Below are 69745 nucleotides of genomic sequence, written 5' to 3'. Positions count from 1 at the left end.
ATCAGCTTCACTCAAAATGTCTCGCTGCAAGCCAGGCCAACACCCTCTAGTGTGTTTCCTTTCTCTGCTCATCTACCCCTTTTCTTGAAAACGTGTATCTGGCACGCACAGCCCTCTCTAACCCCAGTGGCACTTCCCACGCTTGGCTCCACTTGCGTTGCTTTCACGTCTCATGCACAGCGCCATTGAATTTGCTGGGTGGGCGAGACCAGACAGAGACCAAATTTCTTGCCATGCAGCAATGATTTCACTTGCCTCCAGCTCTTACCAAAGGCTGCAGCTCCCTGTGACATCCCTCCAACTCACAGAGCCGTCTTCATATTCAGGTTTGGGATGTCTTGATTTCCAAAAGGCTTTCCTTGCTCCCTGTTGGTTGGGTCATGGTGGTTTTGCCAGGGACCTCGGCTGGATGGATGGGATCTTTTTATCCAGACCTCCCTTCCAAGTTGTCTAAGGACAGTAGTTCTACTTCTTGCTACAGAGAAGACCTGGACACCAAGATTGCTTTTTCTTCTTGGCCCCTAGATCCTGCAGCTCAAAGCCTCTTGTGACTAAAGGCTTTGAGCTCCAGGGAAGGGCTGGAGGGCCAGGGCAAGGCTCTGGTCACTGGAGGGGTAACAGGAAGAACGCCCCCCCTGTGGTGGTGACTGTTCCCATCATTCCCTAGAGAAAGACTTCCCCGAGGACCATGGGCCGGGTCCCTATCCTCTCCAGTCCCCACGTGGCTTTTCACACCTCGCTCTCAGCCTATTCCTTCAATCTGTCCCTCTTGCACTTTGTCATTTCACAGCTCTAAAATGCAGACACACTCCACCCACTTCCAAAACAAGCCCTTGGGCAGTGGAACTGAGAGGTAGGTACAGCACCTGGGCAACCACACCATCATCCCTGTGAGAGGCCACGCTGGACATGCTGCTCACCTCCCTCCCAGACCCTGGCAAGGAGACACGTGTGGGCCTGTACATCACCCAAGTGCCTGGAGGTGGCCACTCCATTTCCCAGGGGCTGACACAGCCTATCTCTGGGTCACCCCACATCATCGCTGGCCCTGGCAGGGTCCAGTTCCGGCAGTGCAGGGCCAGCTCCTGTCCTGCAGCAGGCCACCAGTGATGCACACTGCAGGCGGTGGCCATGGACTTGTTTGCCTACCTTGGTCTCTCATCCGCTTGCTTGCCAGGCTCACACGCACACAGGCTTTGGTGCCTCTTGGAGGCCTTTGCACCGTGCCAAGGGAGCTTTTCTTGTCTTCACAGGAATGAAAACCTTTCCCAAATCAAAGTGCTTGGGTGGCTTTGAAGAGTTTTCTCTGGAGATGAAATAAGGCTGTTTGCAAGCATGAATGATTGCTGCTGAAGCTGGAGCTCCAGATGGGACAGTGACTGGGCTGCCAGTGAGCACTGGACCAGGTCACTGGTCCTGGGGCTACCCCAAGCTGGGGACTTTGGTGACCTCAGCAGGCTTGAAGCCAAAGGAGCCACCTGAAACTTCACCCCCTCAGACGAAGCCCACCAACACAGGGCTTTTCTAACTCATTTCTAACTGGCTGCATGCTGGCAATTGTGTGACATGAAAGACAACCAACAAAGGACCTTTGTAGAGGATTATCTGGAGATGCTATAGATGTTCAAAGGGCACCTTGTGCAATAAGGGGCTGCGTAAATCCTCAAGTCCCCAGGACCCACAGGGCCCATCTGGAAGGGAAAAATAAATGCAAGTCCCTGTACAGCAAACGAGTCTGAAGACAAACTCACCTCCTGGCGGAAACTGCTTAGACTGGGTTGCTCTGCTTTGAGATCCTGGATGAATGGTGGATATCGAGGGAGTAGAGACAATCTTGGTGTGGTCTTGGGGACAAGCAGACATGCTTATGTGTTCTGGAACTCACCAGCACAGGCTGTACCTACCAGCATGCCCTGGGGAGTAGAGAAAGCCTGGGAATCCAGTATGCATGTAGATTATTTGTTGTTTGATATTTTCCCTTTAATGCTTTTGTCCTAAAATAAATATACAAAAGTTCAGGGCCCTGCAGGTTGTGTCTGTTAGCAGGAGAAACGGATGACTGAGTCAGTTATTGCTTTGGAGCAATCGATGCTATTTGTTTACCAGGATGGGCAAAGTCTAGTCTCCCTGGACACATCTTGCTCACAGCTCCTCACAAGCCTGCCCCAAAGTTATCTTGCCACCCTGTCCACACAGCCCTGCCACTTCTCCTCTGCCTTCCTGGCCTCCCTGCTTGTGGGGAGAGCACACCCACCTCCGTGGCACCAAGCAAACAGGCTGACATGCTGCCGCATGGGACAGGGGGTCTCCCGGGCTTTGGGGACGGAAGTAGTTTGTCGAGGGGCGAAGGGCCACGCTGGATGTCAGCCTGGGGCGGTGATGCTGAGGGACAAGGGGAAGCAGGATGGGCACATGCTGTGTGCTCTGTGTCAGCGATGCCTCCATCATCCTGGCACCTGGGAACAAGCAGGGGGTGTAAATTGTGGGTCCCGGTACAGAGCATAGCGATGCTCAACCACATGCATCCCACCCCCAGTATGCCACGCTCTGCATCCCAGGTCCAGCTGATCCCCCACACCAGCCCAGGCACCCTGGCACATCCGTCATCCCCATGTGAAGATCCTGAAGCGAGAATCCCACTCTCCAGACCTGTAGACCAGTTGAGGCTCGTTCTCTCCCTTAGGGATATGCTATTTCTGCATAGGACTGGCTCAGGCCCATTGTGGCCAGTCTTGCCGTGCAAGGCTCCCACTGCTGGGAACCATGTCCCATGTGAGAGGGTCTCGGTTAGACTTTTTCAGCAGAACCCAGTTTGTTTGTCACTTGTTTAGCACTGCATTCCCCTTGGAGTCTCACTGAAATGTCTCTGGATTTTGCCCTGGAGAGTGCTGGCTCTGGGATATTGCAGAGCAAACAAAGAGCAGAGATAAAGGGATAACATCCTACCAGAGCAAACACAACTCTCCAACCTCCATCCCAGCGACTGCAAAGGCCATGCAGGTCCACCGCTGCCGTCACCTCCCACCCCAGCCCCTTGCTGGCCCCAAGACTTTGCCTCTGCTCCTGCCTGGTGGTACAGGGAGGCCACGTGCAGCACACTGACCTCCCACCAGATGCTGCCTGCTTGGCCTCAGTGCTTCTCCACTCCCAGTCCTGGTTCTCCTGCATCCATGATGTCCCAGTGCCAGGGCTGCCTGATCCTGCCCTCCGCGTCCACATCGAACTTGTTTCTACCCTGCTGGTGCTCATGGCACCTTAGGGTGCCTGTCCTCCATCTCCCTTCTCCTGTGCTGTCTCCATCTACTAACTTTGCCTTGGGCCCCCACCTCTCAGTCTGTCCCTGTCATGTCCTGCTAAGTCCATGCTGACCCTGAGCTCTCCATCTTCTGGTGTCCATGTGCATAGTTTTTCTGTCCCCACCATGGTCCCTGCCCCACAGTCGGTACCCAGCACCTTCCCTGCAGTGATGCCTGCCCCTGATGCAACCCTGAGCTTGACAGCACAGCTGGCCAGGGCTCCCCGAGACATATCTGTCCTGCCAGGAGCAGGGGTGAGGGGAGCCCAGCCTCTCTCTTTCTCCACACACAGAGCACCTCTTCTCCTGCCCAGCCCAGACTCCGTGGGCAAGTCAGAGCGTGAGATGAGTTTCCTGCTGTTGTGTCTCCCGTCCCACGTGTAAGTCACGCTGGGCAGGGCAGGTCTGATCTGGTCTTCCAGCCTCGAGTTTCCTCCTACCTCCCTTAGACTGCAACCAGAAGGCAGGATCTTGTGGGGAGAGGTCACGGCTGCCCCGACAGCCAACAACCCCTTTTCAGATGATGTGGAAACCTCCTTTCACCGGTGCCTGCTTGCAGAGACTGTCTCCAGGGCTGGACCATCTCCCAGCAGCAGCTGGAGGCTGGCTGGAGGTGGGTTTACAAGCAGGAGACCGTTGGACCTTAATAAAAGCAGGAAATGGGTGTAATTCTCCTTGCGGAGGAAGTATGAATAGCAGATCCCCCAGAGGAGGTGAGGCCAGCTTAGAAAGCAGCAGGGATGTGGTAGCTTCAGCTGATTCCTTGCAAAGCTGTGCTTCCAGACAGCTTCCCTCTTCCTGCTCCTCTCCAGCCTCTCCTCCCTTTGGGCGAGCTCAGCCACTCCTGCACCAGCAGGACATGAACCCACCAGTGTCCTGGCCAGAGCATGGCTGAAGATGACTGTTCCTAGACCTGCACCCTGTCAGGTCCAGGGGTCTAGAGGTGGAGAGGCAGTGAAGGGTGCCAGAGGACCCCCAGACACCTCATGCATACCACAGATCACTGATTCCTACCCAGGAGCCCCTTGTGTTAAGCCCCGTGAGCAAGAATTGGAGTCTGTAGGGGAATAAACAGAGTGGCAGAGGCAGGGGATGGGATGGAGACCACCACAGCCCAAGTCCCTGGCATGGGCATTGTTCTGGGACCAGCAGGAGCTGCCCCTTGGGGGTGGCTCTCAGCCTGGGGAAGCTGAGCATTCCCACAGGCTTCCAATAGTCTGAGAGTCTCTGGGAAGCTCTTCTCAAGTCTGAATCCCAAGATGAGCTCAGGCTTTGAGCACCAAAGCTCAGTTTGCCAGCAGGGTTTCAGTTTTGGTGCTCTGCTGTTTCTACTTGAAGAAATGTCCGGTGCCACAGAGGATGGGTGGAGATACCTTCCTGTTCTCTGCAAAAGTCCACCTGAACCCTGAAGCAAGAGACCGATTAATCATTGCTTGAATAATTGCAGGGCACTGCAGACAATCTGTTCCCAACAGCCTGTGAAGGGAAGGGATGAGGCGGAAGATTTCACCCCTGGGAGGCCAGGGGAGGTCACTCACGCCAGCCCATTCTCACATCAGCTTCAGAGTGGCTTCCAGAAGGTGGATTAAATGGTTTCTTTTTAAAAAAGAGATCTAATCTCTTTACAAAAGCTTGAGCAATGCTGCGAGCCCATCATCTCCCTGAGAAAAGCTCTTCCAACCTTCAAATGCTTTCACCAGTGGGACACTGGCTTTCAATTCAAGGCTGAATTTGCCTCTCTTCAACTCCAGCCCTGCTCTTGTTACACCTTTCTGTGGGATTTAACAGTTCCCCACTACCTTTTCCACGTGGGAGGACACGGGCCGGGTCCTCTGATCACCTGACAACATACTATTTAACGAGCATCACATCATTAGGCCTTTCCACATTGTGGTTGGGTCTGTGGTGCTCCTTCAAGCTCTCTGGTATTTCCCTGCCTTCCCCCCAAGTGTGGGTGCCAGGTGCAGTGCTCCAGCAGCGAGCCATTCACCAGCTCTCCCCTTTCAGACACCCGCAACAGGGCGCACCAAGTTCATTTTGGGGTATTTGTTCCCCCTGATCCCTAATTCCTCTTGCAGGGACAAATCTGCATCGCTGGATGAGGCAGGTGCTCCCGGGAGGGCTTCAAATGAGCTCCTTTGGTTGTTGGTTAAAAGCCAGTGTTGATATCTCCACCCTGTATAGGCATGCCTAGAGTCATTGCTTTCCCAGATCTAGCCTGCAGGCTTAACATGCAAGCTTCATTTCCAGATATATTCCTGCGTTTATCTGTATTCAAATGCACCCTGACCATTTAACCAGCTGATTCTGCATGAAACCGTCCTCCTTCCTTTCTATCTCATCGCTCTCGGTGTCATTTTCAAGCTTTACCAGCAAAGATTTCGTATCTTCATCTACATCATTGATAAAAATGTTTAATAGCGGTGGACGAAGCAGGGTTCCCCGGGGGGAGGTAGGTAGAAATAGCGCTACTTACCGATATCTACCCATTAGCAACTACCTCTGAGATCTGCCAGGGAAGCATTTTTAATCCATCTAATATGTGCCCTGTTAATTCCTTATAATGCAAGTTTTAATCAAAATGTCAGGTGGAAGTAAGTCAAATGCCTCGGAGAGATCCGAGTGTACTATATCAACACAATTGCCTTTCTCAACCAGACCGGTAATCCTGTCAGAAAAGGACAACAGGTTTGTGTAAGAACCCCCACCATCCGTGTTACCACACTGGCTGCAGCTCCTGATTTCAGGGACGTCACATCACCATTTGTTTCTCCACCCACGGATCCACATGTGGACCGAGAACCCACCAGAGACCAGCAAACCCCCATGAGCAGTACCTTCACCCTCTTCTCCTAGCTCATATCCATGTGTCTTCCTCTTTTGCAGTGGTATTTTGGGGAAACTGGTCCCCAGAGATGAGTTTTGGAGGCCGGATGATGAGGTCTGTGGTCCTCAGCCCCAGGGGTCCATCCCAGGAGGAGTTTCCAGCATGGCAATGGTGGAGCTCGTGTGGCCCCGAGATGGGAGGTTGGGCTGAGCACTGTGGGAGGACTAGAGCTCAGGGGCTTCCCCGGCTTGCAGGATCTTTCATCCTCCGTCAGCACAAAGCCGGGCCAGATCTGCATTTGCAGCAGCCCACAGAAGCTGCCTCTGTTGTCTTATTTTTGTTATTTTTGAGAGGATATTTTAGCACTGAGCACATTCCCTCCTGTTGCCATGGCAGCCGTGACAGGGGTTATATACCGTGAGAAAAATACCAAAATTAATGAGTGAGTGAAAGTGCAGCCGAGAGAAAAACAAGGTTAAAAAAAGAGTTAAAACAGTAATAAAAACAATCTCCCAATAATTCGGCAGCAAGCATCCCACAGGCCAGGCAGACAGCGACCATCTGAGCCTTCCGGCCCCTCCATGGATGCCGGCATGAGACTCGGCTGCCTGCGGCCCGTGGCCAGCGCGTCTCCCAGCTTGCGCTCACCAGCACGGTGCGGTCCGAGGGCTGTGACTCTCCCGCAGCATCCCGCTCTGGATTGGGCTCCGGATCCAGCCCCTTCCCCCCCCCCGCCACGGCAAACCTGCATCCCTTCATTAAGCGGTAGGCACACGGAGGAGAAGTTCTTTAATGTGCTCATTTCCTTGCATTTGGGTTTTGAGGATCTTTTTGTTTTTAATTGTAGAAACAAGCAAATTGTCAGAACATCTGTGTTATTAGCATTTGCTGCCCAAATCCGCGCTGCTGCTTCTCCTGCGGAGCCCAGAGCTGATGAGAGAGAGAACAGAAGAGCCTTTGAACTCCTTGCAGCAGACGGCAGCCAGGTTGCTGCGTGTGTGTGTTGGGGAGGGGGTATTTATTCTCTTGTAAGGTTCATTTGCTCTCCGTGTTTCCCTTTCTTCTCGCTTTCCCAGAGATTTAGCTGGATGCTCTTCCCTCGCAGGCTTTGTTCTTCTGACAGGGCCCCACCGGCACCACGAAGCAGCTGTCTCTGTGTGACGCCGGAGCATCCCGGCACCGGGTACCCGCTTCACTGGGCCAGCCAGCGCCTCCAGCAGCATCTCCAGGGATGGTGACACTGCCAGCACTGGGGCAGGTGGGTGGGAAGGACCCGGAAGGTCTCATGAAATAACTCAGTGGCCAAAGCAGCAGTTTGATCATTTCCCGTAGCTTAGACTGGCTTTGTTTTTTGGGAAATGATGAAGGCAAGGTGAGGACCGGTGACTCACATTATAACGCCCAAGCAAAGGGAGGACAGGGAGCGACAATGCCAGCATCGGGCTTTTCCTTGCTGTCAGAGGGCAAGGAGCGCTCGGGGAGGAGCCTGGCCACTTTCAGAGGCAGCGGGCGGAGGAAGAAGGTAGAGACAGACTAATTACTCCTGCCAGGCAGCTCCCTTGGGCTGGAAAGAGGTAGGTCCTGAGGCTGGGACACTTTTTCCCATCACAATCTTAGAGTCTGGACCCATCTCTAAGAAACACGCCTGAGCAGAGGCTGCAGATGGCAGGCACTGGTCCCCAGCAAATAGGTGGCATCCGGTAAAGTGCCTGCACGGACAACTTCCCCGGCGGCTCCCTGCGCAGCCTGTCTATCGACTACCTGTACCTCTTGCGAAATGGAAACCTTTGGTCTCCTGCGATCTCTTAAGTTTGCCTTCACCGCTCCACAGCCAGCCTTGGACCCGTAGGGTCACTTCCTCAGCTCTCCCCTTTGCTACAGCTCTCCAGCCCTCCAAGGAGGGCTGCCAGTGACTGATAAATTAAATCTCATCTTGTCCCCAGAGAGTTTCATTCCACTCTCTCTGTCCAGATCCCCAGCTCACGCTATATCAGCAGGGTAAACCCTGACAAAACCCCACAGCTCCTTTCCCTGCCCTTCCACAGTGGGTTTTGACCTTCCCCAGATTCTCGCTTCGCATCTTCTGCTAAATTAGCTTCATGAGAATTGACACCCAGAAAAAAACCAAACCAAACAACCAACCAACACACAGCCACAGAGAAGCTGACGCCTCTGTAGCAGGAGAGATGGCTCCGCTTCAGGAAATCCTCGGAGGAGGGCAGGGTTTTCCACCCAGAGGGGACGACTCTCCAGCCCCTTTCTCCTGCCCAGCAGGAGGAAGCCCTGCCAGGGGCTAAGCTCCTTTCTTGTGGGGGAAAAGCGGGGGGATTTGGGGTGAGCTGGAGCCAGGGCTGCTCCGAGCAGGCCAGCGCAGCCTCTAGATGGTGCAGTCATGTCAGCCGAGCCGAGCATGTGTGCGGCGAAGGGAGCTGTGCAACAGGTTGGCGTAGCTCAGCGGGAAGCAACGCTCCCATCCTCACACTGCGGCGGCGAAGCAGAAAGGACTTTCCAGCATCCTGGCGAGAAATCCGCACTGCAACCCACCGAGAAGGAGGGTGCTGCTTGGGGAGGGGTCCTGCGGCCCCTGTGGGGTGCCCGGCCCCTCACGGGGTGCTGACAGCCACCCCAGCATCTCCAGCTGGGAGCGTTTGAGGCCTTTGGCGAGGCCAGGCTGCAGATCCAGCCCACTGGCAGGGAGCACTGGTCTCCTGGCAGGAACACAGGGGCTAGTGAAGGCACCGAGGGAAGGGACACCCCTGGAACACGCTGTCCCCAGTCCCCCTGGGACTTGCGCTCGCCCATCCGAGGTCCCACGGGGCAAGTGAGGACCCAGCTGAGGTGGCGGAGCTTGTGACAGCACGGCAAGGGCAAGCCAGGAGCTTGCAGGTGCTTTTGGGAGCTCAGAGGTGCTCTCTGCTCCCGAGTCCTGACACCCTGCAATAAAAGCATGATTCACCCAGGTGTGGCAGGAGGTGACAGTTGCTTTTCCTGTCCCCAACACCTCACCCGGGCAGGGCTGCCAGAGCCATTGCTTGCAGCCTGCCAGGAGCCCTCCTTGGATGTGGGGGGACCTGAACCCCCCGGTGGGCTCACTCACGTGGAGGGGTGCTCGCCTTAGCGCAGCGGGGTGCGCTGCCGGGCGGGCCCCCTTTCTGCATGCAGGGGCTGGGGGGGCGTGAAGAAATTTCTTTTTACCAGGTGTAAAAAGAAATGAATGAATGAACGAATGAATGAATGAATAAGAGCATTGGGAGGGGAGCAAAAGGGGAGACCCGTCCCACACTTGAGCGAAAGGGTCCCTGGAGTGAGGGGGTCCCGGGGGGCTGCGGGGACAGCCCCCCCCCCCCCTCCACCGCTATGGGGCTTAGCGCGGTGCCCGCAGCCCGGAGACGGGCGGGCGGCTCTGCCCGGTTACCGGTGCCCGTTCGTCCCGGCTGGGGCTGGGGATCTGATAAGGAGCCGGAGCTCCACCTCCCCGTGGTGGCGGCGAGAGGCGGAGGCAGCGGGGAAAAAGGGGGGGGGGGGTGGGAAGGGGCCGTGCCTGCGCTGCGCTTCCCTTGCACATCCTCACACACACCGAGGGACGGAGGCGGGCACGGACGGAGCTGCCCACCGGGGCTGCCGCCAGCCCTGCCGCCGCCGCTCCGCCGGAGGAGCCGCAGCCCCGGCCCGGGGGAGGGGGGGGGCGGTTCCCACGGGACTTTTTATTTTTGCCCTCCCCCCCTTTTTTATTTTATCTTTTTCTTTTTTAATTTTTTTTTTTTTTTTAAATTTGCTTTTCATCCGTGGATAACGATCCAGAGGAGCCGGGGGGGTGGGGTGGGGGGAGCCCGGTCCCGGCGGGGAGGAGGCGATGCAGACGCCGCTGGATCAGCGCGCAAGGGGCCGGCACGGAGCGCAACGCCGTCCGCATCCAAGTAAGAGCTGCGGCAGGGCCGGGAGCCCCCGCCCCGCGGCCGCGGAGAGCTGCGGAGCGGTGCGGGATGCCCCGGGTGGGAACCCGCCGCTGTGCGGGAGCGCGGGGCCGGGCGGCGGCGGGGAGCGGCGCTGGCGAGCATCCCCGCCGAGCTCCGCTCTTCTCCGCGAGGCGCGGAGCTCCGCGGGCAGCGGCGGTTGCCGGTTACCGGTCCCGCCCGGCGCTGCCACTTGTTGTGCGGAACGGAGCGGGGCAGGGTGGGCGGCGGGGGGTGGCGGTGGGCTGCGTGCTTTGGCGGTGGATGGCGGGGGGTGGCCGTGGGTGCGCGGCTGTGTTGGGGTGAGGGTGTTTTTTTTGATTTTTCGCCGTCGGGGGTGGGGTGGCGGTGGGTGGGTGCCCGTCCCCCCATCCAGCCCTGGGTGTGCGCAGCCGGGGTGGGAGCGCGGCTCCGGGTGCGCTGGTGCGTGGGAGCGGGGGAAGTTGCGGGTGAGCCGGGAGCCGGGGCGAGCGCTGGGGGCTCGGAGCCCGGCTGTGTGTGTGTGTTTGTGTGCGTTTGTGTGCGTGTGTGCGTGAGAGGAGCGGAGTGAAGGGGGTCTGGCAGGTGTAACACCCCTGCGTGTCCGTGGCGGGGGTTGTCCCTGCGTGTGCCAGCGGGCTGTGGGTTACAGGAGCGGCGTGCGTGTCGAGGTGCCGGTTGCGTGTGTGTGCCGGGAGTGTGTGTCGGCGTGTGTTACAGAGGGGGTGTGTGTGCGTGTGTCAGCGGAGGGTGCGTGCCTGTGTCTCAGAAAATGCCCCTTTCCCTGCCTGGACGCCAGTGTGAAGCCGGTGCCGGGAGAGCGGCTCCCGTCTGTTTTCCGCGGGTGGGTGCGTGGGTGCCTGTGTGTGTGTGTGTGCAGTGTGTGTGTCTGTGTCTGTGTGTGTGTGCGAGGAGGCGGCAGGCTCCTCGTCCATCCCCCCGGGGCTCGCCGGGGAGCTCCGGTGGCCGAAGCCGGCGCTGCCGGGTGCTGCCGGAGCCTCAGCCCGGGCAGCCCGGCCGGGGGCCGGGCAGCGGAGCCCGGCCTCCATCCTCCCTCCCAGCCGGCGGGGGCGGGTTGGGGCCGGGAGCCGCGGCTCTCCCCGGCACCCTGCAAGGTAGGGGGTCCCTTATTCCCCCTCCCCAAGCTCCCCCCCAGCCCCTCCGGGCTGCGGTCCTGGAGAAGAGCCGCTCTCGCTGCTGCCGGCTCCCTGCGGCCCTGGCTGGGTGTTTCAGGCCCGCGGCATTTTTACCTTCCTCCAGGCCGGGATGGCGAGCGGGATAGTGGCAAGGGGCGGGACAGGAGCCTGCAGGATCCCAGAGGGGCTGTGGGGGACCGCCGGGGTGGGAGGATGGGGGCTGCCGCCCTGGGGAGGCTCTGACAGGTTTCTGCCTCACTGGCTGCCGGAGTTGGAAAGGATGTGGAGAAGAAGGGAGGGCCCCAGGCTTCACCCTCTTCTCATCACCATGTAGCTCCTAGAGGATGATTTTGCGGGTAAAGCTCTTCACAAGCGAGTGGGGTTCCTCCTTGTCGGGTGCTCTGGCTCGGGGAGTTTGGGCCCAGGCTCGATAAATGCCACACAGCCACAGTGGCAGCCAGAGCCGAAGGAAACTGTGGGACATGCCATAAAATGCCCAGGATTCAGCCCCATCCGTGCCTTTGATGCCGGACTGAACATCAGTGGCCGTTTTTTGGACAATATGGTCCTTGATCTCAGCCCCTTGCGCGGAGTGGAGCTGTGATTAGCATTTGCTGCTTGCTGGGATGTTGCTTCAGCTCCCAGCGTCAGAGCAGAGCTTGGGGGAGGCGTCTGGCGGGGGGGGGGGGATTAGTACTTGTGTGCTCGGTGCAGGGTTTGGATAGACTTGTAAGCATGGCTCCAAGCCACGCAATCAGCCGTTGGGAGCAATAAGAGGGTGGACTTTGGTGCCCATTCCCGGAGCGGTGCTGCCTTCTGTGGAATGGGGCCAAGGGGCTGTGGGAATCACAGGGAGCAAAGGCTTGTTCAAGCAGTTGCTTAAATTCGCGGCGCTTTATAACCTCTCTCATTTGGGTGTTGGGGTTTTTTTTGGGGGGTGGGGGTGGCTAGATTCTGTAGGATTTTGCATGCCACTGTCCTCCAAGAGCTTCCCAGTCATGCATTAAGCAGCGTGACTAACGCCTCTCTCATGTGGTTCAGTCTCTCTCACACTCTCCCCGTAGGGAGAATTGTGTGTGTGGAGAAATAGTTGTTTTGGGAGGGGTTTTTATTTTTAAGCACTCTGTGCTCTGCCAGCAGGTCGGAAAAAGGTGCCTGGCACCGGAGAAGAAAGTGTGGGATGATCCTTAGATCCCATGGGAAAATAGCCCCGATGCCTTGGACTGGCCCCTGGGAAGCCTCTGTCTCCTGCACAGACGTGCTTTTCCCCAGTGGTGGAGGCTTCCGCCGCCGCCGCCTCCTCCTCCTCCTTATCCTCCTCCTCCTCCTCACACCCAGCTCTGGGCTCTCACGTCTGCGCTGTGTCATTCGCACCCCTAGGCGCCAAGCAGGATTCCTCACCCCCGTGAACCCGGGGCCCCTCGTGCCCGCCGGCAATCCCTTATGGGGCGATGGTCCCGCTCGGCTTCCCAGCCCCTCTCTTCCTCCAGCCTCCCTCCTTTGGAGGTTTCCTTCACCTGTGGGAATGGGGCTTGGGTTCAGGCTCCAGCCCCTTTATCGGAGCAGAACGCATGGGTGCTGGGCACCCTTGGGTGACTCCCTTCCTCCTCCAGGCTGGCACAGGGCTCCTGGCGTTTCCAGCTCCCTCCTGGCTCAGTCAGGGCCATGCGAGGCATCGCCCCGCATTGGGACTTTCACCTTTACCTGCCATCTTCCACCTCACATCAAGGCTTAGTCAGGACGGCGCTACGTCATTGGCAGTCATGGCCCAGCCCAGTGCAAACAGCCTTGTGCAAACAGACGGGCAGCGGGCATGGGTGCCTCTCCCGTCTGGGGCATCCTCTGGGAGCACCTTCCCGGGGCTCCCCCTGCTCCCTGTCCATTTCCAAAGGGACCGCAGGGCAACAGGGTGACGAAGCTCAGTGCGGGTTCGGGCACCCTGTGAAAGCAGGTGGATGTGTGTCGGGGCCGGGGGGGGTCCAGTGTGAGCGCACTCGCCCGCTGCGGGCAGACACACGCATGTCCCGGCACACGCAGGGGGTGACATCATGCACATGCACAGCCAGTGGCGACAGGGGCATGCGCGCATTCCCCCCCACCAGCGCATGTACACGCGTTGCTGGGTGCACACACACGTGCGCTTGGGGCAGGGAGGCAAAGTTATGTCCTGGTGCCTGTCTTGGCACAGGCAGGGATGTGCTCCTCGCAGTGCCCACACGTGTGGCATGCCTGCATGCCCTGCTAAGGGACATGCGTGCACACGTACGTTTCTTCCTACAGACGCACAGTGGTGCTCTGGGCAGGTGCACGTACACAGTGCACAGCCGGATATGCGGACACATGCGTGTGCGTGTTCACGCCTGGCTGTGTTTTGCCTGTATTGATGCAGAGATGCGTTGGTGGGATGGAATAAGTCTTGTTTGTTTCTTCCCTTCCTCCTGGGGACGTACAGCTCAGAGGTATCTGCACACAGCGCCGGTTTGGACAGTTACGCATGTCCTCGGCAAGGTGGAAATACCTCTTCTCCGCATGAAGGCTGCGTGCGGGACAAGGAAGCAGAGTCAAGCCAGGCTTCAGGACCATAGTTCCATCTCCAGGCACAGAGATGTATTTTCACCTGCGGAGGGAGAGCTCTTCTCTCCATGCCACCAATGAGGCAATTGGCCATGGAGAAGCGGGAGGGGTGGTGGGACTGGGAGCTGCTGGCTTGTGGGAAGTACCAAGGGTGGACAGTGCAGGATGCTCCACTTGTTGAGGATCTGTACAATGCTGGGATAACCAGGAATTAGGCATTTGCTATGTGGCACCACAGATGGTGGTGGAGCCCTCTCCCATCCCACAGGCTGGGTGCAGAGTACGGAGAGAGGGAACGATGGTGTTGGCAAGAGAGGGCTGCTGCTGCTGTGGGGCCATGGCAGATGCTTCTGCCTGGTAATTTTAGGGCATCCAGCCACTGGGCTTCCTGAGTGCCAGTGACCTGGGCTGTTCCCCTTCATCCTCACGGCTCGGCAGAAGCTGCGTGGGTGCGCCTGGCCGCTGGAGAAATAAGGTGTGTTCCCAGAACGGGAAGTGGGTGACGGGAAATCTGGTGGCCAAGCACAGCACCAGGCAGGATCTTGGTGACAGGGAGCAGAAGGGGATGGTCTCAATGGGGCTGGCGATGCGCCTGGCACTGCCTCTGCAGTGTGTGCATACTGGGAGGAGGTTTCCAGTGGCCGGGTGCCTGCGGTGCAGCGTGTGCAGTGTGTGTCTCTGCAATGCAGGGGGGCAGTGCTGCTGGCACTGCCTCTGCAGCGGGTGGGGTGGACGCTGGCACTGGGTGGGCACCCAGTGCGTGCGTGCAGTGTCCCAGCCTGGAGTGGGAGGCAGCGGGAAGGAACAGTGCGTCTGCAGTGAGGGAAGGGAACAGTATTTGCTGGCACAGGGTGTGGGGTTGCCTAGTGACTGTGCAGCAGAGGGGAGATGCTGTGTCTCCCATCGCAGTGTGCCGGGGCTGTGCAGTGCAGCTGCTCCTTGGGGAGGCGGGGGCTCTGCCCGGCGGGGTACATCTGCGCTGCCATGCAGGGTGGGCAGTGAGTCTGCATTCCCCCAATCCAGGGCTGGGCAGCGCCCCTCTTTCTGCGAGGGGCACAGGTGGATGGCAGTGCCCTGCGTGCAGTGCAGGACGGATGATGCTCGGGGCTCCTGCATCCCTGCAGTGCCGGATGGGTGGTGCCTTCGCATCTCGCAGTGCGAGGCTGGCAGCGCTGCTGTGTTGGCAGTGCAGGGAGGGCAGTGCTGCTCTGTCCCTGCTGTGGCAGAGCCCTGGGTCCCTGCAGTGATGGATGGGCTGTATTCCTGCACTGCAGGCAGAGCCCTGAATCCCTGCAGTGATGGATGGCAGGTAGCTCTGTATCCTGGCACTGCCCCGTGTCCCTGCAGTGCTGGATGGGCAGCAGCCCTGCGTCCCTGCGGTGCCCCATGTCCCTGCAGTGCCTGCTGGGTGACAGCCCTGCATCCCTTCAGTGCCCTGTGTCCCTGCAGTGCTGGATGGGTTGCAGCCCTGCAGTGCCCCATGTCCCTGCAGTGCCTGACGGGTGGCATCCCTGCGTCCCTGCGGTGCCCCGTGTCCCTGCAGCGCTGGATGGGAGGCAGCCCTGCATCCCTGCAGTGCGCCATGTCCCTGCAGCACTGGATGGGTGGCAGCCCCGCATCCCTGCAAAGCAGGCAGAGCCCCTGCCCTCCTTTTGGTGCTCCTGTTTCTGCAGGGCTGGCAGACGCATGCAGTGCCGCTGTGTCCCCGCCGTGCGTGGCAGGCAGTGCCCCCGTAGTGCGTGGCACACAATGCTCCTGTGTTTCTGTGGTGAGAAGCTGTCTCGGAGCCTGGCCGGCTCCCATCGGGTTGCTGGCAGCAGGCTGCGTGCAGTCCACCCTGTTAGTGTGCCTCGTTGGGTCTAATTACAGTTTGCGTGGTGACAAAGAGGGTGGACAGTGGCAGGAGTGGCTTCCTGCAAGTGACAGGAAGCCAGGGCTGAGGTTTCAATGACTGGGTGGCTCATTCCAGCAGGGCATTGCAGGAACTTTGCAAGCCGGGACCGGTCCTCCCGGGCACTTGCTTGTGGAGGTTGCCAGGAGACCAGGGCTGGGGCCAGCTCTGCCAGGCGAGCCCTTGAAGTCCCTTCCCTTTGTGGGGGCTGCTTTGGCACCTCATGCAGTCCTGCATGGCACAGGGGATGCACCCGAAAGGATACGCCGGGGAAGCGGGCTGGGGCAGAGCGGTCCCCAGGGCCTGGAGCTGCCTAACCTCCGGTGTCTGTGTCTCCTTCCAGCTCCCCTACAGTGCAGGATGAACCCCCTGGCACCCTGCCTGGGCCTGTGGCTCCTCTTCCAGCTCCCTGCCCTGGTCTCTGGGACGCGTGTGGTCTACAAAGTACAGGAGGAGCAACCCCCCAACACCCTCATAGGGAGCCTGGCTTCTGACTACGGCTTCCCAGATGTGGGACATCTCTACAAGCTGGAAGTGGGGGCCCCATACCTACGCGTGGATGGCAAGACTGGGGACATTTACACCACAGAGACCTCCATCGACCGGGAGAGCTTGCGTGACTGCCAGCACCTCCTACCCGGAGACCCCTGCTACCTGGAGTTTGAAGTGTCCATCACTGACCTGATCTTGAACAGCAGCCCGCGTCTGCTCGAGGGGCAGATAGAGGTGCTCGATATCAATGACAACACCCCCAACTTTGCCTCACCTGTTCTCACTCTGTCCATCCCTGAAAACACCAACATTGGGACGCTCTTCCCCATCCCCCTGGCCATGGACCGGGACTCAGGCCCCAACGGTGTTGCCTCCTATGAGCTGATGGCTGGTCCTGAGGCCCAGGAGCTCTTTGGGCTGCAGGTGGCAGAGGATCAGGATGAGAAGCAGCCGCAGCTGATTGTCATGGGGAATCTGGACCGGGAGCAGTGGGACTCCTACGACCTGACCATCAAGGTGCAGGATGGAGGCAACCCGCCACGAGCGAGCAGCGCCCTGCTTCGCATCACCATCCTGGACATGAACGACAACGCACCCAAGTTTGAGAAGGCTCTGTACGAGGCCGAGCTCTCCGAAAACAGCCCCGTGGGACACTCTGTCCTCCAGGTGAGTGCAGGGGCTTCTTTCCTGCCTCGCTGGAGCAGGGACAGCTCGGGAAGCATTTATATGGTTGCTTGCTGCCACAGCGCTTCAGGGGAGGAGAGAGCCTAGAAGCAAGCCGTAGGAGCCCATAGTGTCACCCAGGGCCACCGGGTGGGCAGGTCCCTAGGACGCCACATCCACTAAAATGAGGTTGGAAAGGATGGGCAGGAAGGTGCAGCAGTAGCGGGGGCTGTGGGACGTGACTGTGGGGCAGCAGCAGCGCTGGCGGGTGTGCGGGAGCCTGGCGCTGGGTTACGGGGAGGGCTGGGACCCGAGGTCCACGGGGAGCCTGACTTCATGCCAGACCGGCCTCAATGCTGCCCGCAGACAATACATAGACCCTTTCATAAGTTGCATTCCCTTGGCCACTCCATGGAAACTCCGTCTCTCGCAGGAGGTGGGGGGCAGGCAGCATCCCTGCTGCCCATCCGGGGGGTGCTGCCCATGACCCTGGGGGTGCTTTGCTGTCTGCGGAGTCCAGCAGCTCTGTTCCATCTCTGGCAGTGGCGCAAACTGGCCAAGGGAGCCCGAGGGGATGGATCTCGGTGGATTTGGCTTGGAGGGGGCATTGAGATGATAGTAGCCGACATCTGTTTATCTGCAGCTGCCATCTTAATAAGCGGAGCGCGGCCAGCTCTCATCTGCTTGCTAATTCTGATGTGAATTTTTTAAGAATTCATTTTTCACTGTTAAGAGAATGGAAGTTGGAAGCAGATAAGGGAGCCGCACGGCCAGGAGGAGAATGGGCTGAGATGCCGCCGCTGCTGCCATTGCTCAGCTTTTATCTTTCAGGGGGAAAATGACTTCCGCTTTTTTTGTGAGTGGAGGTAAAAGGTGGAATTTACATTTAACAACTTTCGTTCTCCATCCAAATCTGCTGAGCAAGATAACGGCGGAGCAGCAAATGGTGCAGAGAAGAGGCAGCTTGGAGAGCCGATTAGGGAGGCAAATGTTAGACAAACCTCATCTTCTTTAGAAAGCAAATAATAGGCATAGAGGCAGGTTTATGCGAATGCAGAGCTCCTGGCGGGCGGGCAGGGATGGCTGATGCTGTGCAGAGCTTAGGCAGCCTCGGTCCCCGCTTGGCTGCATCCCTGAATGCCAGAATGGAGCTGCTGCGGCTCTGCACATCATCCCTTCCCTCCTCCTCATCCTCACCTCAGCCAGTAGTTGATCGAGCCCCTCTTTGGGGAGGGTTTTGAGGAGCGGGTGCAGCCAGAGCAGTCCCTCCACGCTGCTGCCTGGGTTGTGCCGGCAAAGCTTGGCAAGGGTTCCTGGAGGATTCCCTGCGTGCTGCAGCTGGCCAGGAGGGGAGCGTGGCTGACCGGCCCAGCCGGTTTCGCTGGAAGAGCAAGGAAAAGCCTCCCTGCCGGAGGGCCGCTCCCAGCTGTTCTGCCGGTCCCAGGCTCTTTGCCCCATAGTCCTTGGCCCCAAAAGAGGAAATCCTGGTTTTTCCCCCCTTCCCCAGAGAAGGCCGCGGCAGGCAGTGATGTGGTTTGCAGAGGGGCTCACACCTTGCCCTCCTGCTCACTGTTTCTCCCTCTATCCCGTAGGTGAAAGCCAACGACTCAGACCAGGGTGCCAACGCCGAAATCGACTACTCCTTCCACCAAGCATCGGACATGGTGCGCCGGCTGCTGCGCCTGGACCGCACCACGGGGCTCATCACCGTGCAGGGGCCCATTGATCGTGAGGACGTCAACATCCTCAAGTTCTCCGTCATGGCCAAGGACAAGGGGGCCAACCCCAAGAGCGCCCGCACCCAGGTCGTGGTCACCATCAAGGACATGAATGACAACGCGCCCTCCATAGAGATCCGGGGCATTGGGCTTGTCACTCATCAGGATGGCATGGCGAACATCTCGGAGGATGTGCCAGTAGAGACAGCAGTGGCTCTGGTGCAGGTGTCCGACCGAGATGAGGGTGAAAATGCTGTGGTGACCTGCGTGGTGGCTGGTGACGTCCCGTTCCAGCTGCGTCAGGCTAGTGAAACGGGGAGTGACAGCAAGAAGAAATACTTCCTACAGACCACCACACCACTAGACTACGAGTCAGTGAAGGAGTACACCATTGAGATTGTGGCGGTGGACTCGGGGAACCCACCCCTCTCCAGCACCAACTCTTTGAAGGTGCAGGTGATGGATGTGAATGACAACGCGCCTGTCTTCAGCCAGAGTTTCACTGAGGTGGCATTCCCCGAGAACAACGAGCCTGATGACCTGGTGATGGAGGTGAGTGCCACCGATGCTGACAGTGGCTCCAATGCAAAGCTGGTTTACTCCCTGGTGACGGACCCCTCTTCCAAGGGCTCCTTCACCATTGACCCTGACTCTGGGGAGATCCGGGTGAAGGCAGTGTTGGACCGAGAGCAACGGGAGCGCTATGAGTTCTTGGTGGTGGCAGCAGACAAGGGCAGCCCCAGCCTCAAGGGCACAGCATCTGTGGCCATCAACGTCATGGACAGGAATGACAACGACCCCAAGTTCATGCTGAGCGGCTACAACTTCTCAGTGATGGAGAACATGCCACCCCTCAGCCCTGTGGGCATGGTGACGGTGATCGATGCTGACAAAGGAGAAAACGCCCGCATCCAGCTGTCGGTGGAGCAAGACAACGGAGATTTTGTCATCCAGAATGGTACTGGCACCATCCTCTCCAGCATCTCTTTTGACCGGGAGCAGCAGAGCACATACACTTTCCGACTCAAGGCGGTGGATGGCGGGGATCCTCCCAGGTCTGCCTATGTTGGGGTGACCATCAATGTCTTGGATGAGAATGATAATGCCCCCTTCATCACTTCACCCTCCAATGCCACCTACAAACACATCCTGCCCCACACCAGCCCTGGCCAGCAGGTGAGCAAGGTCAAGGCGGAGGACATTGACTCTGGTGTCAACGCAGAGCTGACCTACAGCATCACAGGAGGCAACCCCTTCGAGCTCTTCCAGATCTCCCCGCACAGTGGAGACATCACCCTGGAGAAGGAAATCCTGCGCAAGCACCATGGCCTGCACCGCTTGGTAGTGCGCGTCAATGACAAGGGCAAGCCCTCACGGCACGGCACGGCGCTGGTGCACTTCTATGTCAACGAGACGCTGGCCAACCGCACACTGCTGGACACGCTGGTGGGGCACAGCCTGGACACACCACTCGACATAGACATCGCCGGAGACCCTGAATACGAGCGTAGCAAGCAGCGAAGCAACATCCTCTTTGGAGTCATCGCTGGCATCGTGGCTGTCACTCTGGTCATCGTGATGGTTGTCCTGGTGCGCTACTGCCGGCAGCGGGAGGCCAAAAGTGGCTACCAGGCAGGCAAGAAGGAGACCAAAGACCTGTATGCACCCAAGCAGGCCAGCAAGAGTGGTAAGAGCAAGAGCAAGGTGAAGAAGAGCAAGTCCCCAAAGCCACCCAAGCCCACAGAGGATGAGGAGGAGACGGGGCTGCAGAAATCACTCAAGTTCAATCTCATGAATGACTCTGTCAGTGACAGCCCCCGCATCCACCTGCCCCTCAACTACCCGCCGGGCAGCCCAGACCTGGGTCGTCACTACCGCTCCAACTCGCCACTGCCCTCCATCCAGCTGCAGCCTCAGTCGCCCTCTGCCTCCAAGAAGCACCAAGTGGTGCAGGACCTGCCGGCCACCAACACCTTTGTTGGCACCGGGGACAACAACTCGACGGGCTCCGAGCAGTACTCGGACTACAGCTACCGCACCAATCCCCAGAAATACACCAACAAGCAGGTAGGAGAGCTCATCCTGAGGCCGGCAGCGGCCCCCCCCCTGCACCGGGGAGCCATCTGGACAGAGGTGTGGGAGTGAGCATGGACTGGCCCCCAGCCCTGCATGCGTGGCCCTGGGGGGCTGGCGGAGGACTACCCCGGAGCCGAGCCACGAAGCCTGGTCATGGGGTGGGGAGGGAATGGGGGTGGTGGCGGTGGAGGGGAGGCCAAAGACTGTCGGAGCCCTTGTCAGAGCACCCGGGGCTGGGTCCTGGTGGCGCTGCTTGGGTGACGGTAATGCGAAGGGCGCTGCGTGCATGTGCCTCTGCATGTGGAGCTCTGGGGAGGGAATCCCACCAGCCTTGGTCCCCTTTGGGGACTGGCTCTAAAAGCAGGGAAGAGGGCAATGTCCACCCTCCCATCCATCCCTCTGCTTGGGCTGACTGGTGGGGAGGGGAGACTGGTCCTACTCCTGCCACAGCTCTGGGCAGCCGTTTTCTAGCCCTGCCCCTGTCTGGGGAGCAGCGAGGAAGGCTCTAGCCTTGCTATTGCCAGCCCGGCTCTGCTAGTGCGGCTGAACCTTTCACCATCCCTGCTCAAAGCCACCCAAAAAGGGAGTTTTGCACCCGCTGTGGCTGCCCGGGCAGGTGGGGCTGGGTGGAGGAGCAAAGCTCTGCCTTTTTCCCAGGCTTAGGCTCAGGCTTCCCCCAGGCTTGGGCCCTCTGCCATAGCCAGCGCGGTGAAAACCGGGCTTCCCTTAGTGTGAGCATCAGGGCCCGGAGCTACGGCTCTGTGGGAGCCGTGCTGCAGCCATTGCGGAGGAGGAGAGCGGATCCCGGTGGCCAGGGTGCTCCCTCTGGGTGGCATGGGTCCGGCTGTGTGCTGGAACGGGGGCTGGGTCTCGTGCTCAGGGCTGGATGAACGGGGCACTGCGGGTCTCTGCTGCGTGCTGCGGTCGGGTCACTGCTCTTGGTCTAACCAGGGGTTTCTGCTGTGTGCGGGGCAGGGTGGAGGTAGGTCTTGGCTGTGGACTGGGAAGGGCTGCTCGCTGGTGTGCACTGGAGCTTGGAGCTGTCCCAGGAGGTCGTGGGATGAGCCCGGAGCTTGCAGGACCCTCTTTCCTCAGGCTATCTGGCCAGTTAACTTGCATCACATTTCTGCTTTGGCGCCTGTCAGGTCTATCCTTAAATAGCTAGGGAAGGAGAGGGGGGACGAGTGCCTGTGGCTTTGCCTCCTTCCTGGGGCCCCGTGGGTGAGGACCACCCACTCCCCCACTGTGCTGTACCCTCTGTGCCCTATGGAGACCCCTGCTCCCTTCTTTGTACCCCAGTAAGCGGCAGGCTGGGCTCCTGCCGTGGGGCTGAGCTCAGCTGCCCTGTTGGATTTGACTTCAATAAAGTTTTCTATTTTTGACCAGTTGTGCCTTATTTTCCCTGCTGCCCCCTGAAGATACTCTTGCTCCCAGCAATTTCCCAGGCATATTTTCCATGTCCTCAGTCACCGGACCACCCAGGCTCCACAAGTCCTCCACCGTGCCCCAGCGTGGCAAGTCCAGAGACCTCATGGTATAGCCCCCCGCTGCCTCCCCAGATTGACATCTCCCATCTCCAGTCACTGTTTGGCCCTCTAAGGAGACAGTTTCCTCCAGCACATGGTCCACAGCACATGCATGTACGTACACACACATGTACATCTGTGCCACAGACCAGCTTTCTTCCACCCTAATGTCCCCCTGCATAGCTTCTCCTGGTTCATCCCCATATCCTTCTGAGACCCAGCCATGTCCCAAAGCCAGCACAGGGAGGAGCAGATCCCTGCCACGCGGTACCTGGCTAGCATGACCCAAATCCTGCTGGCGAGGGCTGGAAGATGCCTGCCTCTCGCCCGCCGCAGTGCTGGAATGAGGACGCACATGGTTGCAGATGGAGCCTGGGTGCGTCAGCAGCGCCAGGGGGAAGCACCCGAAGCAAGGTGCTCCCCCCACCCCGGGACGCGATGGGCACCCTTGCAGCAAAGGAGAGGTCCTCCCAGGCAGGCTTGCTGGTGGCAGTGGGGCTGTGGGAGGGTGGTGGAGACAGGCGGCCACGCGACCCATAAAGATGGCTCTACCCCACCTGGCGGGCAGGTTGGGGGCGATGCTGATGCCGTGGGGTTTCCTCAGGCTCTTGCCTCCAGCGGGTTGGAGAGAGGATGGGTCCTGGTAGTCAGGAGCTGCACAGCACCCCTTCCCCAGGCCCTGGATGGGGCCATCCTACACTCCCATCCCTCCAGCCAAGCATCACATCCCAGGGACCCCCTCCCCGCCCACCCCTTCATCTTTCTCACGGTTTTTCTTTAAAACTGGGGCAGACATCCCTGCGCCCATCACACCAGCTTCACCTCTTCCCTGGGGACTCAACCGGCCACACCAGGCTGCCGGAGAAGAGGAGCCCTGGCGCTGGGAGAGATTAGATCATCTGGGGAAACCAGTGGTTCTGGCTTCGGTGGTTTCAGCCCTGTGCCAGCCTTGGCTCTCACAGCTTCCTAGTTTGTTTTGCTAACAGCATAAGGTTTTATCTTGAACCGTCCAGGAAGTGTCTGGGCCTCCTAGGCAGGCAGTGCTGGGACCTGCGGGGAGATGCGATGGCTGCAGAGGAAGAAAGGAGACACCAGCAACCACCTAAATAACTAGTCCCTGCAGGGCTGGGCAGGGCAGTCTGGGGTCTTGGCTCAGCCTCACCATCTGCTTCCCTTTGGGAACTTTCTGAGAGAGGTTTCTCTTCTTTCCTTGTCCTCGGCAGCTCTTTGATGAACCTGGGGTGAGAACGCAACCTCTCAGATGCTGGCGTGGGGAACGTCTCTCTTTTTTCTTTTACCTGTCTCCCAAGCTCCACCCTTTGGGGCTTTTTTATACCCGGGGGCGGGGGGGTGGTGTATGCTACCTCCTTTCCCAGCTGCACAAACCCCAGTCTGCCCCAGGTCCTTACAGCCCCCTACCATCTGAGAAGCTGGCTGGAGTGGTGTTAACTTCAGCGAGCTACTGCGAGCTCAGCAGAGGCGCCTGTACCTGCCTGCAGGCTCAGGAGCACGGCACAGTATTAATTACTCTCTGTGGGGGGGGTGAAGACTAATTTTGTAACTGTAATGGACAGAATGAAATTGTCTTGTTTTAGAATTTAGCTTAGAGTCTCCATAAATTGCAGGTTTAGGTGTTGGCAGATGTCTGGGAAAGTCTCCTACTGTCCTGGGTCAGTGGGTTTTCTCAAGGTCGTTCACGTGGAATGAGCTGATAAACGGATCCAGAAACGAGCTGCAGATGGAGCTGAGGGTTCATGGGGGACCTGCCCTGTTTTTCCCCACTTTCAGGATGACACTGTGCTGGGAGCAGTTCCCAGGCACTGCAAATCAGATCCTGCTCCGGGGATTGGTTGCGCTTGGTTCCGAGTTCGCTCTGGCATGCAGAGACCGAATGCGGGAGCGTGGCAATGAGGTCCCGGGGGCTGAGCCCCAGCTGTGCTGGGAAGACTGTCTGGGCTTTATAAAACAACTGGGAATGCCCAGCGGCTTGTGAGCATCAATGGGGTGCTGGTGGGAGCTGGGGGAGGACAAGAGGAGGGCGAGGAGTGGGGTGTACGCTGTGCTGGCTTCTGGGGAATTGGTGAGGACGCTGCAAGCCCCTCGAGCCAGGTGGGATTGTGCGGTGGCTCCTGGCATGTCTGTGCTGGGTGACTTGGGTTTATGGTGGGGAGGGCTGCACTGGGAGAGCCCCGTGGGGGCTCAAAACGAAGAGCTTCAGCCAAGGGAGAAGAGCAACACCGTGGTACAGCCTGGGCTGTGCAGCCAGAGAGGGCATGGGTGTGCACGGGCTCTGCTGCAGGGGGAGGTGGCAGCGGGGTGCTCCGTGTGTGGGAGGTGGCAGCGGGGTGCTCACAGCCTGCACCCCACGGAAGGGTGGCACGGGAGTCTCTGTGGCAGGGGGTGATGGAGGGATTTGTGCAGGCTGTGTGGCAGGGGTAGGTGATGCAGGGGGGGGCACCTCCTCTGGGAGGAGGTGGTGCAGGGAGGGGTACAACCCTCGTCCCCCGACGAGGTGGCAGAGGGGTGCGTGCTGCGGCAGGAGGCACAGGGTGTCCCCAGCCAGTACCACAGGGAGAGGTGGCACAGGGCTTTACGCAAGCCGTGCTGTGTGGAGCAGTGGCAGTGGGGTGTACTCAGCCTGTGCGTGGCGGGAGGTGGCAGCGGGGTGTTCATAGCGTGCAGCCTTGGGCAGGTGACTCCTCCGTAAGCAGCATGTCTGCAAGGAGGCAGTGGCTCTTACTTCATCAAGGAGAGCGTCAGGTCTCTCCTGCCTGACAGTCCCTGGCCCCACCAGCCCTTGGGATCTCGTCTTTTGCTCCCTTGAAGGCTCGCCCAGCCTGTGCTACCTGCTTGGGGATCCTCACGTCAGGCTGTGCCGCCTGGATGGCTCGCAGCTCTGGCCAGCTCCCCTCTTCCCACCCTGCTGAGCCAGATGCTGTTCATTCCTCCCTGCCCTCCTCTTCTTCTCACCTCTCAGACCCTCAGGCTCTCCCCTGCCTGATGTCCTCGGAGCCAGTGTTGGTCTGTGGTGAACATGGGCTTCCCTAGCTCGGGTCAGGGGGACTCCTCCTTTTTTTCCCCCCATCCTACCCTCTTTTCTTTCATAATTGTACCTCCTCCTCTCCATCCCTCTCTCCTGGTCTCTACCACTGCTCTGCGCAGGCAGTGACCTCCCCCTTCCCTGTCACTTTCCCCTCCCCATCAGTTTCTCCTGACCGGCTGTCTGCTGGCCCAGGTACAGAGGGATGCTGAGCCCTCCTCAGCGCAGGATTGAATCCTCGACTGGCTCCAACAGCCGAGCTGTGCATCCTCTGTGCGATGAAAGCGCTGGCTGTGTGGGCAGCCGCCCAGTCCAAGCCGTGCTGATTGATATTCCCAGCACTGCTCTGCCCGCTCGGCCGGGCTCTCAGCTGCAGTGCTGTTCCCTGTGCTCAGACCAGCCTGGAGTGGAGCCCAGCCCTGCAGCCTCCTTAAACAGTCACCCAAGTCCTGGGGCAAAATGCGGTGCCGCAACGGGGAGTGTTCTCTGGGCACTTTGTGGTCCCTCTGCCCAGAGAGCAGCTATGGATGAAGGATGAAGGGTGGGATGCAGCTGAAGAGGGTGGAGGGTGGGGTGTTCCAGAGCTGGGATGTTCTGGGACGGGGCGGAGAGGAGGCTGGGGTAATGAGAGGGTGCGTGATGTAGGGCAGGATGGGGTGGGGTGTTGCAGGGGAGAGCAAAGGCTAAAGGATGCGTGGAGTGAAGGAGCACGGAGTGGCTCTGTGCCTGGGAACTGTGTCAGCTCTTGGTGGGAAGGGCAGCCCCAGGAGGGCGCGGGGCAGCAGTGAAGAGGTGGATGCTGTGTGTCTGAGTCCCCAGAGCTAATGTCCACCCCGGACCCCTGGTGTCAATCGTGTGCAAGACCCGCGCAGCTGGGCATGGGCTTACTCATGTGGAGCTGTGCTGGGGTGAGTTGCAAAGAGCAGGAAGTCCCCTTCATGGGGTCTTGGACACTCAGCCCCTGTGGTACCTTGCCAAATCTCTCTCTTGCCGGCATGTTTTTTTGAAAGCTGCCCCTAGAGCTGAGCCCTGTGCCAAGCCCAAAGCACCTTCCTCCCTCTCCGCCCTCCATCGCCACACATACCTGTCATGTGAGAGCCCATGAAACCCTGGGCACAGCCCAGGTCCACGGGAGAGCTGTGCTCCTACATACTGCCCTGCAAGATGCAGTTGCACAACCCAAGCTCTGCACTTGGGAGAAACCAAGATGGTCAATGGAGATTATTCCAAAAGGGACTCTTCCCACAGTCCCTTGCTCCTTCAGTGCCCCAGGAAGCACACAGTCTGCTTGGCTAAGGCGGAGGAGGATTGAACATGGGTGAGGAGGAGCATGGCTGCAGGGGCATAGGCCACCTCTGGCATCATGGTCCCATCCCCCTCTTCTTGTCACCTCTGATATTAGCTGCAGCATCCATCTGTCCAACCTGGATGAATCTCAGTCTTGGTTTTACCTCTGGGACCCAGAGTCACCCGTGACTCAGACCCACTCAGTCTCCCTCAAGTAGGTCCCCGTTGACGTTGTTTTCTCTCTGACTTTCTGGACTTTTCTGCAGGTCTCAATCCGCACCCTTGAGGACCTGCTTTCCGTATCCCACCAGTAACAGCGGTTTCTTTTCCTAGTGGGGTTCCAGACTCAACCCTGTGGTTGAGAGCACAAGAGGAAAAGGAGATCAGACAAAGAAAACAACTCCCTAACATCCCTTAAACATATCTCCTAGTTGTTTTGCATTGATGTGTTCCCATGGTGTAAGCTGTTTACTGCCTCAGTCCTTCAGATGCTCACAGGAAAGAGTGTGTGGGAGAGTAGGTTTGTGACCTGCTAGGAGGGCAGGAGAAAGCTTGTGTGTTATCTCATCATTTACAGCCATTTTGGCATTCACAGCCATGCCCTGTGGATCCTGCCCAAAGATCCCTAAAGATGCCCCTGCACCGGGAGGTAAACATCCTTCTGAGCACCTCTTCACTTGCAAAATAACCCCCTCCTGATCTGCTGTCTAAACAGGGCATGGCTGGGCAGCCACCAGTCTTGGCAGGTTTCATCAAAGCTGTCATTAGAGCCATCAATTTGGGAGGGCAGCAAATCACCACGTCTCCCTTGGAACTGATCCTGCTCCTTAGCGAAGCTGTCGGAGCAGAGTGCCCTGATTCTGCTCCTCCAAGACTTCTCTAAAGGCCTGAGCAACCTGAAAGCCTGGAGCTATTTAGCTCCCACATGGCCTGGTTTTCACATGCTCCAAACTCCCCGATGCTCTTGAGCAGCTGCAAAGCTGCTGCCAGGAAGACTCTGACAGATATCCCGTCCCTGCTGGGGGGGGAACTTCTTGTCTGAGCTCCGGACTGAGATCGCACTCTAAATGTCTTGCTAATGTGATGTCTGATGTTCCTCTTACACTAATCTGTTAATCTTTCTGCTTCTTCATCAAAAGCACTCAAGCCCAGCAGAAAGCAAAATCAGTATTTCAGATGTTTGAAGAGCCCTTCGTTATTATTCAGGCTGGGCAAGACCTTTTGGGGTATTGTGATTCAAGGCCCTGGAAGTGCCTGGAGGAGCTTGGGTTTTTTTTTTCCAAGGATTTCAAGTAGATCACAGCTTATTAAGGGCTATCAGGATGTCTCTTAGCCCAGAGAAGAGAGCTCAGAAACATTCTTTAATGTTCAGGAAAATTTTTCTTGAGTCACGATCTGCAAGGTCTGGCCCAAGGACTTGACAGCTCCCCCAGGATTTGAGGACAGGGTAAAAGAAAGCCGTCCTCAGCTCATCTATACCGGGGTCCCATGCCAGTAGAATTGGTGATGCCAGATCAGCGCAGGCAAGATAAGTGGCCTTAACAAGCCTTACAATATGACTTGTCTTACCTGTTTGATCTCCCCAAATGAAGGCTTGTCTTACCCAGTATCATCATTCATCATTAGGCACAGGTTGGTTGTAGACCACTAGAGTGAGGGCTCTGACGATGTGTAGAGCATGTTGTTGCACAGACTTACAGAATAGACAGAATTCCTTGACCAAGCAGGAAAAGCTTCCGCCCTTTGCCTGTGGACATAGAGATGGTTAGAAGACAGGGTTGCCATCAGAGGAAAATTTTCAATTTGAAAAGAAATCAGCAAGAATTGACAAGGTTTTTTTCTATTTTGGCTCAAGTCAATGAACGGATATAGATGGATAAATATAGATATTTTCCCTAATAATTTCTAAGGACACGATTCTGACCGACCTTTTTTGAATTTATCTTCATAATTGATACTTGGATTGAACTCTGAAGGGAAAGTTACCTTTGCGAGAGCATCATTTTTTCATTTCTGCGTGTCAGCAAAGATATCCCCCCTGCCCCAACTTTGAAGCAGGAAACTCGCTTGAAAAATGATCTGATTTCAACAAATTGACATTTTTTTCCATGCAAAGTCTTCTGTTGAAGCATTCCTGGTTATCTCGCTTTTTTTTAGAGTCCCGAGCCTACAGCTTGGAGCCCCCTGCTCTCCCCAGAGCTTTCAATGCTATCTGTCAGCCCCACTGGGTGCAACTGGGAGCCAGATTAGCTCATTATTTTCCCAGCATTATTTTCCCACTCTACAGCTGTTGGATTCCTCGAGGGCTTTATTCAAGTGTTACTCCCAGTCCTAGAACCTTTTTCTCCCCGGGATCTTCAGATGGTTTTAACATGATTGTGAGACCTCCTTCTGTGTCCCGAGCAATTTCCGCTCTGTACCAACTATCTACAAAATGGCTCTATTATCAGCTTGAAGGTGATAGACATTTCAGGACACCATGGTCAGTCCAATTTAGACATTATTCCATAAAGATTATGACCCCTTTAGATTTTATGATTCACTCTTTAGATGATTTATTTCCATATTTTCCTTTCCAGTCTTCATTTCAACCAAAGAAAAGCCAAATTGCACATCCTTGAAGGGCTCAGAGCTCTGATAGGCTGAGAGGTTAGGCAATCTCTGTCCCGGGGCTGTCTAAATGGGTTTCTAATTGCATTAGATCTTGCTATGAGTTAGATAAATTCGATCTGACCAGGCAGGTTGGCACCGGGCTTTGGCGGCTTCTTTGAGCATCATGCAAATTTCAGGAAGCTTCAGGGCACCTATGTGGAGTCAGCCCACATTTTACCCAGATTTATTCATTAAATAGTGCCTTGGGATCTGATGTCCATTTTAGGATGGCTTTTCTGCTATCATTATTTCTGCAGGACTTGTAGCACCTCTCTTCTGACTGCAAGGTCAGCACTTGCTAATTGTCAGTAATGGAAGCCATGCGAACAGCCACTCAGGAGAGTTGCTTTTCAGATAATGCCTGGCTTTGGGAGGTGTGATTCGCATGGGTTCCTGTATGTCTTTCCTCCAGTTGTGGATTCCTTCTGTAGCTTCATTTGTCAAGAGTTAAAGAGCTAAAATATTGTTGGGGCCATCCCTCACTTCAGACACTGGGATGGGGATGGTCACAAGGATTTGGGTGCAGAGCACAGCCATCAAACTGACCTCCTGAACATCAGATGGACCAGAACTGTTCAGCCCTGATGCTAATGTGCCTTGTGCAACCACAGTGGCTGTACTGGAGGCTACCCCAGCAGATCGTCAGACTGATAGATCAGAAAACTGGGCTTTTAAGTCTGCTAGTAGTCCTGTCCAGAATTGTCAGTGCTCCTTTGGAGCCACTGCCTTCAATGACAAATCTTTTGGAAAGCCTGAACATTTTTTTTTGAATGCAGGAGGGGTCTCACGGGCGTGCGTAGACCACACCTTTGCTTAGAGCTGGGTTCATCTATCTCCCTCCCTTGTTCGTGCTGGCTGGAGCTCCAGGAAGGCAGTTGTCCTGCCTGGTTGCTCCATCCCTCCCTTGTCCAAAGCAGGTAGAACCCCCAGGACCTGTTCCCTTGCTCTGCACCATCTCTTTCCTCAATTCCTTCATGTTGTGCTAAAAGGAATAATCCAGTACTGCTGAGAACTGCGGCTCTGGCGTGGTTTGGTCCACTTTACAATGTGATAGTTAGCCCTTGTGCTTCTGAAAATCTGGACCTGGAGACGCTGTGGCAGGGCAGGGAGGAACCTCTGGGATCAGAATCCCCGGACCATGAACGAAGGGGACCAGAGGGCAGGGAGGAGCGCAGTCCTTGAAGAGCAGAAGGTTACCATAGATGCCAGGAGGCTGACACCAAGCCAGGGCAGCATTTGCCTTTGCTGCTCATATACAAACACCCTCCCTCATTGCGCTGCTTTGCCTGGTGCCACGTAGCGTTTCGAGCTCTTCGCACCACATGGAGGTACGACAGCCCCAGGCGTGAGGGTGAGTGCAGGAGGAGTGAGGGATGCTCTTGGGGTGTTTCTTCTCTAAAAGTCAGTGCAGCGGCTCCACAGTGTGCTGCTGGGGTAGCACGGGAAAGGATGGGAAGTCCTAGCTGCTCTGACTCTGTTCTCACCCCAAAACACTAGCAGAAGCACATGCTGTTGTTCAGACGGACTGTAAAATGGTCGACTGCTTGTGGCCCAGGCTGAGCCTGTGTCCTGTTTCCTACAGCTGGAGTGTTTCCCCGGATGGTTCTTGGCAATTCAGGTCCAGCTTTCCTTGAGGCTTGCCCTGATTTCCACAGGCATAATATTCCCCTCAGCCTCCTGCTCCGAAGCCCGTGTTGCGGAGAGCTGGAGCCCTGCTCCTCTCCAGACATGACACTAGCAAATCAAATAATTCTCACATGCAGCAAAGCCTCCATACGTGAAAAGTTGGATCTGTGTAGCTTGGGGCATGGTCCCTGGGCTTATTTATTATTTTTTTTTTGGTAACCGGGGATGTTGCATAGCTCCAGGTTGGTTTGTAAAAGAGAGGGGTTCATGAATTAATCTGAAGTTGACTAACTCATGTGCTACAATGGCTCCCTTGTCACTTATTTTTATATTCTGGGCATTGGGTCTGACATTGCCTTTCGCTTTCAGCCCTGTGAGTTGCTGCATTGTGGCGGCTGTTGGGGAAGCAAGCTCCTTTGGCAGCTGGCTGAAAGGCCGTTGAGGCTTCTGGCATGTGGGGAGGCGCAGGAGCAATTGGAGGCTGCCAGATGAGCCCATTAGCCGTGGATCCTGCTTTCGGATCAGCAGTGAGGTAGTTAACAATTTTGATATTTCCACCACTCCAGCGTTAATCGGCGCTCGGGGGGAGGAGCAGGGCGGCTCGCCTCCGTGGGGGATGTTGCACCGCACCATTCCTGTTGGCAGGAAAAGGGAGCCCGGGGCGGATTTTAAGGTTTCCTTTGTGAACAGCGCAATTTCTGGTCCCTTAGACAGGGCTTCATCTCTTGCCACTCGGTCCATGCCGCCTGCGCAGGGGGTGATGCTGTGCATTTTGGGGAGCTGGTGTGACACCCCCCAGCCCTGTTCCCTCGTAGCACTGCTCTCATTTCAGCTGAATTCGTTTTCCCCGGGTTTAGCAAGGAGAATCAGCTTGGTGCAGGTCCTGATGAGAGCTGGAGGTGTTTGCGATGAAGGGAAGAGGCAGGAGGGAGGGGGTCCCTTTAGTCCCCCTCCAGCATCCCTGGGTGGGGACCCTCATGGCAGAGGGTATCAGGACAGAGAAGGCCCTTGGCAGGGACTGGTGTTGGGGTTTTTTGGGGTGGGCAAGCAGGCTGGGGAAGGCTATCAGGTAGAGCCTGAGAAAATTTGTCATCAAAACAAGTCCCTGCTACTGTCAGATAAGCCCAAAACTGGCACTGTGGGTGTGACCCTGGCTTCCCCGTGGTGGAAAGGCTGCGGCAGAGGTGGGACAGGCACTGAGAAGGGCAGCAGAGCTGGCCCAACCTGCCCGGCATCTGCAGGAGGACAGGCTGCACGTACCCGCCTGCTGCAGCTTGCAGAGAACCTAGCGGAGCAGGATGCGGCACAGATCTGTGAAATTGGAAAGGGGTAGAGCGAGGAGCAATTACTCATGTTTTCTCATAACCCCGCAGGTAGGAGAAGTTCAAGGAAAAATTACCAGGCAGCAGATGTAAAGCCAAAGGGAAGCGCTGCTCCGCGTAGCACATAGGCAGAGAGTTCACTGCTGCAGGATGCCACGGAGGCCAAAAGCAGGCGTGGACTCAAAAAAGGCATGAGAGCACTTGACAGAGGATGGGGGTCATTAAATGTATAAGCTGCAAATGATTCCTTGCTCAAGAAAAAAACCCAAAACTGATCTGCAGCACAATAGAAACCCGCAGGATTTACCAGGGGATGAATGTCTTCATCAGAGCATCCGCTGTTGCTGGAGGCAGCTGCTGATGCTGCTGCTCCCTGTGGAAAGTGGGGGACGGGGGCTCCGTTTGCTCCTCAGATGTGTAGGCTGGCACGGGCAGGTCTCCCCATCAGGAATATAAGAGCGAGCACTGGGGAAAACCTTGAAAGGAGTTTTTTTTCAGAGCCACAATTCCTCAGATAAGAAAATAGACGGCTTTGCCCCAAATCCCATTTCTAGCACAGCAGCAAAGTGGAAACAGCAGTTAGAAATAGAAAAACAATAAATACTGGGTGGGCGGGGGGGGGGGGGGGGGGGGGGGCAGGGGGGGAAGGGAGGGAGTGTGTAGCAATTAGTAGAAATGAGTAGTTATGGAGTGTAGAAAATTGACAAGGAAAGCCAAAAACATTGGGGGAAAATCAATTCTGACAAGCTAAACGCAATAAGGAATACTTTAAAAAATGTGCTAGGAAGAGGTGGAATCCAGTAATTGTAATTTCCAAACAGAGATTGCAAAATTGTTAATTATGTAGAAAAATGCAAAAGTATTCAACAAATAGTTCTAGTAATTTGGACTGAGACATAACAACGTAGGATGCAGTACCTGCCAATGTGTTGATAACCAGCAAAGACATTCAAAATATCATCCCCTTGAAACAGTGATATTTGAAAAAATCTAATAAAATAATTTGCACCAAAGAGCCTTCAACGGTCTGAAGTAGGAGCTCTCTGCTCTGGGAGTGACAATGGAGCTGGGGACCCCAGGATGGGCCAGGAGGAGTGGGAGGGCAGGGATGCCGTGAACCAGCTGGAACAGTGATGATGGGGATGCTGTGTGCACCACACACTGTCCTCACCAGCCCCAGGGAACAACTGGATTAATAGCTAAGGCAGGAAACTCAATGATGGAAATAGCATTGACGTCAGTCAACGCAGTTTGAAGGGAAAGGATACTGGGCAGTGTCATTACATGACAGGTCCAGCTTTTAAACCTTTCCTTAGGCATCTGCTCTTGGCCACCAGGAGAAACAGGACCTGCTCTAGGCATACCTGCGGGTCTGAAGCAGAAGAACTGGTTTTATGTTGATGTGAGATTACAGCGCGCGGCTGATCAGCTTGGAGTTTGATGAAGACGCCGAGCTGATAATGCGTTATGTTATTACTATTATTATTTTGAATCAACACTACTCATTATAAGTAAAGCATTGTTAGATAGATGAAGATCTGGTTTATCAACAGCTTGGTGAAGGAAAGCAGGCGTTGGTTGGGAGTCCTTGTGGAAGGAGGTTCTCCTGGAGGAGCTCTTCGGAAGCAGTACTGTGCCTGCTGCCATTCAACGTTGTAATCAACGATCTGGAAGTAAATACAAAATCACCGCTGATAAAATTTGCAGCTGACACGGAGATTGGTGGAGTGGGAGATCATGATGAGGATAGAGCAGTCATGCAGAGCAATCCAGATTGCTTGGTAAACTGGGCCTATTTAAACAAAGTGCATTTTAACACAGCCAAATGCAAAGCTGTACATTGAGAAGTAGGGAATGCTGGTTTATATCCTGGAAAGCACTGACTTTAAAATGGATTTAAGGGTCACACTGCAGGAGTAGCTCAGTGTGAGTGCTCGTGGTGCTCCCACCAAAGGGCTAACACACTCCTCAGATGAAAAAACCTGAGAGGCAGGAGGAGTAGCAGGTCTCTGTAGAAAGACCTGGTGAGATGGCACCAGCAGTCCTGTAGGGATTGCCTCTGATCCCGGAAAACCGAGTGGGGGAAAACCGAAGCAAGTAAAGAAGAGGGCCACAAAACTTCTTTCCTGGCTTGCAGGTTCAGGTTTAAGGAACCCGGTTTGTTTAACTCCTCAAAAACGACATTGAGGCGTGCCTTGATTGCACTGTACAAGCAACTTCTTGTGTAGAAAACATTGCGTGCTGAAAGGCTCTTTAACCTAGCAGAGAAAGGTCAAACAAAACCCAATTTCTGCAAGTCACTGCCAGACAAATGGATTCAGTGTCTTTCCTTGACTCCAGAGCAAGGCTCTCCGGGTGGAGAGCTTCAGCCAGACACAAGCTACTATTATTTTTGAAGTGCATTGATCACAGCATCGTGGGGACTGCGCAGTGTACGAGGGGGACACTAACCCCTGTTGGTGCCACGCTGCTGTGCGGGATTGGTGGTGAGTGGGCTTGAGTGTGGATTGTCTTTGCCCTGCAGCGAAGAGACGAGCCCTTTCAAGGGCTGCCAGGCAGGTTCTGACATTTAAAGGAGGTGTTTTTTAGGTAAAAGTGATGCTATTTGGAAGGAGACCACTCAGGGGAGAGATACTAGCTGTCACAGGCTGGGTTTCTGAGGCTGTTTGTTTGTATTATTGCTGGCACCCCAAGGAGCCCTGGTTGCTTGTCTGGGGTTTTATAAGCACAGAGTGAAAGCAGAAGCTTTGAGCTGGGGATGAGCCATGGTGATGGAGGAAAACAGTTTCAGGCAGGCAGTCGGGGTGTAGGACGAAGCTGTAGGACAGCATTGCCTGGCCTGGTGGACAGTGGAGTCCATGTAGTGAAGACTTTTGCAGGCTTTACACAGCTGCACAGCCTACAAAGTAGGCTGGGAGATGTCCTCTGGAGGCCTGCACACAATTCTGCTGCAGGCAGGACTGCCTTGACCCCAGCTCTTCCAGAAGTTTGCATGAAGACCTCCCAAGAGGTGCTTGCCTATCCTTTCATGACAAAGATTGCACCATCTGCTTAGGCAACCTATTGCACTTGGCTAAACCTACCACTGTGTTTTTTCCCAAATGGCTAACCTCAGTCTTCCTCGCTGCAGATGAATGCCATTTCTTGTGTGTTCATGGTCAAAAGCAGCATCTTTCTCTTTGCAGAAGGCTTTGATGAGCTTGAAGACTGCTGCCTTTGCCTGGACACAGCTCTGCCTCTGAAGTCCTACTTGAGCAGAGCAAACAGATCCTTGTGTGACTTAAAGACAAAGCGCCTGTTTACGCATCCCAATTTAGATGCATTTTTTGGTGAGAGATTGACACCGTTGACGGATAGTCAACCCAAGATCTGTTGTAACCCCCAATCCTTCAGCCAGCCTGCTGCTTGAGCAGTGATTATTTTTCCCAAGTGTGCAAATGTGACAGATATATTCCACATCTGTCATCCAAGCAGTTAATGAAAATACAGGCTAGCGATGGACTTGGGACACAACTCGTAGAATTTCATTTGATACATCGTCCCAGCTAAAAGGCCTGTCTTCAATAATTACCTTCCAAATACAACTTTGTAAATGCTTTGCATCCACCCTGCAGTGAACTGCACTATATTACCTAGCATAGAAGTACTATGCTGCACCTACACTGTTTTCCTGCATTACTTATGAGAATATCGTCTAAAATAGTGTCAAAAAACTTCCTAAAGTCAAGATATAACATTTATTGCTCCTCCTCCATCCACAAGGCCTGATGTCTTTTCAAAGGAAGAAGTTCAATGGCTTGACATGTTTGTTTGTGACAAACCTACAGTGGCTGTTACTCATTTCCTTGTTATCTCGTAGGTACTTACAAAGAGTTCTTTTATCTGTTTCAGTATTTTTCCAGGAACTGAAATTAAGCTAACTGTTTTATAATTCTCCAGCTCTTCTTTTTTCTCATCTTTATAGACAGGCGCTATTTTAGCTCACTTCCAGTCTTCTGGAAGCTCCCTGATTCTCTACAAATTCTTTAAAAAAAAGGTATTAAAAAAAAAAAGAAGCAAAAAAAAAAAAAAAGGCCTAACAGCTCTGAAGTTACTTAAATCAGGTCTCTAAGCACCTGGGGTGAATTTAATCAGGTCCAACCAGCCTAAAAGCAGCTAGCTCATCTAAATGCTCCCTGTGTGTTCCTTCCCTCTGCTAGTCTCAATTCTTTCCCCTTCCTCGTTGGTGCTAGCTGTGTGGGACACCTGATTGCCACTCAGTTGTAGTAAAGACATCAGCAAAAAAAATATTCAGCCTAAATGGTGTGTTGGTTCCTCTCCCTCCTGATCGCCTTCAGATCGCCATCAAATAGCTCCTTTCTTAGGTTCCTTCCTACATTTATGGGTGATTTTGTCTTTTTCTCTCTTGTGGTGTTTGTGTTTCATTCGCTGCACTCATCATCCTGCTCTTGCCCTATGAACTTGTACTACCCTTTCCACTCCTTGGTAATCACAACAAAGAAGGATTTTATGGAAGGATTTGAAGGAGGATAACGATGTAGCTTAATGGCTGTTTGCAGGGAGCTCCTCCCAAGCATGAGGCAAAGCTGGGGAGAGAAAGTGTGAAGTAAGGTCTTTGAAATGTTTAACAAGCAGACAAAAGAAACGATGGTGACCCTTGATGAAGAACCTCTTAGAATGAGAGATGGAGTCAGGTCAGAGGCTGGAAGGTGAGAGATGATGTCATCATAGCTCTGTGCTAGGCAGTGATGGTATTAGAGAGGCTCTCAGGTGAGGTGGACTTGGACAGGTGGGTCTCTGAGAGCACTAAAGGTGCATGCAGGGTTTGAGCGCAAAGTGGAGACCCCAGGTGAAGGGTGGGGGCCAATGATTCAGGATACTGTGCTAATGGGAGATTTTTCTGGAGCCTACCTGTCATGGAGAGGGCATCTGCCCAGGGTTGTCTCTGGGTGGAAGAGGAGGCTGGGGCATGAGCTGTGGGGTCAGGGGTGCACAGGGACTGTGCAAGGTGTGCTCCCTGCATGGGGTGGTGTCTGATGGGCTGCTCTTGTCTAAGGTGGAGCCTGGTGCTGTGTCTGTCAGGCTGTCTGCAGGGGGCTGATGATGGACCCTGCTGGTGTTGGGAGCAGTGGCAGGAGCACTCTGCCTCTGTTTAGGGGTCAGGTTTGATGACCACCCCCCTTTGCCTTCATCTGCTGGGTGGCAATAGCTTTTCTCTTCTCTTCTCTCCCAGTTACCTCATCGCCGAGTGACGTTCTCTGCAGCCAGCCAGGCTCAGGACCTTCAAGATCCCTCCCAGCACAGCTACTACGACAGTGGGCTGGAGGAATCAGAGACCCCAAGCAGCAAATCGTCATCTGGGCCCCGCATTGGGCCACTAGCCCTGCCTGAGGATCACTACGAACGCACCACGCCCGATGGCAGCATCGGGGAGATGGAGCACCCTGAGAATGGTATGTGCTCGCGGCACGCGTGGCTGCCCCCTCCCAAGTACCCTGCACCTGAGGCTCTTCATCCTCAATGCCGACCCTCCCCTGGTGTGGGTGAGATGGGGCAAGGAGCTCGGTTGGGACAGGCTTGCCACGCTCAAGTCTGGTGGGGCTGGGAGGCTGGAGAGGAGCTGAGGTTCAAAGCAAGAGAGCAACAAGGACATGGTGGGGAGGGGAGAGATGGATGAGGGGGAGGAGGTTTGGGGGAAGCCAGGATATGTGGGAGTGGGAAGAGCCAAGGAAACAGATGGGTTTGGTAGGAGGCAGATGGGTTTGGCATGATGTAGACAGGGGGCCCAACAGGATGGTCTGAGATAGCAGTAAAGGCAGCATACAGAATGGGGTGTAGCCCAGCCCATGGTGAGCTTGTGTGCCGCAGTCAGGTGGTCCCGTGGGTGCCTGTCCCCTTGGCAGGGCAGAGGTGTAGGGGTGGTTGGGGTGTGATGTAGCTCTCCATGCTATGGTGGGTGTTGGAGCTGTGGGAGTTTCCCAGCAAGCAGAGGGGGAGTGCAGGTTTAGTGGCACAAACTGGGATGGGGAGATACGTGGAGTGGAGGATCAGAGAGCGTGGTGGTGGCAAACCCTAGAGCGATGTGTCCTGCCTTCATTGGGCCCTTTAGGTCACCTCTTGCTCGGGTCCACCTTTACCTGAGAACCCCACCAGAGGTGTCTGCAATCTCACTGCGGCAGAGCTGGCTTTCCCCTGCCCTGGCGCAGCTTCAGTCCCAGTTCTGCTCCTCGTGCTGCCTCTGTGCTGCCTGCCTGACTACCCTCAATGAGCCCACTCTCCAAGCTATCTTCTCTGGCCAGCTTCAGTTGCTTCCTTGGACTTGGCTCTGGCTGTGCACATAACATCTACTTTCCTGTATCTGCTGCCTTCTGTGCTCTTGTACTGAGGGGAGGTTGTAGTGGAGCTGGCAAGTTCAAAGGAACTTCTGGCAGGGAAAAAGAGGAGGTGCAAAGGGTTCTTCTGAAGTCTTCTCCTACTTCTGGGAGCATCCTGGACTTTGGAAAAGGGCTGTATGTGGTGGGGAAATGGCTAAGAGTGTGTTCAGCTCATCTAGGGAGCTGCAAACCTGCTGGGTCCCCCCTATTAAGAGCACATGGGGCCCAGGGTAATTTGTGGTCTCAAAGGTCTAGTGGAAGATCTCTCCCTTCTTCCCAGATTAGTTCCTGGAGTAATGCTGCAGTTTGCTACGCTACAATCATTGAAGCAAAGCATGGCGGTGCCAGGTCTGGCAGGGTTCCCAAATCCATTTCTTGCTCTTGTAATACGAGGCACACTCCTGTCTAGGAGAGTCGTACAGATCACTTTCTGCCCAGAAGTACCAGCCAGTCAACCGGGAAGAGCAGTATGGAGAGATTCCTGGAGTCCTGGCACAGGACAACAGTACTGGACTTCTCAAAGTGCCCTTGAGTACCAGCCTGCAAAAGAGGCTTGAAGGACATGTGGGCAGGGACATGCCGCATGGCTATGCTGAAGGTTATAGCAGGGCAGTGGTGGTGACAGGTCTGGAAGAGGAAAGTTTGAGCCCCTGAAGGTGACAGGCAACCCAGAGATGATGAGGGAGGAGCAGGGCTAAAAGTAGAAAGAGGAGAGAGAAAGAGGAGGACCTGGAGGGTCTGCAGCGGGAGACGGAGGGCTTGTTGGATCCTGTTGTCCTTGCGACGTTTGTTGTCTGCCCGATGGGGATGAGCAGACTCGAGGAAGGCTAGGAGAAACCTTGAAACTGCCTGGAGCAGTGGTTCTCACAGGGACAGAGCACCTGGGCATGGCTCCCTGCCCACAGCATCACAAAACCCAACCTCTCCTATAAATGAGGCAGCTCCCTCCCTTTGCACAAGAGTCTCTGTGTACATTCCCAGCCCAGGAGGACAGAAATCACCACAGACCTGTCCACTAACAAATCCACGTGTGACAGAGACATGTGCAGAGGCTCCCAGGGGACAGCCGTAACCCTGTTCTGCTCGCCATCCCCCAGCCTGTCCTGGCATGGCTCCTTTCAAGTGGCAGTGGTTTGGAATCAGGCTCTGGTGCCTTCAGCAGCTGTCCTGACCTGGATAAACCCAGTTCAGTGCAGAGGCCACAGCAGGCCAAGGCTCTGGGGAATTCACCAGCATTAACTCTAGTCGGTCCTCATGCTCTGCAGATAATCTGACAAAGGCAGTTCAATGAACTTGAGGGGCTGGGGTCAGGGTTGTGATCTGTTAAGCAGACTATTAGGGGACCCTGGCACCGGGCCAGGTGATTTGGAGGTGATGAGTCGCGTTAGATCAGTTCATCAGAGTTGTGTTTCCCATGGTCCGCCTGCCCGAGACGTGGCACATCAAACCGCTCTGTGGTGCAAACAAGACCTCTCTGTCTTGTTTGTCCAGAGAAGGGTCATGTCTTGCTTCCTTGGAAAGAGTATCTAGTGATGTGGGACTACCATGACCTTTTGGGGGACTGTCTCACCATGGCCTTGTCTTGGCTTCTGTAACTACTCAAGCAGCACCAGCCCCTCAGAGATCAGATTTTGTTTTTTTCGTGGAGCTGGGAAGACTAAGCCATTCTTGACCTTATATTAAACTGAAGAGACTAATTGGATCCTGCGCACCCTATCTCATGGCACGAGCGCAAGACTGACACGACTGTGCATTTTCTAGGCTTTCATCTAGTTATAAATATCCAACATAACACGGCTTCCATTGCTTTCTGCAGGAGATTATCCCTGCAGCCGAACCAATCTGATAAGCAAGTATGCAAGGCTATTTATAGCTTTTCAACTGGAAGACAGATCCATGCCTTTTCTTTGTAGATGGTTCTTCACTTGATTAACACACATATCAGTGTCCTCCTTTTTTGGACACCTTTTACAGTGCAGACTGCAGTAAAACGCTGTATTGCAGGGGCTGAGCCAGGTCCTTTTCAGGAGGAATTAACGATGTTTCTGATGAAGACTTCTCCAGTATCTTGGCACTGATGTGTCAGCTCTTCAGTCATCCCAGGCATTTGTCATCCCTGGTATTTTACCTAGCTGCCCACTGTTTCCTCCCCAACATTTTGCCATGCTGTTATCTGCTTCTGTGGGGTACACTGAGCTGGGAACTGAGCTTAGTCTCCCACTTGGCCACCCGTTGCTTTCACTAACGACATCTGCTCCCCCAGTATCACAGATTTGCTTTAGTTGGAAGGAGCCTGGGAGTGATTCTGCTCTGCAGAGGATCTGCCCTGCCATAATGCATGCGGAGCTTGGATTATGAAAGTGCCAGTCTCTCTCCATTGACGGTGGAGAGAATTTAGTAAGATTACAGGACCAAATATGTTCAATTTAGGAAACGTTACAGCTGCTTCACTCTGTCCCTCTGTAGTACAAAGGTACCTGAGATGACAATATATTGGATGAAGTATTTCTGAATGGCATTCTTCAGCCCACAGAACAGGGGCAAATATTTAATCTGGTTTATCCCCATTATTTAAAGTGAGGACCCCATGCCATTTTTAATGCATGCCATTAAAACCCCGCACTGAATATGTAATTAACAATCATCTCCTGAGCTTTTGCAATGCACTTAGTGCAGTTGTATCTGTACTTCACAGATGTTAATGAGTTTATCGTCACAGCTCCCCTTCCAGGGAAGAAATTCCACCATAGGTGGGGAATGAAATAGAAAATTATAATCTGCATTTCTGAGATGTCTGCTAGCTTTGTGTGACCCCCAGATGAGCTGGCAGCTCTTCGGTCTGCTCTTTTTGGAAGGAAAAGGTCTGCTCTTTTTCGGAAGGAAGCTGCTGTAGGATCCCAGTGCTCCTGAGCCACGAGGCAGGTCTCCAGCTGCTCTTGGACGGTGAAGCCAAGGCTGCATCGGCCACCTCCGGGCAGCTGCTGACGTACGAGGAGCGAGCAGCATGACTTTGGGACTTTGTGGCGGAGTTGGATGTAAAACCCTCTCGCCGGGTTCATAGCCATAGGCTTTTCTGACAAGACCAGCGTTTTTTCTTGTGGTCTCCTATCTCCTCTGTACACCTCAGAACAGCTTGACCAAATGAACTGAGATACCATTTCCAGGGTTTGGCTGCTGGACTTAATAAAACCCTTTTGAGTCCAGATTTTTCTTTATTTCCAGAAAGGCTGTTAGATTGATGCATTGTAAAGCCAGAAGAAACAGCTTGTCTAACCCCTGTGTGACACAGGCCATAAAATTTCACCCTGTGATTTCTGCATCTCACCATGGCTGATAAGGAGCACTCCTTTGGAAAGATCCCATTTTGATAGCAAATTGCAAATTGTGGCAAGTGTGTGAGATCCCTGGTGAGCCCTTCCAGTAGTAGATCCTCTCTGCCCCCAGTTTCACAAGCCTACACTTAAATTCTGCTTATGCTGCTCTAGCTCCTATTTCTTTCCATTGAATTTTATAATCTTAGAAGACACCGCACTTCATGTGTGCTTGTAGATCACATGCAAGCAAGTCAACATTTAAAGTTCTCTTTGATACACTCAGAAACCGAATCAAGTTCCTTACTGTGAGCCAAGGCAAGACGTTTTGGCAGCTGGGTCTCACTTCCTTTCCTCCTACCTTTCCTTGGGCTCCTCCCAGACATTGCCATCTGCTCGTGACGCCACCACAGACCTGCAGCCCCATTCCTGGGCAGCGGCAACATCTGGCACATCTTGGATCTTTGTGCTGCTTTTTGGCAACCCTTGCAAAGGCAGCCTGGGGAGACTTTTTTCCTCCTGCTCCCCTTCGCTACACTTCTGATTATAGTTCAAGTCTGCCATTCCTTCATAGCATTTTTTCTCTGCATGATTGCCAGTTTGCCAACAACCTTTTAGCAGTGTGGTGTGTCCAGAAGATAGCCCGCAGCACTCAGTGGCATCCATAGCAGCACCAGGCACAGAGATAATGTGACTGCTAGTCTTTGTCTTCATAGTCTCACGACAGGCATGTGTGTCCATCGCATGAAACAGAGCTGCTTCTGGCTAGGACTGGGCTGCGTGTCCACCCTGCAATTTCACAGCACCTTGAGAAGGCGGGTGGCCCAGAAGAGGACTGCCAGGCCAATGATTCCTTCTCACTGCTCATGCTGTTGAGATGGATTTGCAGCACTGGGCAGCCACTATCTCCTGTCTTCTGCCTAGTGTCAGTCTTGTCATGAGCTTCTTTTTAAGGTTCTCACTGCTATTGTTGTTCAGTTCCTTCCAGCCAGCAGATGGGACAAAAAAATTACTTTCTGCTTCCTCCTCTGGCAGAGTGAAGTCTCTAAATCTTAAAACCTATTCTTCTTTTTTGCATTATCTTTAAATGTCCCTTTTGTCTTGCAGAAAGTGTTCCAGGCACATGTTCAGTCTGGGGATTTTTTTTTCAGCTGTACCCTGCAGCATTTTTGCTTTGTTGTAGAGTGCTGAGGAATGCTTCTGACTGGGCTGCTGTCTGGGATGTGGGATTCGAGCTAGCTCTGTGCCATTCCCGGTCAAACGCCGGTGAGCCCAGATAGGATGTCTGGTACACAGACCTCTTCTGTTACTGAAAGGTCTCACACCTTGTGGGAGAAACCTGAAGGTATGGTGTAGGAGAGGGTAAGTGCTGCTGTGTGTGGAATAAAGGAAGACGGTCTCTTTCTGGCACTGTGCACCACTCTCCTCCTTGAACCAGCAGGTCACACGTCTGACCAGCTGAGGACCATTGGCTTGGGTCTGACTGGTGCTTGGACTCCTCTCTAGCTGAGACACTGTGGGATTTTTTTAACTGATTTGCAGCCCTTTCCGTTTTAACACTGACTATTGACATCAGGGCTGGAATTACTTATTGCAGATGTTTTGTCATTACCAGTAGTTTCCAAATCCTGCTCTTATTAAGGTTATGCGTACTCTCTGTGACCGTCTTCTGCATCTCATCTACCTCTACGAATTATGTCTGGGTTTCTCAGTGATCTTCAGCTCTACATGCATCTCTATTTCTTCATAAGAAATCACAAGCTTCTCTATTTCTTCACTTAATGTTGGTTCATCCCCAAAGACAGCTTCTGATTTTCCTAATCGCTACTGAAGAGGGATGTGGGAAAAGATTCTTATCACGAGGGACAACATCCGACAGATTGCAAATAGTCATGGATTACACCATCTTGGTTTCAACATGCCATTTCTGTCTGAGCTGTAATTTCAAACTTGTTCTCACCCTATTTCTTCTTTTCCTTATTTTCCAGTACCCGTTTCTGGATAAACTCTCTTACAAAAGAGCCATTTAGGTCAGAGCTGTTGTGGCATGACACGTCAACCAGGTCACCTTCTTTAATTGTACCGAAGATCCCAGGGTAAACAGGGTACAGGTCTTTTTTCTTCCCCAGGCTGAGTAACAAGTACATTGCCACTAGCTACAGAGAATGCCTTTAATCCTCTCAAGACCTTCTAAGAAGGATGCTACTTGCTTCAGAGGTTGTCCAAAATAGCTTTAATAATTTATTTGACAGTGTCTTTCTTGTCTCACAGGATTATGTGGTAGTGCACATGTAAGATTGTCCTCAAGTTCTCCAAAGATCCTTGGCAGATCCTGCGCATCTCTAAAGGAGTTATTTGAAGGACCCAAATTTCTCTGTTGGATTCTGATGACTTTTTTCACCCTTTCTGTCCCTGAACTGTAGTTGCATTATGTGATTATGAAAAATCTAGGCAGGACAATTGTTCTGAGTTAATGCTCAAGAGATAAAAAGCTTCATATTTCGGTTGGAACGTGCCTTCTCTTGGAGAATGTATAGGTCCCTATGGCTGTATGTGTACCTCCTGCATTCGAGTTTGAATTTTTTTAATTTTCTGCTATTCCTTGTGATTTTGGTCTGGGCTGTAACATCTTCCATTCTCTCTTGCTGTCTGTGGCAAGACGATGAAAATTAGTGAATGTCATCTCCCTTCTTTTATGTCCTTCACATTCTTCCTGCTCTGAACTTACTGGATGGAGAAAATCCTGTCATTTTTCTTAATCTTTATTCTTTCTTCCATTTGGAAGCCCTACCCAACACGAGCCTATCCCTGCACTATTGTGAGTGCACACCTCAGGGAGGTGACCCTGCTCTAAATTTGCTGATTTACTGGGCAATACTGCAGAGAACACAGGCTTGGAAAACGTGCTGAGAATTAGCCCAAAAGTCACCTTGCTTTTTGGAATCACTCTCCCCTGTTCACTAGGCTTGGTCAGCTCCACAGCAAACTTCGAGACTTATAGGAACCAACTGCAAACAGGAGGAAGCATGTAATTTTTATCTAAGAATTATAAATGAGCCTATGCAGGGAAGATGACTTCTACTCTCACAGGGGAAGGACGATTTCCCAGTCTTCCAGACTAGGGAGACCAAGCATTGTCACGTACCTCCTCCAGTCCAGGGCAGGCACACTTTCCACCACCATTTCATCTCAGCAAGCCCAGGGCTGGGTTGTAGCTCTCACCTGGCAGGACATGCGCTCCTGCAGCCCTAGTGGCATTAAAACAGGGAACTCATTACCTTCACAAGGTGGCTACAAGATGAGATATAGGTTGCTGCCACTCAGTCCGCACAGGACTTTCGTTTTTTGCTTTTGCCTGGCAATGGTTGCAAATACCCATGCAAATGCCCATGAAAATGGTCATGCAAATGGTCATGCACAGCTATTCTTATCAGGACCAAATCTAAACACCCCTTCTTTGGTATAAAGTCTATTTTCCAAAGAGTAGTTTATGTCATCCTCAAACTAGTCATGGGTTCAACTCAAGTTCACTAATTAGATCCTCCAGAGGAACAAGAGGGGGGGTTCCTTCTTCATTTGTACCATGTTGCTCTCCAGAGAGGACACTTCCTCAGAATGAGGAGGGGTTGGATGAAGCTCCTTCAGATTCTTCTTTTGGGTTTCCTATAACACTTTAAAATATGCATTTGAACAGGGCTTGAGACCCAGTGTCCTGCCTTTGGACAGGTGCCCTGGAGTAGTTGCAGATGGCCCATGTGACATCCATGGGGAAGGGCCAGCAGCTGAGTTATGAGCGTTTCTGTTGATGAACCTGTTAACCACAGCCAGCACCCTCCGTGTTTTGTTAGCAAGAGTGCCAAAATCAGCAGCTCCCCTCCTCGCTGTCTTGGTTTGCTCATCACTGTCCCTGTGCCATGTGCTCTGTTGTGCCAACACAGCTGTTTGTCTGCTTGCATGGCAAACTGGATTGACGAGCTGGTAAGACTGAAGCTTTGCTAGATCTTTTTTTTTTTTGCCATATTACTCTTCAGTCAGAGCAATTTTCCTAACCTGACTACTCGGTGGCTCCACAAAGAGCTGAACTTGCAGAAAGCAGGGATTTTGCAGAGGGGCAGTGAGCAGCCGGGTGAGGTTGGCGTTCAGGTTTAGAATACGTCTAAGCCAGAAAAAGCAACCCAGTGTAAAAGCAACAGACAACTAGGATCCCTCAGCAGTCCCAGACTATTTGTTGTTTTCAAAGACCTGCTTCCTTAGAAAGCTCCTTTTGAAGTAATTTGACATGCCATTTCCAGCTCCTGTGTGATCTAACTCAGTTATTTCCCCTTCATCTGTCTCTGAATGCTCCTGAATATCTCTATAAACCTTCCTGCTTGGCAGTACCTCTTCCCATGTAAAGGGACCTGCATTAGTGTGGGATTCAAACTTAATGCTAGGGAAGCTTATGAAGTCTCCTATTTGAGCTTCTTGAGGACTTCGCACTGCATTTTCTTTCTCATAAAAATAGCATGTGCCTGAGTTTGAAGGATTGGTCAGGTGTAGATCCCTCAGGTGGAAAATCCCTCTCGTAGGCATGAGATAGAGGATAAGGGATTCATTCCTGTCCTCAGTGAAATCAATGTGGGCTTTGCTATTGAGACAGGTCAAATGTCAGTCTCAGTTGTTCGCTCTTCCCCAGGATTTTATCCTTTGTGCTCTCACTATCAATGAATCTCTCCTCCTGTCTCCTTCCCACAAGCTCTCATCCATCCTGATTTGAAGTCACCTCCATTAAGTGGTTGTAACGCTAGCTCTTTGCTTTACTTGCAGAGAGGACACTCCATAAATCTAACATTAGTCATGGCATCTGGCGAGAGATACCAACGATAGGCTGCTTTGACTCAGAGGTTATCTAACCGTATCAGCCCCTGCATGTGCCTTTCCTTTCGGAGAGCTGAGGTTCCCCTGCAGGAACCAGGGCTCATTTCATGTGAGCTGATGCAACCATGCAGTCTGCTCAGGGCCAACATAACAGCAGTATAGAGAAGTCACATGGTGGTCAGCTCCTTCTTCCCCGGGCAGTGTGGTTGGACCTGGGCTCCCTTTCCAACACCTCAGCCCTCTCTTCTGTCTCAGCAGGACGACAGGCTTTCAACAAGCAGAAATGGGGGAAAATTATGCGCTTTGTAGCTGGCGGGCTCCATTTTCCCAGGCAGGCACATCTAGACAGGTCTCAGAGGCATGCAGAGACAAGTTGTCCATGTTTGTTGTTACTGGAGACCACAGGGGCATGGAGAAGGGGCTCTGTCTTTGCACTGGGTACCAGAATTCCCAGATAATCTCTGTGACGGGCTTCAGCTGTGCTCCTCATGGGAAAAGAGGGCTGCACCTCACTGATGGAAGAACGGGACTGCCCAGAGTCTGATGGATACCGAGTCCTACATGGGTGCTCTTCCCACTGTTGTATCATTAAATACAAATAGCCAGAGCTTGTTCTTGGGCTTTGAGGCCAACTGCCCCAGCACAGCTCATGTCCACTCGGCTAAATTCTTTCAGTCGGGGTTGCTTCATCCTTCCTGCCCATTGGGAAGGGTTCCTCCGCAGTGTTCACCCCCAAACTGTGCCAGGGCTCTGTCTGTCAGAGAGGTGCTCTGCACTGGGCAAAAGCAGGCTAACCTCAAAATGAGCTGCATGATGAGGACAGTGCTCTTGGTGGGCCCCAGAGATGCTTAGACTTACATTCAGGACCCTTAGTTTAGCATAAGATGGGCATTATCAGGTTTAACTTATTTAACTTTTAAAATCATTTAGGGTAAACCAGCAAAACTGTTGTGCATCAGGAATAAATTGGCTCAGATGGCCCATGTGTGAGAGGATGTGTGTCCCTGTTTTAGTCTATCTGTAGTCATATACTCATTCAGATATAAAAGGTAAAACGTTCTTAAGGTAAGGTAAAGGTAAAACAGACATAAACCGTCTGTACAAGAAACATTGGGAGAGGCTGGGGAAGGGATCAGGGAGAGAGGAACAGGATGCTGGAGTAAATGGGCACAAGTTCATAAAGCCATCAGTTCTCAATCAGTTATATGTCTGTGTCTGCTTTAAAACGACCTTGCTTGGAAATGAAAAAACAAGGAGGCAGCGAGAGAAAGGAGGAGAGGGTTAGGATACGATCTTTGTTCAGGGAAGTGTCAGAACAGCATGTCGTGTTGTTTTATAGCTACCGAGGAAAGAGAAGATGGAGTAGGGAATGTAAAATGACAGAGAGTGAGTAGATGTGATATTTGCCTGATGTATTTTGCTGGTAATTAGTATAACGCCAATTAGACATAAGTAATCTTTTTTTTTTCTTCTTCAGCTGTATAAGTTATTGCTTGAAAATATGCCAGCTAAAACCAAGATATTAAACTTTGAGGGATATGGAGATCTCTGTTCCTTGAGGATCTCTAGATGAAATTACCCAGACAACAGGGACCTTGACAAAAGCAAGACTTATTATATTGAGAAAGAAAATGAATAAAAGCAAAAGAAATTGTGTATTCCATGTCTAGCGTCTTACCGCTTATTAGCCACACAGGAAGGGGCACCCACAGAGATGCAGATAAATCAGCGAGAGAAGGCAAATATCTTGCCTTTTCCTGAAAACAATGCTGCTTCGAAGGTATTGTTCGCCCTATCAGTTTCCCTCAGCAGCTGGATCCCGAACCCTTCCCGTGTTCAGGCAGTTCCCTGCTGCAGGTAAACCCTGCTGCCCACATGCATTTTATTTTTCATTCTCCAAGCCCTGTTTTTTATCTTTGCTAACCCACATCATAGGACACGAGACCGGTGTTGTTGTGCCTCTTGGTCCGTTGGGACATAAACCTCCTTAATGATGATTAATGGCTTCCTTCAGAGGGTCAATTGCTGATTCTAGACCTCTCAAATCACAGGTCCTTTTGAGCTCTCTACCTGTTCTGTTCTGAGCTGCTCTTTCAAACAGGTACACCGCTGCTTTACTCAATGCCACACACAAATTTTCTATTGCTATGGACTATGCACAAGGAGCAGACCTGCTATTACCGTCTTCTCCCCTTCGAAAAATAATCTGTAAAAATTATGCCCTTGGATTGATTCTGGAAGTTTTCATACATCTCTGTTGGACCATGAAATCAAAATCTTCTCGTGATCATCCTGCTGTTCCCTTGTGCTGTGCTTTGGGGGTGACAGAGCTGGCAAATCCCCTTTGCCAACCTGCCTCTAATGCAAGGTGATGATGTATCCCCGTTGTCCTGCCAGGATGTTAGGCAGCAGGTTTAATCCTCGCTTGTTCTTTAAAGCATGTTTTATTCATTCTGCGCCTTTAGGACTGCTGTTGGCAGGTCTCCCTTGAGTGGTGCAAACTTTATTGCATCTAACCTCCAGCAGTCTGTAAACTGCAGCACCCAGGGGTAGCTGGAGGTTGATATTCCCTATCGGAAGCGATTATCCTTCTTTTTTCCACTCTCCCACAGGAACGCCTTTCTGCCATCCTAATAACAAATATAGGGCAGAGCAGTATTCACTAGGATCTGTTTTTTTTTTCCTGTGTCTTCCCAAACAAACCATAACCAGTCTGCCCCATTCCCAAACCTCACCATTTGCATCCAGCACACGGATATCCTCCCGTTTGCTCAGAGCTGCACCTTTAGCAAGCCGCATTGGCATCGATACCTCCTACTTTTACATGAGAAGGTGACTCCTCCCCAGCCATGGCCATCAGCACTTCAAATCCTTTCAATGCCTCAGTGGGGAATCAGGCCAGCAAGATGGCAAGAGCTTCAATTCTGAAATGTTAACCACCTGGGTTGATTTCTTGGCACGTATTTTTGGCTGCACCACAGGAGGATTTGACCAGTGCATATGCTGCTTCTGCCACGTGCCAGCCACAAAAATCTCTCCCCATTTAGCTTCCACTGCAGATTTTCAGCCTCTGAGTCTGTGGGTGTTTGAGGTGTCAATAACGTGCATTTTCAGCTGGGTTTATGGCATGTCTCTTCACTGCAGAGAAATGGGCTGGGTAGTTCAGCAGTTCAGGCTCTCCTGCGTGGGCTGCTCTTGATCTTCAAGCAATCAGCAGTCAGGCACCCTCATTTGGTGTCAGATTGTTGGATCATTCCTCCAAATTTTCATGACCATACCCCCCGGTCTAATGCTCACAAAACTGCTGTACGTTGGATTTCATGTGCATTTGGTTCTCTGTGCCTGGGTGTGGTGTCCGGGTCTATGTGTGCATTCTCCATCAGCAGACAGCCATTTCCTCCTCAGGGCAGCCCAAGACCATCAGTCCTGGGTTTAGTGCCCGTTCCCTGATCCTTCAAATATTCACCACAAATTCTGGCAAGGATCTGTCTTCTTCCTCCTCAATGTCGGCATTATGTTTCAGGCAACCAGCATGTTTCTACAGTCAGAACAGACTGTAAAAAAGCTGAAATGACAAGTGAATGTGCTCACTTTACTCTTAAACAGCCCAGGAAAGATCTGTGGAAAGAAAACAAAGCGTATGCATGCAAATCCATACTGTCATTTCCTCTCCCAGTTTCCTTGGGGTTTGGCTTGACTCTCTTCCAAGGGCTCTTCCTTCTCCCCTGCTCTGCTTCTCTCCGAGTGGTCTTGGTTTTCTTTGTTTCCCAATCCCCTTGTTGAGGCAAGCCCTTTTCATAAAGTTGTGATTTCTTTTGTCAGTTAAACACCTATGTGACTTCAAAGGCCTCGAACAACGCTTTGCTGTGTGGCTACTGGCCCCCCTGCAAGAATAATTTCCCCCGATCCATTGTCCTGCTAGTGAAAGATTATTAAATTGTTGATGGAGCTTAACAATGGTTTTGTTCAAAGGCAGACATGCGTATGCCAGTCCATTCTCCTTGACACAAGAGCTTTAATACAAGCGTACAATGAAAGGCAGCCACCAAGGAGGAAACACAGAGAGTGCTCATAAAACCAGACCCGTATTCCTGAGTCCCCGTGCACATGAACTGGCGCACCTTGCAATACACTCCTAGGCTGCGCATATGACTGCCCGCTCCGACACAAGCCTGTAGGTGAGGCGAGAAAACTGGTCTTGCTGGTAAAACTAATTAAAAAAAAAAGTCAAAATATCACGCGTTAATGCTTGCTCATACGATTAGGACAGTAGGACGACCGAGGAGCTAGCAGGTGAGCAACGGTGGGAGAAGACCACCCTTTGCAGGATCAGTGCAAGGACAGGACATTGTTGGCATAAGGCTGAAAACAATTGCACTGTTCCTCCCACTCAGAGCATGCCAAGAACACGCATACATCTCAACCAGGCTGCGCCTTCAGAGCAGCTTTTGGAACCTGCAATGAAGATCATTATATAGACTGTGCAGCCTTAGGCTGCTTGACATTTTGTATTATACAGACTTATTCTCGATTGCTTGTCACTTCAGCAGATTTCCAACACTAAAACTTCAATTTTCCATGCTGGGTGTCCCTCAGGATGATTTCTTTTTCTTTTTTTCTTAAGTTTTAGCAGAGGTGTTCCAGCTGTTTTTTGAGAACGTGACATGCTGTCTCAGCCCAGCTAACAAACTGGTTATGAGTTTCTTTTCAAGACCCATTAGCCTAACCATGCTTTGGAAGAGAGGTGTGGAATTTGGCAGGGAAGCTGTCGGTGGGGGGTTGTTTGCCCCAAAATGGCTGAGTCTTTCATTGAATGTATGCCAGCACATATCCCTGTGTAGCTGCGCCCACACACCATTGTGTGGCCTTCAAACAACAGCATTTCTTGGGGCTTATGCATCCTTGCTTTCCCTCAGAGACCTGGTGCAGGAGCTCGCTGCAGTTGCTGTTGCTTGTTGAACATCTCTCCTGTTGCGTCTTGGACATCTCTCCTGTTGCTTCATGGACATGACTCTTGTTCCTTGGTGGCATCCCTCCTGGACATGGTCCTTCCCCAGCACTCTGGGGGTCCCCACGTTTCTTTGGGATGCTGGGTACTGCATGGCACGGGTTGTTCCTTGCCTATGGGAGCATTGAGTGTGGCTTGCTCTGCTGCTGGGGCACGTGGCATGCATGGGCTCTGGTGTCAGGGTGCATCTCAGTGTGCCTTGCTGGGAGAGCTTCTTTGGGCTGGAGCGGAGGGTCCAGGGTCCTGTTCCTGCTGGGAGATGGAGTCAGCTTGTGGTGGAGGCAGCTTTCTTGGCTCACTCCTAGGCTGACATGGCAGAAGTCCATCCAGAGCCGAGCGGGCCCTGCGTCTTCCCCCCTGCACAGCACCGTGGCTGGCAGACTAGCACTGAGGCTGAGGCTTGATCCCTCGCTGCCCTCCCTGTCCCCCGGCTGCCACCACAAAGGGACTCTTTCTTTATCTTCTTCTCCCTTTTATTGTCCTTCCTGGGGCATGTTCCCTGCCCTTCTCCTGCTTCTTCCCTGGCGAACTGGCAAAGGCTGCCTCAAGCTCCAGTGCCCTCCCTGATTAGCTGCTGCCAGGAAGGGAAGCACGGCTGCAGCTTTAATTAAATGATAAGGACAGAGCCCCGGAAGTGGAGAGATAAGTGCAGCAGCGGTGTCTGCCACCACACTTGCCCAGGCTATTTCTAATTAGCTTTGAGAAGCTCTAGAGAGGAAGATTAACCCTTGGAGGGAGGCTGGCTGGAGCGGTGGGCTGCAGCAGATGGAGGGTGTGGAGGCCAGCCTCAGAGATGGGGGGCTGCAATTCCCCTGGAAGCATGTGTGGGATGTGGGCTGGAGGGGACCCCTCCGTGCGCTCCCCCCAAACCCTGTGCCTGAGCAGAGGGGCTGGGTCAGAGAGGATCAGATCCCTGCCTTTCCAAGGCTCAGGCACAAGGTAAAGCTCAAGTTCCTTCCCTAAGAAGCGTTTTGCTGCTTTAACACATCCTGTGCCTGGCAGCTGTGGGGTGACCTGGGGCGTGTGGGTTGCTGCACATGTCCTCGCTGCTGCCCCAAGGCCTTCACTGCAAGCAGACCTGTATCACCAGCCTCTCGAGCAGTGGCAGGAGCGCAGGGCACAATCCTCCTGCAGGAGCCATGGGACAAGTCTCCCGTCCCCTACAGAAGCCACGAACTACCTGAAAAGGAGGTTGTAGCGAGATGGGGGTGAGTCTCTTCTCCAAAGTGATAAGCATTAGAACAAAAGGAAATGGCCTCAAGTTGTGCCAGGGAGGTTAAGGATAGATATTAGGAAAAATTTCTTCACAGGAAGGTTATCAAACATCAGAACAGGCTGCCCAGGGAAGTGGTTGAATTACCATCCCTGGAGGTATTTAAAATACGGGCAGACGTGGTGCTTACGGACATGGTTTAGTGGTGGTTTTGGCAGTGTTAGGTTAATGGTTGGACTCGATGATCTCAAAGGTCCCTTCCAACCCCAATGATTCCATGATTCTATGTGTCTCAGTGATGATCTGGGAGGGGAGGAGGGAGGTGGGGTAAAAGGACCACAGTGTGTCAGCAACCCATAATATGGACCAGGAGCTCCCCAGGACCTGGTGCCCCAAAGACCACAACCTCAGCTCTCCTGCCATTCCCCCAGGTGCAGTAGACCCCAGCTGGAGAATGCAATGCACCGGCGGGCTGGGCAAGGGCGCCTCAGCTGTAGAAACCCAGTAGCTGGGTCGGTGGGTAGCCAGAGCTCTCACTGGCATGGGTGTCACTGCTTCTGCCCTTGTGGCCCAGCCCCTTCTGGTCACCCCCCTCCCATCGTCTGGCAGCATACCAGTACCTGGTGGATGCCAGGAGGCTCTGGGCCATGCATCCCTGTGTCCCTGGGGAGCTCTGGCTGGACAGGGGGACAGGCCAGCCCCACAGACCCAGGCTGGGACCCCCACTGGGAGGGGCTGGGAGAAATCCTATGCACTGGAGGCATCAGCAAAGGCAAGGTGGGAATGTGGAAGGAGGAATTGTGTAGGTATTTGCGTAGCAGGAATGCGCATACAAGGCATGCATGAGCTGACAGCCCCTGGGGATAGCAGGTGGTGTTCCTCTGCTAATTTACATAACCATCATTAGCCCTTGCAAGAGAGGACTCAAAAGCCAGAAGAGCCCTGTGCTCCTACCTGCCCCTCCCCCTTGCCAGGGCGGGAAGAAAGGTGGCTGCTCCGCTGCCCACAACTTCTTGTCAAGACCTTCATGCACTCCTGAAGGTACTAGAGAAATAGTTGCTCACCTGGGCTGGATATTGCAGGAAAAAATCACACAACTTGGAGGATGGTTCGGTTATTGCATGGTTTGGTTTGGTTATTGTGTGACTCCTTGTCCTTTCTGGTGGTTATTTTTTGAATATCTGCTGTCTGTAGGTGTCACGAGAAGTTCTTGGTTGGCCAGAGGACAGTGTTTGGATATTACAGGAAACAGGATTTCATTGTAGAGCTAGACTTGTTGCTGTGTTTAATACAAAGTGGGTGAAGAGGATTGCCCAGTAATGCTCATTACCTGACTGTTTTCAGTTGCTTGAAGTTTTGGCAAACTTTAACTGCAAGGACACGATTTTTCATAGTGGACATATGCCACTTAACAGATATTTAAAAAAGTGGCAGTTAAAATCTGTCCAGATATTTCACTTCCAGAAGGAAGTAGGAAAGGAAATTGCTAGTTGTTTTCTCAATAGTAAAGCAACCCCCCTTTCCTCCAGCCCCATGCTTTAGAGAAGTAATTTTCTGTGGTCTCTTGAGCCTTTCATTGTACCTTCCCCAATTTCTGCAGCCTGTGGGGTAGAGTCTCATTGGCAAAGCCTATTATTCCTGAAAAGCCTGGTATATCTCCCAGGTGGCTCTGTCCTCTTCCCCAGTGGCACAAAGGGACCCCAGGGAAAATAATTTCCACCAGAGCATAATTCTGGTCTGCATCACAAAGCAGACTTTTCACGAAGTGCATTAAGACAGCACGGACAATCCTAATTTTGGCATTTCCTGACCTTTGAACCCCGTAATCCTATTAAGGTAGTACTTAACATAATTATTCAGTAATTTAATGTAATAATTCTGCTTTTTATAGTCCAGCGAAGGTTGAAGCCCCACTGTGCCAGGGTGGGAGATCATGTAAGTGGCACCACAAGCACAAAATCTGTTAGAGCGGGATTGAATTTGTTTCACTGGGTCTCACAGGGATTGCAGCGAAGCTGGGGTGGGGGGGGCAGATGGTGCTTTTGGGAGTCCTGCGGGTGCCATAGTCTGTCTCTGAGCCCTGCCTGGTCCCTACAGGAACACCATCAATGTCCAGAGCCATCCATCTGGGTGCTCCTGCTGCTGGTACAGATCGGATCACCTCCCGTTGCTGTGGCGATCTGGCTGTGGGATGCCTGTGCTTCCCAGCCAGCCGCCGTCGTGCAGCCGCCTGCAGTTTGCAGGCATAGCGGCAGCGGGGAGGTGGTCCCTCAAGCTCCAGCTACGGCGAGCGAGGGAAGAACACGTCCTCTGGGAGCCTGGGCTCAGGCCCTCGCTGCCGACAAAGTGGTTTAGCGCTACCTGTGCCGGTGAGGCTGGTGGGTGCATCTGTCCACATTAGTTACATGCTGGTTCTGCTGTGATACCCTCGGCGGAATCTGGGAAGTCACTTGCTTCCGTGCTGCAGTTAGTGTGTGCTGTTGTAATATACTCCAGAGGCCATGGTTTGATCCGCGCATGCATCTGGGGGCTGACAGGCCATTAACTTTGGAGCAAGCTGTCTGTACTGGTGTTTAGATACTATTGTTTAGCATGAGGGGAGAGATGCTTAGTGCTGTAGGGTCTGGAGGAAATGGCTGTGCACATTATATCTCTTGACTTTGGTGCCTAGGAGAAATCCATCTGTGTGCTGGCACGAGTCTGAGGATGTTTCTCGGTATTTATTGTAAGAGCGGGTGTTGCTCATTATTGCCCTGAGAGCTGTAGGTGTGGCGTTGGACTGCAGTAACCACCTTTATGGGCAGTGTCGGGTCGGTCTCAGATACCAGAAGCCATCTGTCTGCGTGCTGTAGTGACGGTGTTAAGTTTGGAAAGCCATCTGTCTGTGTGTTGTAGTGCTAGAATTGGTCCCCGAAGCCGTCTGTCTGGGTGTTGTAGTGCTAGGAATGGTCCTGCAAACCGTCTGCCTGGGTGTTGTAGGGATGATGTTAGCTCAGTCTAGGAAAAATAGGGACTAACATGGACTGCGGGGAGCTCTCTGCTTGTGCTTTCAGCTTCCAATAGTTCTGTACTCATTGATCTCTGGAGCATTGCTGTGGAAATGGGCAGCAGTCCAACAGCCTTCCCCAAGGCCTGGAAAGTGAAATTGGTGTTGTGCTTGTGCTGCTCTGGAGGTAGAGGGCTCTGGTCACGTCCACATGTGATGTGGGAATCAGGGGCCAGAAAGGAGATGGACTGAGGAGCTGCAGAAGGTGAGCTTGCCCGCTCTGGTCCCCTGTGTCTGGAGGGTGGGCATTCCCTGCTGGGGATAACACACTGGTTGTGCCCACCTCATTTGTGGACCACGAAGGGGGACCTTGTCTCTGGGCTTTGCAAAGGAGATCACGGCTCCACAGCCACCTACAGCACAGCTCCCCTCTCCCAAAAGCGAGGGGAAGGTATGTTGGGAAGGAGCCACCGAGCTCCTGTACACCAAAGGAAGCCCACGCTGAGCTGGCTAGCTGGGGACGGGCTGTTGAGCATCTCTTGCTGCCGATGTAGGGGAACTCCTCCGGGCTACTGGGTCCAGCGTGCTGCTGTAGGGGAAAGGCACAGAGGGGTGAGTTAAGGGGTGGGATAGTACAAGGGAGTCATCCTAGCACTGCCAGGTTGCAAAGACGTGAAGAGTAGAGTAGAGTAGAGTAGAGTAGAGTAGAGTAGAGTAGAGTAGAATAGAATAGAATAGAATAGAGTAGAATAGAGTAGAATAGAATAGAATAGAGTAGAGTAGAGTAGAATAGAATAGAATAGAATAGAATAGAATAGAATAGAATAGAATAGAATAGAATAGCAAAGCAATGGGGCTGCCAGTATAAGAAAATGGGATATTGGGGTAACACTATCCAAATAGCTGTACTGTTAGGGCATAGTGAAGAGGGAGCAGACCATGAAGCAGTGGTGCCTGGAGGAAGCAGCACCACAGGGGGGTGGTATCTGGAAGGAACAGCGCTGTAAAACATGGTACCTGGAGGAAATGGCACCATTAGAGCCGCGGTGCCTGAAGGGAAGAAAGCAGCGGGGGGAGGCAATACCTGGAGGGAGCAGCAGCACAGAACATGGCACCTGGAGGACGTGGCACCATGGGGGACCAGTACCTGTAGGCAGCAGCGCCGTGGGGGAATGGTGCTTCCCAAGAACGGCGCTGCGGGGGAACGACACCTGTAGAGAACAACACCACGGGAGAGTGGTACCTTCGGTAACCGCGCCATGGGGGACAGTACCTGTAGGGAAGAGCGCTGTAGGGGAACGATACCTGTAGGTAGTCGCGCTGTAGGGGAGTGGTACCTATAGAGAAGAGTGGCATGGGAGAGAATGGTACCTGTCAGCAGTACCGCGGTAGGGGAATGGTGCCTGTAGGGAACAGCGCTGTAGACGACGGTACCTGTAGGTGTGAGCACTCCAGGGAGTGGTACCTGGAGGGAGCGATGGTGCAGGAGAATGGCACCAGTAAGCTATGGTGGAGTTGGGGAATTGGGCCTGCTCTCAGGAGCAGTGCTGTAGGAAGGGAACAATTGGAAAGAGCAGCGCCAGGGAGGCTGTTCCCATCACACAGATGCTGTAGGAACAGGCAGGGAGAACAGTGCTGCTGGGATATGATGTCATTGGGAGGTCACCACTGTAAAGGGTGTCCCAGGAGTGATCTGCAGAGCCCTGAGGGCTCAGTGTGGGAGAAGGGATGTTTTCAGGTGTCCACACCAGGGCAACAGAGGTGGTAAAGCTGCCTGTGCTGGAAACGCTGCATCCTTCCCTGGCTGAAAGGCAGACATTTTGAAAGAAGCGCCTTGCACCCCAGCCCTCATTTTGCAGCGTGGGGCGTGCTCCACCCTCCTACCCCCTGACCAAGGCTAAAAGAGGTACAGTGCTTTTGTCTCTGAACAGGGGTAGCTGGTTGAAATTAGTGGCCGATGTGCCCCGTGCCACCAGATAGGGAAGAGGAGTCTTTCTGATCTTACGCTTCAGGAAAGCATCCTGCTTTGCCTCCAAGCTGCTCTCCCCACTCTCTCATATTCCCCATTTCTCTATAGTGCTGAACCTCTCCAGTCCCTCCTAGCATGCTGCGCTTCCCTCCTCCACCCTTCCCGGGCTTCTCTGCGTCCTCTGCCGTGCTCTGCTGTGTCACATCCCCACAGTCCCACTGTCCTCCCTCCCAGAGCGTCTGCACTACATCCCCTCACCCGCAAGGTTTGGCCCCCTGTGCTGCATCATCCCTGCTCGCCCACCGCTGTACACCACGCATACGGTGCTGATGTCTGACGCGAACGGAAGACAAGGAGAACCAAACCAGACTGCGGATGTTGCAGATGGTGGCAAAAAAAAAAAAAAAAAAAGTGATTGAGGCTGGCTTTCGGCTTCTGCTTGAAGCTACCTGGCTTGTAGTGGGCGAGTGAACCTCTGCACATCTACTGCAGGAGACAGAAGTGCGTGCTGAATGAGGCAGCCTGCTTTTGTCTCCTGTCTAACAGTACTTAAGTGCACTGTTGAAATTCCCCACTAAGAGCAATAATACTATTAGAGGAGCCCTTGCAAGTGGCTGCAACAAGATGTGTTCCTGCCCTGCATGGGGATATATAGAGAGAAATAATTAGCAGTGGCACCAATATGTGCCTCTTCCCAGAGGAGACAGCCTGGCACAGTCTCCTTCACAAAGAGCAGAGGTGCCCTGGATGTCAGGAGACGAGAACAACCATGCCAGCATCCAGAATAGAGCCGTGGCTCCAGAGAACTTCCCCCTCCTTCCAGCCAGAAGGAGGGCCCAGGGTTCGTCCTGGTGTAAAGCCCCAACCGTGCCCCCTTTTCATCTGAAGAGTTCAAAGCGATGCGACTTTTACTACCCTGGATTCATTCCTATGCAATGTGCCGAGGCAGAGCAGCCCGGAGGCAGCTAACAAGAGGATGCCAGAGAAATGCAAAGCTGTAGAAAGTGGGGAGCCAGAAGACTGTGAGGACTGTGAATGTCCAAACAACCACCCAACCCTCCTGGCAGTGAAGTACAGCCTTGTGGCATGGAAATGCTGATAACAGGAACAGCCAGCCCTCTGAAGGAGCACAGCAAGAGGGCAAAGCTCAGGAAAACATGGCAGCTGCTCAGGCATAGATTTTATTTTGCATGGCCAGGATGCTGTGGAGGAATAAGATGCTGGAGAGGCATGACCATACTCTTCATCACCTGGGAACTTTGTCAGATTTCAGGAGTTCAGGGCCACAAAACTGCATTCCTGGGGTGGGGGAGGGATCTGACACACCGAGTACACTTTGTAAGGTGAAGTGGGCACCTTGATCCCGAGGTGAGGTTTGGGCTCTGCCTCCTCACCACACTGAAGGGCATCCAGAATCAGCATTTTGTGGGTAAAATTTCCACCAGAGTTTATCCTCAAAGGAAGATTTCTGCTTGTCTGCGGAGGCACATTGAAGTCTCTGAACCACCAGCGTGTGCTGAGAATTAGGCTGTAGGGTCGTGTTTGCTCTAAATCACAGCTATTCAGGAATTACACCCTGCCCCGTTCCCGAGCTCTTAAAGCAGAGCGGGTTGTGTTCATGGCACATAATACGCTCCTTTAGTGGCAGAGCTCCCATGCCAGCATCTCACTGCAAGCGAAGGGACAACGCTGGAAAAAGACTTTAGTGCCAGAAACAGACAATGGGAAAAGCAGAATAAAAGACTCTGAACACAGCGTTCCTGCTTGATCCTGCGATTTCTAAGCCGCCATTGGCACGAGGAAATCACCATAGCTTTGTTCACTGGAGAGGTAGCTTTTATTTCGGTCCCGCCAGTACCCTCCGCAAAGCACCTTCCACCAGAGCAAGAAGAGGTGGCCCTTGTCTACTCCCCAACCTGGGAGCGCAGAGCACCAAGGCATTTCTGGAAGTGGAAATGATGATGAGCCCTCCTGTTTGTCTGGCCGGAAAGTAGATGAGAGAGAGAGACAGCGATATTGCCTCTTGAACAGAAGTGAAAGACAACATAACACAACCTTAAAATGACAAGGCCAGTGGCCACTGGGGCATCCTGTTGACCTGAGAGGAAGACCTGGTGGATCACTGGGACATGGGCTCCGGTCTCTGCTTTAACTTGCACAGAGCAGTGATGAAAACTGAGCTGTCTTGCCTCTGGTGTTGTATCTTGCTTTCTATCTGTAGCTAGGAGAAAGAAATGAGGCAACTTTCCCTCACCATGCTCAGGAAACAGGACAGTTGGCCTGTGGCCAGCCCTGAGAATGACCCCAAAGACCTGCTCAGGCAAGCTGTGCCCTCACACTGGCCTGTGTGGGCATCTTGTCCCTTGTGATGCTCCTGCTTTTGAACCCTGCAACGTGAGCATGGCTGTCCCCTGCGCACGAATTCATCTGAGTGTGCCCGTCTGTGGTGCATGAGCACGTCAGCGTGCATCCAACTGGGCTGTATCCGTGTGCGTGTGTGCACATTGCCATGTGGCACACAGACCCAGTCCCTTTGCACGCAGGGGCTTGGGGTGCCACAAGCCAGGTGGCTTCAAGCTTTGCCTCAGGTTCCCGTGTGAATCCTGCAAGGGCCAGTGGGCTCCAGGGAGGCCAGGATAAGGCTGGAGAAACTAGTGAGAGATCGGCAGTGGTGGCCAAGCAGCCTCAAGGAGGCTGGAGCAGGGCCGGGAGAGGCCAAGGGACTCCTGAAGGCAGTGGGTACCAGAGGGATGCTGTGGGGCTCGATGCAATGCTATGGGGAGGGCTGGCAGAGGCTGAAGGGTCCAGAAGGATCCTAAGGGTGGGTGTGGAGGATGGGGACTGTGCAATGATGTGAACCTCTCGTCCTTTTTCTGCTCCTCATTAGAGTCCCCTGAGCGGAGCAGGCTGTGAAGGGGGTCTGCGCTGAGGTATGTCCTTATGGCTTCTGCCAGGATATCACAGCTTACTTGTGTGCCAGGGGATGGGACACGGGAGGCGGCTCCCAGCACGGGGAGCAGCATGGATGCAAGAGCCTCCACAGGAACCAGAGGGGAAAAACTGGGGTGCCTCAGCCCCCAAAGCTGAGCTGAGAATTTGTGATACAGTCACTGGGGGTTGCTTCAGGGCAAGATATGCTCACGCACTGGTTTACTGCTCACTTTGCCCCTTCTTCCACGCCCGTCTCTTTAGCTGTCTTGTATGACCCTTGTCAACCGTTCCCGACATTGTATGGAGCCTTCTCCTGCAGAGACCTTCCTCACATCCCAGGGTTGCCTGTGTGTGAAAATTGTGCCAGAGTGACTTGCGGATGCCTGTGTCTGAGAGTCCTGAACTGGTGGCATGTGGGATGTGCTGATGAGGGCAGAGCCCCCAGCACAGTGTGAATGGCTCTGGTTTGCTTCTTCCCAGGGCTGAGGGAATGCCAGTGGGTCTGTCCTTTTTCGAGAGGAGGGGATTAGGCATACCAGCGTGTATCTGCTGGAAAGGGGCTTCCCCTGAGCTGGTGAAAGCCCCATATGTCTCAAGTCCCCAGAGCTCCTTAGTATCTCCCTCCACCCACCTGCAGGGCTGTTTGTCAGCAATGCAGTGAGTGAGCTGCTGGGTGGAGAATTGGAGAGGACTTCCGTGAACCAGAACAGATGTCTGAAAGTCAGAGCAGTCTCAAGGTCATGAGCAGCCTCCCCTTTCATCCCAGCATCAGCACCAGGCTTGATCTGCCAGCAGGTGCTTATGGTAGTGGGCAGTGACAGGGGGCTATGTTGTGTCCCAAGTTGCGGTAGATGTCAAGGAATGGCTTGTGTCTGGGATGGCTTTTAGAGAAACACTCATGTCTGCGTGGAAATACCAAGTTTCGGCCTCTGAAGACTTGTGGCAGTTACTCCATGTATAAAGGATGCATGGCCAAGGCTCAAGAAGGTCTTGTAGTGTCTGGGGTAGGCAGTAGCTGGTATGTGAGGACACCAGACCAGGGACTGGTGTAGCTGGTGCTCAGAATTTCCTGACCGTGCCAGGAGCAGGGAGCTATTGATGCCCTCAGATACCTGGCTCTCAGGGGCAGGTGTTTGATGCTCCTGGGACAGGGACTCATGAGTATCAGATATGTCCAACCTCTCTGGGATTAGACATGGATTTGCCCATGTGTTTTTTGCTGTGTTCAGGGATTTCAGGTTCCACAGGAGACCAGATGATGTCTGAGGCTTCTGGCTGGGCTTGGGGCTCCTGCCGATGGATGCTTAGGGAGGCTTGCAGGTGGCCTGGCATGCCTGATGGTGAGCAGGGCAGGGCTGCCTAAGGATGGTGCCCAGGAAATATGGTTGTACCTCAGGGCAGAGAAGACCCTGGCTGCATTTAGGGCTGTTCCCTCTCTCTGCATGGTGAAGCTGACAGTGACATCCAAAGGTGCTGGACCAAAGGAGTTCCTGGAGTCTAGCAGGGTCCAGGTGGTGCCCACAGTTGTGGGGTGACAAGTCTCGTGGCAGCCTGTCTCCTGCTGTGCAAATCCAGGCTGTGGAGCCCCTCGTGTGCAATGCTCATCTCCAAAGGGGGTAGGCTCAGTGAGCTCTGCCCCGTGCTCTGCCTCCCATTTCTCTGCACGCACCTGCTGCAGGGAAGATGCTTGTCCAGGGGGAGCTGGGGCTGTGAGCTTGGACGGGAGGCAATGGCTGCCAGGAGCCTTGGGTTCCCCTCCCAGCTCTGCCTTGGATCCCCGAGTGGCCGTGGGTCCATCTCCCTGGGTGGCCATGGGTCCAGCTGTCCCCTCCCACCGTGGGAGGGTGCGGGTAGGATGGAGATGTCCAGGCTCTGCTGCTTCTCCCTGTGCTTCATCCTGACATCCCAAGCCGGTGATACCCGGGTGTGCATAACAATGTTCTCGCTTGCTTCTCTGCAGACCTCCGGCCTCTGCCCGATGTAGCCATGACTGGGACCTGTACCCGGGAGTGCACAGAGTTCGGCCACTCCGATACCTGCTGGATGCCCGGCCAGTCCTCCCCCAGCCGCAGGCCCAAGAACGCCCTCAAACTCTCCACTTTTGTGCCTTACCAAGACAGAGGGAGTCAAGAGCAAGTCGGGAATGGCAGCCCCAGACTCTCAGAAGAGCGCAGCACCAAAATGGCCAACCTTCGCCTGCTCCCCACGTACAGTGCCTTCTCCAATAGTAGCCATGAGCCCTGCAAGGACTCTCCCATGGAGGAAATTCCTCTCACCCAGACCTCGGACTTCCAGCCAGCCACCACCCCCTCGTCCCAGACCACCAAGAGGGAGATATACCTGTGAGGCTGGGCGTGAGGGGCAGGGAGCAGACACACTTCTGAGGCCAGTGTCCAGAGGAACATTTTAAACTTCAATGCTTTATCGCTCCAGCGGCCGATTCTCCAGGCAGTGGGCTCGGTGGACAGCAGGGCAGGGCAAGGCAGGGATGAGAGGAGCGTCTTTTTAATCTGTTGTTTCCTGGGGCCGGGGGTGGGTGGGAAGGATGAAAGCATCCGAAACCCGATTTCCAAGCACTTGCGGGTGCATGTCTCCGAACTGCTGTGTCGCCGGGGAGGGCTGGGCAGGCTCCTGGTGCGGAGGGCATGGCTGGGGAGAAGGGCTTACGTACCAAAGGTCCATGCAGAGCTGGTGGAGTTCCTGGGGCATAGGACGAGGGGTGTCCCCGCGCACGGGGAGCAAGCTGCCTGTCTCTTTGCTGTAGACTCCTGTAAATACGAATCTTAGGAATGACATTCAAGTCCTGCCTGATCAAAACTTTTTATTGTCCTTGAAACAAAAGACATTTAAACAAAAAGAAAAAAAAAACACAAAAAAAAAGAGGAAAAAAAAAGAAAACAAACAAACCACAGGGAGCAAGTTCCAGCTTTGAACGGTTTGCTGCGTGGAAGAGCCCGCAGGAGCGCAGCGTCCGGCCCACACTCATGTTCTATATTGTAAATAGAGATGTGACCAGTCCCTGAAACAGCAGCTGGGGAGCTGGAGGAGAGGGGCAGCATCCTAGCCGGACTGTAGGGACTTTGCTGTTTTTCAGCCTGGATCTCTTTATGAACGTTGTCACTGTGCCCACAAGCTGCAGGGTCCCTAGGGACTGCCTGGTGCCATAGGCGGGGTCTGCTTTGCGGGGGGAGGTTCCCTGGTGGTGGCCTTGCACCCGGCGGGTGGAGGAGGGATGGGGAAGCCCCCAGTGAAGGGACCGGCTGGGTCCGGAGAAGCCCTCATTCTGACTCTGCTGGCAGGGAGGTCGTCATCGGCTGTGGTGTCTCAGCCCATCACCTTGTGCCTCCTCCGGGGCAGGGGATGCCCATGAGGCCGGCTGTGCCATGCCTTCGACCTCCATCCCGTCCGCCTGTAAGCCACCATTGCCTTTGTGAGGAGGAGCTTTGTCTCAGGGTCACACCGGGGGCCACCGAGCCCCTGCCCACTGGACTCCCGCTGCCCTTCGGCCACAGGGCCACTTTCACGGGATCCAGCTTTCTCTTCCATTGTCAAAGGTCAACCGGTCTCCCCAGCAGATCCCCGTGGCCCCGGCATCCTCAGCTCCCTTGCAGGATACCCATGCAGGGCAACGCTGCCCATGCGGTGGGGAGAGGGGCCCCTCGCCCCTTAAGGTACTCCCCAGAAGGGGATGCCTGGGTGCTTTCCTGAGCCTTTCTTCTCCCTTGGGAGCTGGGCCACAATCCTGTTTTGGGGGGCTCCATGTGCACCCCTGGCAGGAGGGGTGCGGGGGACTCACGCCTCATTCCTGGGTAGCCCTTCCTGGTCCTCCCCCGCCAGGATGCAGGGAGAGACTGTGCTGCACCATTGTTCTTCCCGTACTCGCGCGCGCATCGATCGTCTTCATCTCTGGGATCTTCCTTAGGGAGCGAGGCCAGTGGTAACTGTAGGACGCTTTCCCCCGCAGTTCATCTTCGGTCCACGTGGTCCATCACCGCGGGGCTCACGGATGGCTCTGCCAGGCTCGACTGTCATGGGAACACGGCAGGGACAGGGCACCCCAGCCACTGTGGGTCAGAAACTGCCCTGCCATAGCTGTAGTGCCTGTTGGGGTGCAGTGCGCTGGGGTACCCCCTACCCAGCCTCCTCCCCCCGTCCAGCATCCCTCTCTCTGAGCAGCTCCTCTCCCTTTGCTTCGGTGGCAGTGGCAAGATGCAGCCAGCTCCCTGGTTGACCTGAGGGGATGTGGTGCAAGCTGAGCCCGGGTGATAAGGGAAGGGTGGCAGAAGGTGCCTGCTCGCGCCTGCTCCCTCGTGCCCCAGCCCTGCTCCTCACCTTCCCCCGGCGGCACCACACCACACTGCATTGTCCTCAGCCCCTGCACCTCGGGGTGCCACTGGGAGGAGGCAGGACCCTCCTCCCAGCCTCCTGCTGCTGCTCCCCACCGACCGGCTGGGGGTCCCTCAAGGCAGGCATGATGCTCCTGGTGGATGTCCACCCGCCCGTCCAGGCATTCCTGCTCTACCCTTGCCCGTGGTGGCCACCCGGCAGGGCTCGCATTCCCCTGGCCTGGCTGCCTGAGCAGGTCACGCTCCTGAACTTGTTTTTATTGTAGCTCTGTAGTTTCAGGGCCAAACTGGGCAGAATGTGCAATTTGGCCGCGTTGGCCAGGATCTTTGACTCCACTGCCAACTCGACTGCTCACGCCTCCCCTTGGCTCAGGCAGCGGCAGTGTCCAGTGCCCCTCTTGGGGACCCCCTGGGAGATCGACGTAGCTACATCTGAGGGGTGCTTGTCCAAGACCAGCTTCCCCCGGCCCCTTGCCTGCAGGTGGTCTCCCTACCTTCTGCTGGGGGTCACCAGAGGAACCCTGAAGCTCGAAGCCCTGAGGCTGGAGTTGCTGTCTTGTCTCCTGGAGCACCTGGCGATGTTCTCAGTGCGAGCGTGGCGCAAGGGGGGTGGTGAGTGCAGTGGGGGTCCCCAAAGGGTGGGAGGGATGGTGCTGGGGATGCGTACCATGGGGAGGGAGGGTTGAGGGGATGATTCTCATGGGGGTGCACAGAGGGATGGTGGGGCTGGGTCTTTGGAGGGGAGCGCAGTGGGGAGGGGGTCTCTGGGGGGTGGCGAGGGTATGGGTGTCTAGGGGGAGCATGGGGGGGGCGAGGGCGGGTCTGTGGGGAAGAACAGAGTGGGATTGGGTCCTCGGTGGGGTGCCAAGGGGTGGGAGACTCTGTGGGGTGCAGCGGGGATGGGTCCCTGGGGAGGAGAAGGCGTTGGACATTGGTCCTGGGAAAGGGGGTGCTGGGGATTTGTCCCAGGGTGAAGTTGACAGTGTCACTGGGGATCAGTCCTGGGGGAGGGCGAAGAAGAGGTGCTGTTGGAAAGAAGCTCATTTGCACAATTATAAGCCAGAAGGATAAAGCCTCTGTGCACGTGGAGGGGGAAGCTCCCCACGGGCTCCAGTCTAGACAAGCACAGGGAAGAGGAGGGGGGTTCAATGCCTCTGTGGAGGGGTTCACTGTATCTCACACTGCACTAGGACAAGCCAGGGGTAAAACCAAAGGTGGAAGCCAGGGAGCAGGCGGGCTGCGTGGGAAGGATCTAAGTGACCCCTTTGTAGCTCTTCAGTGTTGGTTCTATTTATACGAGATTTCATTTCCTTGCTTGTGATGCCTTGTTTTTTGTACAGTTTTATGTACATGCAGGTGTAGCTTTTCTAAAGGAGAAATCCTATGGCAGAGTAAAGTACCCAACTATTTTTCAGATGGTGACCTATGTCTAAGGCAATGCCTCTTGCTAAGGTTGTATTGCTCTCAATGTGTGATGCATTTCCCTGTGCGGGGAAGGCTTTGGGCCTTGGGCTTGGTTTTCCCCGGGCGCTGTGAGCACAATTGATTCCCTTGTAATTCTTTCTGTTCAGAGCAGTGAGCATGACACCGTCGTGATCCCCTTTCCGTTCTCTCCTGTTCTGTTTGTTTGCTGAGCTGTCAGATGACCAACTCCATTGTAATTAGCCCTTCCTAAAGCTTTACAATAAAAGTGTGAAAACCCGGGTGCCTGTGCCTAACAAATTCTTACGTGTCGCATCCTTGGGGGCTGCTTGGGGCTTTCTCAGGGAAGAAAGCACATGGAGGCAGTGAAGAGCCTTGGTGGGTGTGGGGAGATACCTGCTCCTGCTGCCCTCCTTCAGGTGCAAGGAGCCCTGGCGTGGCCGCTCTTGTCTCCCCACTCCTCTTTTCCAGCTTAAGGATGTTTCTGCACAGGTAGGAGTAAGATAACCTCACAAAGCAGTTTGACGCTGACCAGTCTCCTTTATTTAAAACCAAAATGTTTCAGTGAAAAGACATCTTCAGCCGCAAAGCTGCCTGCACTTGTGCCTGTCACCAGCTAAGGTGGAAACCAGGGAAAGACCCACCAACCAGCTCCAGACTCCCTCCCACCTCCATCACTGCTCCTTGGAGACCCGATGCCATTTCCCACCATTTCACCATCTCCTTTACCAAGCATGGTTGATTTTTTTTTAGGTAGTTTAGACCCTTTGGAAACAGCCGGGCCACTTCAAACCAGGCCACATTTGTGGCTGCTTCCTACCGCAGCTGCAGGGATCTTGCTCAGCTGTGGCTGTTGTGTTTTCCTGCTCGCCTTTGTGCAGGACTGTGCTAGGCAAGATCAATAGCTCAGGGTAGAGATGCTTCCCTCATTAGTCGGGTTACGTATGGGTGCTATGTGTCTCGGCCGTGTTGGGCTCGCACACAACACCATACCTCTGTCTTTGCTGAGCTGCAGGCACTGGGCTTGCCACGGCCTTAGCACCAGGCAAAGGCAAGGCTCACCCTCAGCTCGGAAGACACCGGCAAGTGTCCCTGGGAAGGAAGAGTTTCCAAGCGAAGATGTAGACCATTGTCCCGTCAGTGGGGGTTTTGTAGAGACTCCTTTTCTACCATTCCTTTCTCCCTGGGCTCTCCTCTGGGCCATGTAGAGGAGAACTGATGCCCCCCATTGCCAAGGGATCATGTCCTCACAGGTTAGGGGGTGGGGGGCTCTCAGCTGCCCCTCTGTGCAGGCACACAACAGCTGGGCAGCAGGGATGTATCTCCAGGGGTCCCGGGGAACCAAGCGGCCTTGCTGCCTGCTCATGCCAGGGAAAGAGGATCCAGATGTTGAGGATGGTTCCAGAGTCCTACAGCTGGCACAGGGGGGGCAGGTAGCACCCACACAGAGCTGTCAGTACTCACCTGCCCCTGGGATAACTGGGATCACCAAATGGTGACAGTTCCAGGCAGAGACACAGTCCCATGACATCCCTGTCCCTCCTGAACACGCCTGGCCTTGTGCCATGACCTACAGTTGTTCCTCATGCTCCCTCCTTCTCCCCAGTGAGCCCAGTCTGTGCAGAACCCCTGTGCTCCCCATTTGTGCCTCCTTCCCCTCCTCTGCTCTACCCTTCTCTGCCCCCCCAGCATGCCCCATCCCACCGACTCCCCCAGATCCTCCAGTTCCTCCTTGCCTATCCTTCCCTGCTCCACTGTGCTCCCACCTCGGCACCCTCTGCCCTCCTCTTGCCCCACCCCAGTGCAGTGAACCTTCCTGGTCCTCTGGCACAGCCCTGAGCATCACATCCAGACAGCTATGTGCTGGTCTGGAAACTGTTTGGTTTCCATGGCAGCACACATCGATTACTGGGGTGGGACAGGGCCTCGCGGATGCTGCTGGTGAGGATGCTGTGGCTGCCCAGAATGGCTTGGGGTTTCGACACAAGGGTTCCCAGTCAGTACTGCCCTCGGGATGCGTTTCAGTGCCCAGTGGAGGTGCAGCTGGTCTCATGGTCCCACCAGGCTGGTCTCATGAGCAACCGAAATGGAATTAACTGACATGGCTTTGGTGCCCCTGCCGAGTCCACTGGTCCTTGGAGGTTTGCACAGCCTGGGGCTCCACAAGAATCATTCTTAGCCTAAGGTGGAGAGATGGGAAGCTGTTCCTCCTACCTGCTCCTTGGCAACCTCCCCTAGGGTGGGGGCATCTGCAAAGAGGGGCTATGGTCTGACTGGCTGCCAGGTGGGGACAGCATGTGAAGGGAGATGGGCTGGGCAAGGAACCATTTGCTGCATAAGCTTTGTTCTGACCTGGGTTTTTCAAGTACATCTGATTTAATAGGGTCCTCGGCTTATAGCAGGAACTGGGAATGTGCCAGGCCAGGGACATCCATTTTGATGGAAAACTTAATTTTCGTGTCTCATGAGCTGAACCTTGCAGCTTCAGCTGTCCAGCTGCCTGCACAGATCTGGCAGATTCATTTTCGGTGCTTGCACAGTAAAATGGGTAAGATTTGGGATCTCTGTCTGGGTCTAATCAGGAGTGACCAGGTGCAGCAGGACCATTTTCCTCATGGAGGTTACCTCTCCTGAGGCTTTTTCCCAGCATGGATTTGCTCAGTCATGAAGTTAAAAGCAGTGTTGTCAGTAACCACAGAAGATCTGTGCTTATTTGGTTCCTTGTCTCAGTTCGTCACTTCTAGAGTAATGGGCATTTCTGCAAGCCAGAAACAGGGAACCAAGTGGAAATCTCAGAACTGCCTGATCTATTTTCACTGAATCTTTAAAGAAATAAAAGGACCCTGAGATGGTTCCTGGGCCAAGCAGAGCTGGTGGGAGGACTAAGTGAGCCAGTAGAGCTCTGCACAGAGACGTCTGGAGTGGCCAGACAATGAGTTCCCACCAGGGTAGCTTTCTTGCTTGGGTGAGCGATGGGATAGCACAGCCTTTGCTGCCCACTTGTGCTGTGATGGTGGCCACAGATGCACTGCTGGCATGGGAGCAGGGCGCTGGGCTCCTGCTGTGCCAGCTCGGGGTAGAGGGTCAAAAAGAGCTGAAAGCAGTTTAAGAGCTGACACCGTCTCTTCTGGCAGGGAATGTGTTCTATGCCATGATGCCCACGGGCAGCTGCAGAGCCACAAGAGCAGGGCTGGCCATGGAGAGGGAGGTGATGGGCTTCAGTAACCATACCCCACAGTGAGACTCTGAAGAACAGAACCCACCGTGCAGG

At 54.0% G+C, this 69745-nt stretch overlaps 1 protein-coding gene across 2 annotated transcripts; it reads left to right on the top strand.

Annotated features, from left to right (window-relative positions):
* Positions 1-9708: 9708 nt before the first annotated feature.
* PCDH1 (protocadherin 1) lies at positions 9709-65683 on the top strand. Of its 2 annotated transcripts, XM_054217426.1 has the most exons (6): positions 9709-10039; positions 15999-16813; positions 18403-20595; positions 37291-37510; positions 60663-60705; positions 62667-62795. In XM_054217426.1, exons 1-5 carry the CDS (start codon positions 9976-9978, stop codon positions 60686-60688), a joined length of 3318 nt encoding a protein of 1105 aa, XP_054073401.1. In that variant the 5' UTR covers positions 9709-9975; the 3' UTR covers positions 60689-60705; positions 62667-62795. The 2 variants fall into 2 exon arrangements, with proteins under 2 accessions (XP_054073401.1, XP_054073400.1); XM_054217425.1 differs by lacking the exon at positions 60663-60705 and having other exon boundaries at positions 62667-65683.
* The last annotated feature ends 4062 nt before the right edge of the window (positions 65684-69745 follow it).

This window comes from Rissa tridactyla, chromosome 11, assembly GCF_028500815.1.
Source record: "Rissa tridactyla isolate bRisTri1 chromosome 11, bRisTri1.patW.cur.20221130, whole genome shotgun sequence".
NCBI classification, from domain to species: Eukaryota; Metazoa; Chordata; class Aves; order Charadriiformes; family Laridae; genus Rissa; species Rissa tridactyla.
The sequence above is the reverse complement of the archived record's forward strand: the minus strand, read 5'-3'. Positions and strand labels throughout refer to the sequence as shown.

What these genes read in the sequence shown, in the direction of transcription:
- PCDH1 (XM_054217425.1), top strand. Translation starts at nt 9,976, where the DNA reads ATGCAGACGCCGCTGGATCAGCGCGCAAGGGGCCGGCACGGAGCGCAA. An exon ending in TGGGACACTCTGTCCTCCAG is followed by an intron (nt 16,814 to 18,402) that starts GTGAGTGCAGGG and finishes TCTATCCCGTAG; the next exon opens with GTGAAAGCCAACGACTCAGA. An exon ending in GATGGAGCACCCTGAGAATG is followed by an intron (nt 37,511 to 62,666) that starts GTATGTGCTCGC and finishes GCTTCTCTGCAG; the next exon opens with ACCTCCGGCCTCTGCCCGAT.